The sequence below is a fragment of the Mustela erminea genome, chromosome 1 (assembly GCF_009829155.1).
Source record: "Mustela erminea isolate mMusErm1 chromosome 1, mMusErm1.Pri, whole genome shotgun sequence".
In the NCBI taxonomy this organism is placed as follows: domain Eukaryota; kingdom Metazoa; phylum Chordata; class Mammalia; order Carnivora; family Mustelidae; genus Mustela; species Mustela erminea.
Genome location: NC_045614.1, coordinates 148,458,222 through 148,530,310, shown reverse-complemented (window position 1 = coordinate 148,530,310; position 72,089 = coordinate 148,458,222). Strand labels below are relative to the sequence as shown.

At 35.9% G+C, this 72,089-nt stretch overlaps 1 long non-coding RNA gene and 1 other non-coding gene across 2 annotated transcripts; one reads left to right on the top strand and one right to left on the bottom strand.

Annotated features, from left to right (window-relative positions):
• The first annotated feature begins 15,288 nt into the window (after positions 1-15,288).
• LOC116566887 lies at positions 15,289-24,879 on the top strand. Its single transcript, XR_004276041.1, has 4 exons — positions 15,289-15,307; positions 15,479-15,624; positions 17,122-17,428; positions 24,369-24,879. It is a non-coding gene; the product is annotated as an uncharacterized LOC116566887 (long non-coding RNA).
• A 37,674-nt stretch (positions 24,880-62,553) lies between these two features.
• LOC116581369 lies at positions 62,554-62,660 on the bottom strand. The gene has a single exon (XR_004282030.1). It is a non-coding gene; the product is annotated as a U6 spliceosomal RNA (small nuclear RNA).
• Between the last annotated feature and the right edge of the window lie 9,429 nt (positions 62,661-72,089).

The window sequence follows — 72,089 nt, the reverse complement described above, 5'->3', positions numbered from 1 at the left end:
CCACCAAAAACTTGGTTCAATATAGAGAATAAAGATACCACACACTTGCCAAGAGGGTATGAAACTAAAGAAATCATTATTATGTCTCTCAAGCAGGTCTGAAAATGCCTTAAGAGAACAAGAAAGGAGATTGGATTGGGATTTTTATAGGGGCTGGGGAATTTTTATAGGGGACTGACCTGAGGGCTCCCATGCATGGTTTGGACTTCCTGCTTGCATCAGAAGAAGGTGGTCCTGGGCCTACTGCGTAGCTCTCCAAGATGTGGGGCCAAATAGGAAGGAGAGGTGAGGTGAGGCTAAAAAGTTGTCAGCGAACACCAAAACACGATCCCAACTGTTTACTACACTATCCTCACCCTTTACAACTTAAATTCTCAGACCAAACTAAGACTAAACCCTTCAGTCTGACTAATAATACTTCATTTGTGGACTCTCCATTTCTTCCTTCTTCAGCTTAATGGTTTTATAGATGCCCTTGCTATCAGGCAGAGTCCAGCTAGGAAATCAAAGGTCACAACAAGTAGCTCAACAGAGAAAATTTAATATATGTAACTCTTACAGAAGTGTTAGAATCACTAAGAAGCCAAGTTACAATCAGTAGGAAAGCCAGGAATTAAGAACAACGTGGAGCTAAAACAATGGCAGAGGCTATACTGAGGAAGTGGGAACCACTGAGGTGATGTTGTCTGTTATAGACCCAGAACCAGGCAGGGACACCAACAGAAAAAAAGAACAAAGACGGATTTATTTTGAAACCATTGAAACTTAAGCCTCAGAGCCCCTGGAAAGGACCTTAGCAATGTGTTTACATGGTCCTGAGTTGTGAAAATGTTAAGAGTAAGAAATTTAATAGGACAAATTAACTGCAGTTTGAAAGACCATGGTGTATTTCCATTCTAATTTTCCCATCATCACATTTCCCTTGTGTCATGTGACAAGGGAGTAGCTACCAGAATTTGAATCCAACTAAGGGGCAGTAGAATTAGAGATACAACTTAAAGAGATCTCAGTGAGATATAGTGCAGCTTGCAATCACTTTGATGTATAGTGAAATTTTTGCTGGCCATCCCGGTATAAAATCTGGCCTCTAGAACCTCTCTATTGTCCATTATGTATATCTATCGAATGTCCTGATGGGATGGGGCACTCTACCATGATATGAAAGTATTCTAGGGTGCCAGCACCAAGTGTATGGGTGATGGAAGGGAAATTGCATTTGCAATGTGCGGACTCAAAAGCTACTTTGAGGAAAATTCTTCTAATAGTCTATCATATAAAATTCTAAGATAATAGTTAGGTTGTTAAAATCCAAAGAAAACAAAGTGCCCTTTTTTAGTAATATAATTTACATGGTATATATAATTATAAATGTGCAATATGCTTTTTATAAAAACCTTGCAAAGCAGAAAGTTAGAATTCTGTGTTTTCAACACACAACTCTGTAGCAGTACTATGAACAGCCAAAATGTCTGCACAAGAAATCATGTGTTTTGTGCATCTCAACTATAAATAATAAAAGAACAAGTTTTGATCAGCCATGCCAGAGGAAAGACGATTATTTTACACTGTTTAGGTAAAATATTACAAAATCATTGTAATATGAAAAAGTAATTAAAGAGTATGCAGTCAAAAATATTGAAAATAAATATTACCAAATATTATGGAGGTATAGCAGTATGTTAATGGAAATTTTTAGGATACTTATCTTGGTATTTTTGTTTCTGATATTTTTCAGCTTTTTATTTGTTTTTGTTTTTTTTTAAAGATTAATGTATTTATCTGAAGGAGAGAGCGTTGGGGGAGACGGAGGGGAGAGGCAGAAGGGGAAAATCTCAAGCAGACTCCCTGCCAAGCACAGAGCCCAACACAGATCTACATCCCATGACCCTGAAATCATAACCTGAGCCAAAATCAAGAGCCAGACACATTAACTGACTGAGAAACCCAGGCATCCCTTGACAGCTTTTTAAAATCATTAAATGTGATTTCTTTTCTCACTCTAAGTGAATATACACTCCTAAAGGTACCTTGTATATGTAATTTTATATTCTTTTTCTTGAAGAGAGCTCAAAACATTATGTAATCTTCAGGCCCTGACCAACTTTTATTCCCTAGTTAGAAGAGAAATCCCTGATTTCTATCTTCTTTGCGCCCCCAACCACTCCCCAGCACTTTGCATTGATTGAACTTAGCTGTGGGTTAGCCAACAAGGGAGCCTGGGAAAAACAGATTGCAGGAGTCAGCTCCCTGAGATACAGTCCAGTGCTCTACCATAATCTGGGGATGGGAGGTTGGATTCTTGGGTGAAAATCAATGACCAGCACCAGCCATTCATGAAACCATATTTAGAAAATCTCTTCCCACCTCCCACTCTGTCTTTCCTGGCATTGAGTGTTGGAGTTGAACACCAGAATTTCCCATTTTCTGCCTTAAATTTCTAAACCAATACACAAGTTCGATTTCTAGACAGGTTCAGGGTGAGCTGATCCATTTCATTAATTCATTTTGGCAAAGCAAATGCTGTTTTAAAAAACAGAGGAAGAAGAACAGGATGAAGTACCATAATTCATCTTTGCATATAACCTTCTTAGTCACCAATGTGAATCCAATCTATGAAAAAAAATTTTTAAAAAGCTGGACATCCAATACTTTCCTCAGCTATAACAACTCTAAACTAAAAATCACATTGAGCTAAGTTCCAAAAGATTTAAATTCCTTAAAATGAGTCTTATGTACATTTATAATATTTTGTAGATAATAAGAATCTCTTCAGGATAAAGTAAAAAAAAAAAGGCTATTCTATTTAATTTGTTTGCTTTCAAGTGTGTTTAGAGATGGTCAGGGAATATACGACCTAGTTCATTTTTAGTTATATAATTAAACTAATGTCAGAAAAATCAGTGAAAAAGATGTGTTACTACTAAAGTATGTACATGTCTGTGTTGATCTTACCACTTTAAACACTGGTGGTTATGAACAACTTCGTAGTAAGGGTTTATTGTAAAATAACATTGGTTTTAAGAGATGAAATTAGAGTCCTCTAAAATAGAGTGCATTCCTTTACAAATGAGAATGACTAATACCATAAGTGAAATTCTAGTTTCTCATGAATTATATTAAGATGACTATATCCCAATTTGTAAATGTCAATATGGAAAATATTACCATCTTAACAATAACAGGTTTTGTAACTGGTGCATATAAGATGTCAACAAAAAAGATTTTAAATCTTGTGTACAAAGAATGAAAGATACCAATATTTTTAATAATGTTTTAATTGAAAAATGATTTCAAATGTGAACAACAAACTATGATATAAAAAGGAGTCATTCATTATGTATTTAAGTTATACACTGCTGATGAATATAAGTATGTATTCCTTAAGGAGACACACTATCATTAGTTTTCTTATTTTACAATCAGCAAATTAAAAACCAGAAAGAGGGTGATGGATATTAAAGAGGGCATGTGATGTAATGACTGGGTATTATGTAAGACGAATCACTGTACTCTACCTCTGCAACCAATAATACACTATATGTTAATTAATGGATTTGAATTTAAAATAAAATAAAATAAAAACCAGTGAGATTAACTGACTCTCCCCAGTTCACAGAACTATTAAGTAATAGACTCTGAACTAAAAAAATAATAACTTTTATTTCCCTTTATTCCAATATGCTATTAAGTAGAATAGGTGTTAAAAATTGTGTATTTTTTGTATAAATGTGTTTTCTTGGGGAATGTCATTAAAATGCTTTATTCTTTAATTCTCCAAAAAGAAACAAATTTAACTACATTGTTTGCATAGTCCTCAATCATCTCTTCTAGGGGCTGTATCTATGTACTGGACCACCTACCTTTTTGGGGGCTTTAAGTATGGGCCTCAATCCTGTCTTTATATGTCAATATCTGAAATGTTGTCTGAAATTCTGTTTTTAATTCACTTTCTCAAAATCTAATCTTTTTTTTTTTTTTTTTTTATTTCCAGCATAACAGTATTCATTATTTTTGCACCACACCCCGTGCTCCATGCAATCCGTGCCCTCTATAATACCCACCACCTGGTACCCCAACCTCCCACCCCCCGTCCCTTCAAAACCCTCAGATTGTTTTTCAGAGTCCATAGTCTCTCATGGTTCACCTCCCAAACTCAACACCCAAAGAACAAATAATCCAATCAAGAAATGGGCAGAGGACATGAACAGACATTTCTGCAAAGAAGACATCCAGATGGCCAACAGACACATGAAAAAGTGCTCCATATCACTCGGCATCAGGGAAATACAAATCAAAACCACAATGAGATATCACCTCACACCAGTCAGAATGGCTAAAATAAACAAGTCAGGAAATGACAGATGCTGGCGAGGATGTGGAGAAAGGGGAACTCTCCTACACTGTTGGTGGGAATGCAAGCTGGTGCAGCCACTCTGGAAAACAGCATGGAGGTTCCTCAAAATGTTGAAAATAGAACTGCCCTATGACCCAGCAATTGCACTATTGGGTATTTACCCTAAGGATACAAACGTAGTGATCAAAATCTAATCTTTTAACCTAATTCTAGCATCAGAATTACTCAAGGACCCAAGCAATTAGGCAAGGAAAGTTTGCAAAAGAGGAGATAAAATTACCTATATTTGCAGATCATAAGTAATCCACTAGAAAACTATTAGAACTAATAAGTGAATCCATCAAGTTTGCAGATACTAGATTAATACAAAAAAATCAATTATCACTATATGCTAGCAATGACCATTCCAACAATGACATTAAAAAAACTATTTATATTAGCATCAAAAGAATAAATATTTAGTATAAATTTCATAAAAGATGTACAGGATCTGGACACTAAAAACTACCAAACATTACTGACAGAAATTAAAGAAGATCTAAATAAATGTTAAGACATTGTATACCTACCAATTACAAAACTTGATATCATCAAGATGGTAACATTCCCCATACTGATCTACAGATTCAAAGAAATTCCTATCAAAATCCCAGATAGCTTCACTGCAGAAATTGACAAGATGATCTTAAATTTTGTATGGAATTGGGAAGGACCCAGAATAGCCAGAACAATCCTGAAAAAGGAAAATAAAGTTAGAGGACAAACATTTCCCAATTTCAAAATTAACCCAGATATATGGTAAACAAGTGTATAGTGCTAGCTGGCATAAGAGTAAACAAAGATTAATGGAACAGATTCAGAGTCACAAAGACAATCTTACATTTATGTCAATTGATTTTCAACAAAGGTGTTGAGACATTTCATTAGAGAAAGAATAACTTTTTAACAAATAGTTCTGAGACGACTGGATATTCACATGCAAAAAAAAAAAAAGAAATTGAATCCTACTATACACCACACACAAAAATTAACTCAAAATGGATCATAGAATTAAATGTAAAAGCTAAAATTATAAGAAGCACAAGAATAAATCTTGATCTTGTGTTAGGCAACAGTTTCTGACATATGACACCAAAAGCACAGACAACAAAAGAAAAAAATAGATAACATCAAAATTAAAAAGTTTTGTGCTTCAAAACAAACATCAAGAAAGTGAAAAGACAACTGACAAAATAATGGGAGAAAATATCTGCAAATCATGTATCTGACAAGAGACTTATATTGATATGTAAAGCACTCTTACAACTCAGTAATAAAAGAACAATAATTAAATCCTAGGCAAAGGATTTGCATAGACGTTTTTCCAAAGAAAATATACAAATGCCCAAACGCACACAAGGAGATGCTCAAGGTCTTTAGTACTTAAAGAAATTCAAATTAAAACCACAATGTGACTCTTAATCTCACAAAACAAACTGAGGGTTGCTGGGGGGAGGGGGTTTGGGAGAAGGGGGTGGGATTATGGACATTGGGAGGGTATGTGCTTTGGTGAGTGCTGTGAAGTGTTTAAACCTGGTGATTCACGGACCTGTACCCCTGGGGATAAAAATATATGTTTATAACAAATAAAAAATTAAAAAAAAAAATCCACAATGTGATACCACTTGATATCCACTAGAATGGCTAACATTTAAAAAAAAAAAAAAAAAAAAAAAAGGTGGGCGCCTGGGTGGCTCAGTGGGTTAAGCCGCTGCCTTCGGCTCAGGTCATGATCTCAGGGTCCTGGGATCGAGTCCCGCATCGGGCTCTCTGCTCAGCAGGGAGCCTGCTTCCCTCTCTCTCTCTCTCTGCCTGCCTCTCCATCTACTTGTGATTTCTCTCTGTCAAATAAATAAATAAAAAAAAAAAAAAAAAAAAAAGGTAATTGTAAGCATTTGTGAAAATGCAAACCCTGATACCTGCTGATGGGAATGTAAATGATACAGTTGTTTTGGAAAAACAGTTTAGCAGTTCTCCAATAAGTTAAACATAGAGCTACCCTATGACCCAGCAATACCACTTTCAAGTTTATACCCAAGAAAAATGAAAACATACATCCAAACAAAAACTTGTCTGTGTATGTTCATATGAGCCTCATTCGTAACAGTCCAAAAGTAGAAACAACTCAAATGTCCATCACCTGATGAACGGATCAATTAAACATATATTAAACACATATATAAACAACAAATACTCTGTTGTATACCCATACAACAGAGTATTTTGTGGCAACAGTAACAACAACAAAATGAAATACTGACACATGCTACAACATGAATGAACTTTGAAAACATTATGCTAAATGGCAGAAGGCAGTCACAAAAGACCACATACTGTATGATTTCATTTATATGAAATGTCTAGAGTAAGCAAGTGTAGGAAGACAGAAAGTAGATTCTTGGTTGTCAAGTAGTAGCAGAATGGAGAGTCACTGCTAATGTGTATGAGGTTTCTTTTGGGACAGATGAAAATGCCTTAAAGTTCTATGGAGATGGCTGTACAACTCTGTGAAAATACGAAAAGCAACTGAATTTTACATTTTAAATGGCTGAATTAAATGGCATGTGAATTATGTCTCAGTAAGCCTTTTTTCATAACACGAAAAGAAAAAAAAAAAAAAGAACTCCGGGAGCTTGTTTAAAACACAGATCACTTGATCCCATTCCACAGAGATGAAATAATTTCTGGGAATGCTATCCAAAGGCTGCAATGTTGTTCACAATCTCACCAAGTATTTCTTAGGTACCCCCAAATCTGAGAACCCTGCTTAGACTTCAGAAGTTACTAAAATGGAAACACCCCTGGAGCAATGACTATTCTTGCTATTAGTTGTCAATCCGCCCCCAGATGAATGACTGGGTTGCATTTGGTCTACAATGAATGAGCTCCTTACATAAAAAGAAGGCAATCAATCCTTCTGGGTAGGGTGCATTAAGACAGAAGAGTTTGAGGGGCTCCAACAGACAAAAAGCTGCCCACTTGATACAAGTCCCCCGGGGTAGCCAAGTAGGAGCCAGGATCACCAGAGGGGTAGCCACCACAAGAACCCTGGACTTGCACTCTCTGTAGCTAGTATAAATCTTAGCAGAGAAAAAAACAAAAAACAACTGGAAACTCAAGGATGTGAAAGATCCGGATTACCAATGTTCAGATAATGCAGAAAAAAAAATAAATCCTCAGCTTTATTTTTTAAGAGATTACTTTCTATGAGAGATTATATCATAACACACTATTGTTGGCAAGAAATTCACTAATTTCCTACTACTATTAATTTTTATCTCTTTGCAAAGTACATCTATGATCATCTCTAAATCACCCATGGAGACTTCTGTAATCACCTCTTTTAACAGATTAAAATGGACCCACAAAAACGAAGTTTTCTTCTATTAACACACACTGAGAAACTTTTGCTTCACACAGTGTTTTTATTTTTATTTATTTTTTATTTATTTGACAGAGATCACAAGTAGGCAGAGAGGCAGGCAGAGAGAGAGGAAGGAAAGCAGGCTCCTTGCTGAGCAGAGAGCCCCGATGTGGGGCTTGATCCCAGGACCCTGGGATCATGACCTGAGCCGAAAGCAGAGGCTTTAACCTACTGAGCCACCAGGCGCCCCCACACAGTGTTTTTTTTGTTTTTTTTTTTTTTTAAGATTTTATTTATTTATTTGACAGACAGAGATCACAAGTAAGCAGAGAGGCAGACAGAGAGAGAGAGAGAGGAGGAAGCAGGCTTCCTGCAGAGCAGAGAGCCCGATGTGGGGCTCGATCCCAGGACCCTGGGATCATGACCTGAGCCGAAGGCAGAGGCTTTAACCCACTGAGCCACCAGGCGCCCCCACACAGTGTTTGTTTTGTTTTGTTTTGTTTTTAAGATTTTATTTATTTATTTGACAGACAGAGATCACAAGTAAGCAGAGAGGCAGACAGAGAGAGAGAGAGGAGGAAGCAGGCTTCCTGCAGAGCAGAGAGCCCGATGTGGGGCTCGATCCCAGGACCCTGGGATCATGACCTGAGCCGAAGGCAGAGGCTTTAACCCACTGAGCCACCCAGGCGCCGCCCACACAGTGTTTTTAAAACGAATTCATTTTATAAACTGTGGCATGTTCCTTCTGACTCTGTCCCAATCATTTTAATCAGATTAACCACAGATGTTTAGGGAAGTAGATAGCATCTTTTAACTTATAAATTTATAATTTTTTCCAGAGAGTGGCAGGAAAAAAGAAAGCCTGTCATACTGTCAATGCCATTGGTAAATGTCAATGTGACATTTAATAACTAATCTGCAAAAAGCAAATGAGTTTACCTTAATTCTCTTGCCATCACACCAGGGCAGGCTTCCTCTCAGTTGACCAAATTACCACCCTAATGAAAAAGACTCCGGAATCAAGGCCTTTGTCAAAGAATCTGAGACAATATTAGGGTCTGTGAAAGCCTTAAAAATACAACTTAATAATTAATTTAACATTCTGCATTTTCAGGAGAGTCATTTCTTCTTGGGGTCATTTGAAAAGAATGAGTTTTTAGCACAGCTTCAGCTCACAGCAGGAACATTACAAGAATTTTAAAGATTCTTACAAAGCTGTCTATATCAAGCTGAGTCCACTTATCATTGACTATTTGAAGTCCAACTATTAGCTCTTAATTTTACGATTTAACGATTTTAATTTAGGGTTCTCAGGTTCTTTTCAAGTTTATAAAAGGACGTTTCATGAGGGAAAAAAAATCTGTGTTACTACTTATCCATTTGATATATTAATTTGAAATGAAAAGCTCCAAAATGCCTTAAAGGTCACTTTAAAATTTGTACTTTGGGACCACTTCTGACATTTTAATGCAGCTATCTTTTTCTTTATTTTTAGTGACTCTTCGAAAGAAGGAATATTAAACAGATTCCTATACTTTTTTTTAAATTTTTTATTTTTTATAAACATATATTTTTATCCCCAGGGGTACAGGTCTATACATTAAGTATTTATCTAAATTTATTCAAGAATTAAAATTTAATGACTCTTTAGTAACTAGTAAATAACTAATTTAACTATTTAGAATTTATATATGTGGACAAAACCAAAATTGTCCTGTTTTGCAAAACTGTGATTGAAGATAGGTTAATTTTGGAATCTAATATGGAATATGCGGTAACTTCATCTATGTCCTCTAGCCCCTGACAACTTCCATAAAGCTTCCAAATCAATACAATATACTTATTGTATTTTACTATTAAAAAAAATGGGAGGGGTAGCATAGGGAATAACATCAAGGAAAAATGATGGAAGATTCTGCTTAAATCTTAAATTTTATGTTGAACATACTAATAAGAAAGGAAACAGGGTTAGTTATAAAGTATTTTACATACCTCACTTATTATAGTATTATCAGTATATTTTATTGAAGATAAGTATTAATTTGATATATAAAATCTATAATCTCAGCTATGATATATATTTTCTGAATAATTCTATTTATTTTTGTATTTATATGGATATGTGTATAATTTCCAAGTTTACATGTATGAGTAGATAATGTGTGTGGTTTATATTTTGCATTGCTTCAGAAAGTTTCACTTATTTTTAATTATGAAAAATTCAAATATACTTTGAAGTAGAGAAGTTACTACAATGGACTTCCATATACCCTTCACAGAGTGAACAATTATCAAAATTTTTATTCTTACTTCACAATATCTTTTCACTTTATCTCTCTCATTGATGAATTATTTTAAAGCAAATGGAAGATCTATCTTTTCACTCTCACACAGTTTTAGATGCAACTATTTTTAAAAAGAGCCTTTTCTTTTGTCACCTTAACTCCTAACAGAATTATCAATAATTTGTAAATGTATTCAAACTTCCCAAATTGCCTCAAAAATTTTTTTTATAATTGTTTTGTATTAGGAACTAAACAAGAGCTACACATGATGTCTGGCTGCCCCACTTTTAGCCTAAAAGAAAACACATTCCTTCCTTTATTTATCTTTTTCTCCTGCTATTAGGCTGTTAAAGAAACTGGGTAAGTTGTCCTGCAGAATGTCCCGAATTCTGAGTTTGTCTGCTTGCTTGTGTTTTGTGCCACTTACCTATTGCTGAATAACTAACAATTCTGAAATTTAAAATGATAATATACTACTTATTATTTCAGTGTTATAGATAGATCAGGTTCAATCCTAAAGTTCTTACTTAGAGTCTCTCATGATTTCAGTTAGATGATGGCCAGACCTGAAAGAATCAGAAGACTTGACTAGGGTAAATGTCCAGCTTGGTTCACCCATAGGTCTGGAAATGAATGCTGGTTCGCAGCTTGGAGGATGTCTGATCTCCATTATGTTGTTAACAAAAACACTGATCCATGGCATTTCCGTGTGGTTTGCAATACTTATAGCATGGAGGCCAGATTTCAAGAAGGAACATACCAAAACAAATATTCCAAGGGCAGAAGCTGCAAGGTTTCCTACCTTCTAGCCTGGGATGTTCCCTAGTGTCATTTTCACAATATCTATCCATCAAAAAGCAAGTCTTGAGACCAGCCTAGATTGATGGGGAGAGGATACTGCAAGAGAGTGAATATGAGACATATACCCTGAAGATAAATCTTCAAAGTTTAGTGACTACATAGCATTTGTCTATTTGTTCCTTTAGTACCAATATATCCTATAAATGGGAGTTAACTTTAAAGTCCTAATTATATTAATTATTTTTTTCCTTTGGCCAATTATATGTCCCAGTGATACTCTATACTTCATATTAGGCCACACTGGAAGGCTCATAGTTCCAGGTGAGATTTTAAAGGCAGCATACAAATTTATATAAAAACCAACACAGCATATGGGACATCTGGGTGGCTCAGTGGGTTAAAGCCTCTGCCTTTGGCTCGGGTCATGATCCCAGGGTCCTGGGATCGAGCCCCACATCAGGCTCTCTGCTCAGCAGGGAGCCTGCTTCCCACCCCTCTTCTCTGCCTGCCTCTCTGCCTACTTATGATCTCTATCAAATAAATAAATAAAATAAAATAAAAACCAACATGGCATAATGTAAGATAATAAGTAAAATACTAAAGATAAAAGAGGGTATATATTTAAGATACCATTAAAATGACTGCATAAAAGTATACACACTCAAAGAGTGTCCATTCCCACCTCTCACAACTTCCTTGCCCTGCTATGGGAAAACACATCACAATCTCCAAGGAGAATGAAGCAGTGTCTTTAGAGTGTCTTTCTAAATGCTGTCTTAATCATATGATTGAGTTCTTTAATAAGTGCATATGTGTTGTTGGAAGAGAATAACATATGTCACATACCAGAGGGTCATTCAATGTGAGTCATTAGGAAACCACTTCCTGATTTCAGGCAAGACAGAGGTCTCCCCAGCATCACTCCGTGAGAAGTTACAGGATGCACTGGGTGAAGGACATTATTTTTCTCAAAGGAAAGGCTCTGAAATCATTCAAGTGATTGAAAAGTATTTGTCTAAGACTAAGGAAACTCACCAGATAGATATGTGAACAAAAGTACTAACTAGATGCCTTAAATGCAAATTTTGAATAAACAATGATTTTTTAAGTGTAAATATATTGTATGCACTATTAGTGACATAGTTATACTAAAAATATTATTTTTGTCATTTATCTGAAATTCAAATTTAACTTGGTATATTTTTATTTGCTGAATCTGACAATTTGAACCCCAGAGAATATGAAAGAGTTTATCTGGATTTGATAAATTTAAGAGAAACACTATTATTATATTGATTTAATTATAATGAAGCATCAGTGTGGTTCAGACAGCATGTCTGATTTGCACAGTATTGTCCAAAAGTTTCAAATTTCCTCTTTACTTTATCTTGTGCCTAGAAAATATTATTGCACACTTTACTACTCAATTCAGGACATTATAACTCAATTCAGGGCACAAAGTTATTCTAAAAGTAGTATGTAACTAGCTATGGTTACTAATTACACTGTTACCTACTACCAGGCAAAGAATAAAAGTATAAGCAACAAAAATAAATCTTTTGCAAATGAAGAATGGATAGAAGAGTTACTCTAATTATGAAGTAATTATACTACAAAGCATCTTTGTAAACCAAGCTCACCACAACTAGCATTCAAAAGATGTAAGTTCAAAAGGCTTGGCGGGAAGAAAAATAACACAAAGGTTACTAAGAGATGACTCTGTTATCATGACTGCCTTTTCAAGACTTTAAACAACACCCAGTTTAATATAGCATAATCTCAAAAGTACAGCTCAGGATTCAGGTTGTCCAGATGTGTATCCTGCTTCTTCCAACACTAGCTATTTGTCTTTGGGTAAACTCCATAACTTCTCTAAGTCTCAATTCCTCTTCTGCAAAATAAAGAAAATAATATCTATAGTATAAGTTGTTTTGAGACTAAATTACTCCAAGTAAGACACTTAATCCAGTGCTGGTACAGAATGGGCACTCAACCAGTTTTGTCAATAAAGATGACAAAGAGAAAATGGTTAGAAGATAATAATGGTGGCAGTGATCTGAAATTAACATGTATAAAAAAAAGAGGCATAGAAATGCTATCAGTTGTTATTCCCAGGCTGACGTGATTTTCTATCTTATTCTTCTGTTATTCTTGACATTTTCTAAAACTATGTAACTTTTAAAATCAACTAAGCCTACTATTTAAACTGTCTCTACAATAAATAACGAGTTCATTTTTGTACAGCTTAAGCACAAGAGTTACCTTTGCCCCAACCAACTTCTTCAGTCCTCTATCCTGTCTAAATTATAACCATGCCTTTAGAATGACAATATATATGTGTTATTTGGGAGAAAAAAGATAATATTTTATATATATATATATATAAAAAGTATATATAAATAATTATATGTATATATGCATATATTATGTGTGTATACACATATATAATATCATGTGTTCATTAGTGTTGAGCACATCATGCATCAGATAATTTAGCTGATACTGAGGGGAAAAATAGAAAAGAAGATAACGAGGTTTTCACGGAGAAAAAGCATAAATGGATGGACTAACAAGGAAAGCTCTAAAGTACTAGGAACATTTGGGATAAGGCTGTGCACAGTCTGAGACACAAGTCATCTGGGGATTATTTCATACTGGAGAGATTTAGGGCCACAAAGTTGGAAATGAAAGAATAATGTGATTCACAACTTTGCCTACTACAGTCCCCAGAGTAATGATGCTGGTGGAAACAGTGACCTATAGTGTTTAGTTGGTGGCAAATTTTCATGTATTTTTTAAGTTTTCAATTATTTGTTTCCCCCTTACTTAAATGTAGTGTGGAAAGCCAGTGAATACTTTGGAGACAGCATTTTTTTTCCTAATCTCATGTCTCCTTTTGACCTAGAAACCTTTAATATTCATGGCTTTCAGATTCTCATAATTTATACCATCAATAACATTCAATAACTTCTATCACCTCTAAAACAATAATCCCCAAATCTTTTTCTGTAGCTAAATCTTTCACGAACTCCAGTTCTATATATACGTACCTAGTTATCCCCCAGCCACAGCAAACTGAGCATGCCCTAAGCGGAACTCATCTCTTTCCATCAGCCACACTCCAGTATGACCTATGTTAGAAGAGTGGAAAACCCCATTCTTATTTATTTCTCTCCACACAACCCACAAAGTTCTACATTTCCAGCTCCCCTTTACCATTTTAGTCCATGGTAGTCCTCCTTTCTCTCTTCCTGTCTCTCTCTCTTTTTTTCTGTTCCCTTGCAATACAGTTATTTATACCGCAAGAAAAATGTAAACTCCACCCTTGGAGACTATCCTCCTTTTTTCCACAGTGTAACAACATTGCTATATATTTAGCAGATTGCATTTGTACTTTCCTAAATTAGCCCATTTTATGCTTTGTAGGCTAACCTCATACAAACCCTTCTTTTAAAGGCCATATGAATTTCCTTAGTGTTTTATAATGTTCAGCGGAACAAGGAGAAATTTTGCCTATAAATTTCCCAAACACAAAATGTTTTTGTTAATAATTAAACGCATATCTCTAAGTTGGAAAATCCTCTTATCTCTAGATAAAGAAACAATATAAAAAGTTGGTAATGTATAGACAATGAGCTTCAAATATGTTGCGGAATTCAAAGAAAATGCTTTTGTGGTACCGATTTTGTCACTTTGTAAAGATCATCTGCCATTAACTTTCCTTTAAGAAACACGTGACTGACATTATTGTAATGATTTCAAAATAAATGTCAAAAGAAATGAATTGGTCAGCTATAAGAATTTATGCTTTATCCACCTCACAATGTATACTTCAGCCTCCCTCTACCATCCTCTGAATTACCAGCCTTTTATGACAATTTTTTAATGACAATTAGGCAACACTTTGTCATCTGAGCTCTAAGAATATTATTTTCTCTTCATATTTTCTCCAGGATAACTCTATAGGTTGTCCAAAGTAGATGAAAAACATTGAGATAAAATGATACTGTGAAGCACTGACCAATTGTGTTCTTTCCCAAGCTTTACTCGTACTGTGACCCTCACCAGCATTCTCAACAAGTTCTCAAAAATTCGTGAAAGAAAAAGAGCCAGTTGCTGTAAGGGTTTTGTCCCTGCTGATAAGAAAGGTGGGGTTCTCAGTGGAGGGATCAGTGATCACTGGAATGGAGAGCCGATGGGAAGGTGAACATCTGTGGGGTGGTGGCAACAATGATACGCTCTACTCCAGATTAAGACTAAATGATGCACAGCTGAGAAAATGACTGTGTGGTACACACAGCAACCAGAATCCTCTCCTAAATCACTCCCACTGCCCACACACCAATCCTACAGAATTGTGTGAACATTCTGGAATTTAGAAGCCACCTTAGAAGAAAGATAGTAAAGGGATGATGAATAGAGGAGAAGTACCTCTAATTTTTGCCCTACTCAGACAAGAGTAAGGTACCGGTCTTATCTCTAATCTCAAAATGTTTTTTCTGGTTTTTTTTTTTTGAGAAATAATTGATATACATCACTATATATGTTTAAGGACAATAGTATGGTGATTTGATTTACATATATTATAAAATGATTGCTACACTGGATTCAGCTAACATCCATATTCTCCTACAGATACAATAAAGAAGAAAAATATTTTCTTCTTGTGATAAGAACTGTTAGGATTTACTCTCTTCACAACTTTCCTGGACTTCATACAGCAGAGTTAGCCATAGTCATCATGATGCTGTATGTGACCTTTCTACAAGGTGGATGAGAAGGTAATTTGGTGTAGCCACTATGGGAAACAATATGGAGATTCCTCAAAAAATTAAAATGAAAACTACCATATGATCCAGTAATGCCACTTCTGGGAATATATCCAAAGGAAACAAAAACACTAATTCAAAAAGATATCTGCATCATCATATTCATAGAAGCACTATTTATAATAACCAAGACATGGTAATAAGACATGGAAACAACCTAAGTGTCCCTCAACAGATGAGTGGTTAAAGAAGTTACGATAGGGGCGCCTGGGTGGCTCAGTGGGTTAAGCTGCTGCCTTCGGCTCAGGTCATGATCTCAGGGTCCTGGGATCGAGTCCCGCATCAGGCTCTCTGCTCAGCAGGGAGCCTGCTTCCCTCTCTCTCTCTGCCTGCCTCTCCATCTACTTGTGATTTCTCTGTCAAATAAATTCATAAAATCTTAAAAAAAAAAAAAAGAAGAAGAAGTTACCATATATGGGTGCCTGGGTGGCTCAGTTGGTTATGTGTCTGCCTTCAGCTTAGGTCATAACGAGCTGAGATGGAGCCCTGGGTCAGGATCCCTGCTCTATAGGGACCCTGCTTCTCTCTCTCTCCTTTCCCGCCACCCCCCCAAATTGTACATGCTCTGCCTCAAATAAATGAAATCTTCTTAAAAAAAGAAACTGTGGTATATATAGATATGGAATACAATAATATAGGAATATTATTCAGCCATTAAAAATGAGGAAATCCTACCATTTAACAATAACATGAATGGACCTTGACAGCATTATGCTAAGTGAAATAAGTCAAATACAGAAAGATAAATACCATATGATATGTGGAATCTAAAAGCAAAACCTCAGTGAAAAGAGATCAAACTTATGGTTACCAGAGATAGAGGTAGAGGGAGTGGGAACTGGAGGAAAGTGATCCAAAAGTACAAACTTCAGGGTGCCTGGGGGCCTCAGTCCATTAAGTGTTGGCTCAGGTCATCATCTCAGGGTCCTGGGACAGGTCCCCCATCTGGCTCTGCGCTCAGCAGGGAGTCTCCTTGAGATTCTCACTCTCCCTGTCTCTCTAACTCCTCCCCTTGCGTCCTCTCTCTCTCTCTCTCTCTCCCTCAAATAAACAATCTTTAAAAAAAGTAAAAAGTCCTAGCATTAGGATAAATAAGTACTAGAGATGGATCTCAGAACTTTGAATCCATTTTCCCTTTACTATCTGACACATTTAAATGCACTTGCAGGGGCACCTGGGTGACTCAGTAGGTTAAGCCTCTGACTTCACCTCAGGTCATGAACTCAGGGTCTTGGGATCAAGACCTCCTTCAAGCCCCACTTCAGTCTCCATACTCAGCGGGGAATCTGATTATCCCTTTCCCTCTCCCTGTGCTCCTTGCCCTGCTCGTGCTCTCTCTCCCAAATAAATAAATAAAATCTTTTTAAAATAAATAAATAAATAAATAAATACATGCATGCATTTACTATATTAATTACTAGAACTATGTAACTGTTCCATCTTTTCCAGTGCCCTGTGACCTTGTGTTGGGGACATATAATTGAAAACAAAATCTCCTCCCAACCCAGGAAACTTCTCCATGAAGGTAGAAGAGGAAGAAAACAACTTATTATTAAATAAGAATGTGATATGCATCCCATGCAATCTGTTAAAGACAATGCCAATGCAGAAAGAAACCTCACCCCCTCTTCTGGAGCCAAGGAGATACAATCCCTACACACATATTCTCAAGATAAACCTGAACTGGTCCTCAAGAAAGAAGATTTGACAGCACCATTTGTCACACAGTTCAACCTAAATTCACCAAGTAACTGGGGTGACTATCTATGTTAGCTAATAGACTTTATATAGAGGAAACACGCACTTGTATCTATATAATAGGAAATGGTTTTGTAACTTGGTGTGAGGTGTGTGCTGCCAAAGCTGAGCTCCTACCATCCCACAGAAACTGGGAAACAGGGTCAGGATATTCTTTGATGATTACCTTCCAAAGCGATGTCTCCCAGATCCCTAAGAAAGACAATCCTGGGTCATAAAGCTGGCAAGAGCTATATTTAGCTTTTAGTAAGATTCCTATATCTTTCAAAAAGACAGAGGGATACTTGGGTGGCTCAGTTGGTTAAGCATCAGACTCTTGCTTTCAACTCAGGTGATGGATTTATGGTTGTTGGATCAAGCCCCACATCCGGCTCACATCCCGCTCTATGCTCAGGGTGGATTCGGCTTCAGATTCTCTCTCCCTCTCACTCACTCTCCCTCTCTCCTAAATGAATAGAAAATCTTAAGAGAGAGAGAGAGAGAGAACTTACCAGTTTTCTAAAGTAAAAGCTCTCCAAAAAGGGAAGGGGAAGTCTCCTTTTTTATTTTCAATAGGGAGAATTAAGTCTCTGACTTTTCATTTGTATTTGCCCTTATAATTGGATAAGTCATTAATTGTTTTAGGTCTTTGTTTCTAGATTTATAAAAGGCTACTTTGTATTTTATAGTCTCTAACATACATTTTCTCTTTAGAGTCCATGTGACTATCTTCTCTCAACTTGATGTCATCCACAAATTTAATTAAGTTGCCTTCGAAGTACTTATCTAAATAAATCTTGAGAAAGAGAACCCCTTGACATTCGGGTCTGACGGCTTATAGCTACACTGTATTGTTCTCTTATTGAACATAAGCCATCTTACAGAACAACAACATCAGACAAGGTCACTCTAGGGAGTATGATAAAGTGAAAGAAACCAAGGTCACTGTATAAACCACAAAATACGAAATTTCCTCCTCCCCTGGCTAATATAGGTGACTATTGCTTTTTTTTTTTTAATCAATTGGGCTTTATCCTAACTATGTTCTTTTCATAGGTAAGACTGATTACAGTACCTAATCATAGAATTACTCCGATTTCCTGATAACATCAAAAGCCCCATTTCCTTAGACCCTCTCCAAAATTATTCTGTCAAAACTCAAGTCCCATAATAGAATGCCCCATAATAACAGATTCCTGCAATGTCAACAAGTAGTAAACCATCTTTTTCAGCTACAGGTATGTTGCTAGTGGTCTCTGGCAGGAAGGAGGGGATATCATTGTTAATATGAATGTGGAACAGGACAAAACCAAGGGCAGAGCTTGTGAAACAACACTGGAGCCTTCACTGCTTATAGTCATTGATCCTTTAATCAATAACTTTGGCCATGTTAATTTAACAGAATACATATCTACCTGACTATATAACTATTCCTTATATCTCTCTCTATTTTCTTCACAAGATTATCAGGAGACTTTTTCAAATTAACTTGTCAGACATTTTTTTATGTAATACCTATGACATTGTCCTGATATTTTTTTCACTTTTGAATTATTTGATTTACATGTGTGTGTGTTTATAAACTGTATATATTTTCTAATTATGGGGGGATGGTGGTCAAGGTTGTTTGGTTTGCCAGTGTTTATTAAACTCATGTCACCACTTACTGCCTCCTTATATGTTACTCAATATGATATCTTTCCCTGGTTTGTCTATGGTATTCTCATTCAAAGTATCTTGGGTTTCTATTTTTTCTCCTCCATTTAGGCTTCAATTTCCTTATTAATATATTTGTGCTTTTCTTTTAATTTAAAGCTGTTGCTGCTTATTTTAAGCAAAATGACTTGTTGAAAGGCTCTCCTTTCTATCATGTGAAGTCTATAGCATCTATTAAAATCAGTAGTAACAGAAGCTAATTAATGTAATGTTCTATTACAAAGAACACCTAATAATTAGCCTTAGTAATTTTTTTTTTTTTTTTTACCAAAATTAACTCAGTAGATGCTTAAGAATTAGTTAGGTCTAAAACTAACTAGGAAAGGATCAAAATGGTGCACAAATGTTCAATGGAAGTAGCAAATCTGAGAAACAATGTCCTGTCCTAGGAGTAGAGGAAAGAAGGGAAAGGTTGGCATTATTACAGCCTAGAGGCTTGGAGAAGGGGTAAGGGAAGCTGAGACTCAGACTTCTGTGAACAGTGTGTTGTCAGACTGCTGCTGGTATGTCTGAGGGGGTGCCTTGAGACCAGGTCTACAAGGGATGGAAAAACTGCAAACTGGATCAGATGCTGTTCCTAAAAGGAGCTGGGATGAAAAGCATCACTGGCAAGACACTCACAGGAATGGGAAATACACATAAGCTCACAAAAAGGAGAATATCCTTTCCCCCTCCTTCAACCTTGTGTGTCCTTTTTGCTTAATATCTTTTTTTTAGATTTTTATTTATTCATTTCACAGAAACAGACACAATGAGAGCAGGGAGCCCAATGCAGGGCTCGATCCCAGGACCCTGGGACCATGACCTGAACCAAAAGGAGAGACTTAAAGTCTGTGCCACCCAGGTACCCCCACCCTTGTGTGTCCTTTTGGCATCCTTATTGCCAGACAGCAACTGGCCAGAAATGTGTTCTGCAGAGTCATAGCCCCAGCATCACAGATGGAGTCTACAGGATGGGTTTGAAACCAAGATATAATAGTTTAATGACTGGTACAAACACACTCTCAACAGTCATGCCAGGCTTCTACTTTTTGTGCTTGCCTTTGATTAAAGGTTCCTTTTTTTCTTTTTTACATGTCCTATCACTCAAAATGAGTTTTTTAAGTTCCTTTGTCTAATGCCCAAACCCATTTGGCTGTTTCTAATCAGGATTATGATTTCTAAGCTTAAACGGTCACTTTCTCTCCTTGTGCCTTTGGTTCCCTTTTGAAAAACAAGTTTTCCTGATAGGCCATATTAAACACAGAGGGGTACTTTCCCTTACTGTTTCCTCTGCTTTCAGAAATATGTTACCTAAATTTCCACGGGGTGACCTATGCACTCATAAATCTGTTTATCTCCTCTTGATTCCACCTTCATGAACATATATCTTATTTCCTTAATGGTACCTATCTTTTGAATATACACACAATGTGTTCATGAAAACTCTGGCTAGCTTCTAGTTAGGTCTTTCCCTAGCAATAAATAAAAAATTCCCTAATCCTAGCTCTACATGGAAAAGAAGTTTTCTTCTTTATATTCAGCCATTTTCTTGCTTTAGTTTTCTTGTATTAAAGCCTTCTACTTTTTTTTCTCTCCAAGCTTAATAATTAAATATCCAGTCTTCTGATTTTTTTTTTTGTATGCTCCCCACCTCCCAATCATATATATTTTTTCTTTTCCTAGTTCACTTTCTGTGTTTCCTCTCTTCTCTTCTTTTATCTTCTCTGCTTATGTTCCACCTACACTACTCCTATTATTCTTACTGTGCTGGGTCTTCCTAATCAATCTGAAGAGGCTCTCTACTTCATTTCTTTTCTTCCCCTAGGGACTTCAGACAAAGACCGTTCTTCAGAACTTAACACTCTGTCTCCTCTCTCCACAAGAAGGCTCTTCTCCCTGCTGTATTCTTGTTGCCCCTCCCCTGTGGTCACTTGTTTTCTTCAATTTCTTACTTCTTTACTATTCTCACCGCACCACCACCTCATGGGCCCTTTCTCCCACCCAGCCCTCTATTTCTTTATCATCATATGATTTTCAGTAATTTGAGAAATAGAACATAACACACAACACGACGCTGACTTGCCTCTCCTTCTTACATGTAAAATGTTTCCTCTTACCAGTCATTATGCTCTACCATTTTTGTAGCTGACATGTATAGCTCATCTTTGGCTTTTATATATCCTACCTATAATTCTTTTCTCTTTTCAAAAAGAAACGAAATGTTCCTGGCAGATGGAGAACCTCACCTTCCCCTTCCTACAACTATTACACAAATGGGTTGCCTCATACAAATCTAAGCTACCTTGCCAAAAGCCAGAATTGCTAAAATAATGCAGTATTAGAGATTAAAGTAAACAAATTCTGTATTGTGCAAGAAAATGGAATCAGCCCACAGTTCTCAAGTAACAGAACTATTTTACTGTGACACAACCCAAAATAAGTCAAATGTCTCTGATGATATAAATCTAACATCAAAGCCCCCAATTTCCAAGGTCTGGATTTCTATCTATATTATGCTAGGTTAAAAGGCCATTTTATTTTATTCTACTTGAATTAATAATTATAGTACTTTGCATTTTCCAAAATCCTTTCAAATATTTGAAGAGTAAAATACTCTTTAAGCCAGGCAGAGAAAACATATATATTACTTCTATGTTACAGATTTAAAAAAAACTGGAAAAATGTTCAGTGATATTCAAGGTCACAAAGAAGTGGCAAAATGAGGATTTAAATTTAGCTTTCCTAAGATACTGCCTACAAAAGGAGTTTCAGCATTCTTGCCACATCATATCTTCCTAGCAAGATTCCAACACAATTCGTGAAACAAAAACATGAAAAAAAAAATCACCCATTGACATTGTTTTAAAACTCTAACGAATTCTTCTGGAAAGCTATTTGGCAATGGATAGCAAATATCATAAATGTTTTTTTAGTCTTCAACCTAATTATTCTACTAGCACAAATCCATTGTGAGAGAATAATCTGAAATACAAAAATGATTCATGAAGAAATAACCCACTGAAGAGTTATTTATAACCAGAATCAAACTACAGCTAAAAATGGTAGAAGGTTAAATAAATACAGTAAATTCACAAGGTGGAATTATGAACAGCTATTAAACTAAGTCCCATTATGAGTTTATACTACCATGAAAAATTATTATTCTATGAATACTAATTGAATAGAACAGGGTTCAAATTTACACATAAACTATGATCCCAACTACCATGTATCCTCATCCAATATATCTTTTCATTTATGTACATTTTTTTTTTTTAAGATTTTATTTTTGGTGACTCAGCTAAGCATCTGCCTTCAGCTCAGGTCCTGGGACTGAGTCCTAAGTAAGGCTCCCTTCTCAAAGGGGAATTTACTTCCATCTCTGCCCCAATCCCGCCCCACTCATGCTCGCGCACACGCTCACTCTCTCAAATAAATAAATAAAAACTTTTTTTTAAAAAAGAGAGATAGATTTTATTTTTAAGTACTCTACACCCAACAAGGGACTCAAACTCACAACCGCAAGATTAAGAGTCGTGTGCTCCACCAACTGAGTCAGCCAGGTGCCCCTCAATTGTGTACATTTAAAGTAATTTTAAAATTTTGTTTTCTGAAAATGTATTATTAAATTAATATTGCTGCTATAATCAATGGCATTGTTTACACAAGGAAAAATATATTGTAAAATTCATTTAAAAATTCTGGAATAAAAGTCAAAAAATATTAAAAGCTATTTGGAGTGGAATTGTGGATAATTTTCTTCTTTTATTTGATTACATTTCTCCCCAAAGCTATAATTTAGTAAACTGCAACAACACAAACCCTCCCAGAGAATTCTCCTTGTTGCCTATTCTCTCACATAAACCAAATATCTTTTTTTGAAAGATCTTATTTGCTTATTTGAAAGAGAGGAAGAGAGAGAACAGGCATGTGCATGTGCAAGGAGAGGGGTAGAAAGAGAGGAAGAGGGAGATCTTAAGCAGCCTCCCTGCTGAGCACAGTTCATGACCTGAGCTGAAACCAAGAGACCTCGGGTAACTGACTGAGCCACCCGGGTGTCCCCCAAATATCTTTTTCCTTTAATTTTTTTTAAAATTTATTTTATAGAGAAAGAGAAGAAGCAGGCACAGCAGCAGGCAGAGGGAAAAGCTGGCTCCCCACTGAGCAAAGAACCCAATCCAGGGACCAATCCCAGGACCCTGGGATCATGACCTGAGCTGAAGGCAGTTGCTTAACCAACTGAGCCATCCAGGCATCCCCCAAATATCTTTTTTTATCGTTGACCTTCATTCTGACATCCTTTATTAATGTAGTTATGACCAAAACATTTTATACCAACATTTTATTTCTTTTTATTTTCCTTTTATTTCCCAAATTTTTCCTCCCATTTTTTCAATTTAAATTCTCATTTTTTGTTCATTTTTTATTGTTCTTATATGCTTTCCAAGGCTGCATCAACTCATAAAACCTTTGTTCTATGTGCCCTCTGATGCATGTTTCATGGAAGCTATTCTCTCATCTGGTCTCTCAGGTCTCCAGATTCTTAATTTTTTACCCGATCTCGAAAAGTGACATAGCAAACTTCCAAAATTCTTTAGTGCTAGACCTCAGTGCCTAGCACCAGAGCACCAGGAGTCTGTTTTCACGAGGAAATGACCAGTCTCTCAAGAGGAAATTTACGTTAAGTAAACAAAAGCTCCTGCTTATGTCTATGCCTAACAGTAAAGCCCAAACTAATGGAAAATACTAGTATCTGTCACTCAGAAAAATGTCTCCTACTTTAGTACTCTTCTGGAAGAATGCTGGTAATACTAAAATTACTTTTTCTCAATTAAACATTCATAGTTGTATACAATGCCTCTTTGAGCAAGAAAAAAAGATGTTTCCTGCACTATATATGTAACTTTGGGTAAGCAGCAAAGAACAGTTGTTACCTAGGATGTTAAACTAAAGTTTGGTAACTTGCCAGACCTCTAATTAAACTAAGTTAAAGGACCATGGTTAGACCCAAAGCTAGAGCACAATTTTCATTACTCTAAGACTGTCTGAGCAATAGTAACAAGTGACAAGTACTGATCAAAACCTAGATATGAAGGCTCATCAAATACTATCACAACCCAAACTACAAGCGAGTAGAGAGTAAAAGTGGTAAAGTAAAGCTCTATACACTATGCTGTGCTATGTGAGTTCAATAATTAAATGTTTTCAAATTTCTTCATAAGATAGATGATTTGAAATTAATATTTCTTCAACCTCCACAGAAACCCAATTTCTTAAGAAATTGAAATACATCTGCACCCAGGAAGGACTGCACGGTATAATGGTTAGTGCATTCACTCTGCAACCAGACTCAATTCGTTTCTTGTTTCTGCTTCGTGGGCAAGTTGCATAACCACTCTGGTCCTCAACAGGTGAAATGGGACTGAAAAAGGAACCCACCTCAAGCTAATTAAATAACTAAGTTATTATAATGTGCCTAGAAAAATGCCTACAAAGGATAACTGTGCCATTCCAAAACATGACTCCTAGGCATAAGGATTACTTTTGAGCTGATTATTTTTAAGAAACAACAGACACAGTAGCAGCTCTGAAAACATAATAGAAGTTACCCTTAAGAAAGATTTACATTGACAAAGGAAATCTGCGTTTGAATCTTTCTCTCTGTACCAGGAAGATAGGGACACTCCAAATCATAAGAAACTCTTAACACTGGAGAAGGAATTAAATCTACATGACAACCTTGCTCTTACTTAGAGTGCTTTTCCTGACAACCTCACTAAAGCCCTCACCTTCCAACACGTTTCTTTTGTCCTTAGCTGGAGATAATACTTAAGGTGGTGGCTCGGCCATTTCAGTTTTCCTGTTTCCCCTAGGGATATCCCACGTATACATGAAGTACATACATTCTTAACCTTTGTTTTCCTCTTGTTACTCTGTCTTCTATTACAGGAGTGTCTCAGCCAAGATCCTAGAACAGTAGAGGAAAAATTTTTTTTCTTCCCTTACAGCTGGTACATAATGGGCACCAAATAAGTTTTGCTAAATAAATAAAGAGAGAAAGCTTGAAAGAAGGGTCAAGATTTTGTTCTAAATATGTTTTGTTCCACTGGTTGAGGCCCTTATCCACTGGGGTCTAGGCCCTGCAGTGGGATTGTATTATTATAGTCTACTACCAAAATATGGCAAGGTGATGGTTGTACTGGTCAGTTTTATGTGTTAATTTGGCTTGGCTGTAGTAACCAGTTTTAGGGGAGAAAAAAAATAATTTTCTCTTTATCCTGATTCTCAGCTGGGAACCCTGTAACAAAAGACAGATTAACAAGAGAAAAATGGATATTTATTAATACATCTATCTCATGTATACATGGAAGGTACTCAGGGAGGTGGCTTAACTCAGGCTTAAGTACCATGTTAAGTACCAAGACGAGAGAATGGTGTAGGAGAAGCTAGTTTGGGTAGAGGACATGAAAGATATGGTAAACAAAAGTAAGGTTTGTTATGAGTATACATATGCACACACACATACACACACAAGCATATCCTATTGTGTTTTGTTTTTTTTTTTTCTGGTGGACTCCTGACTAATCAGTTGTCTGAAGTGCTGAGTCAAAGAATGCATTTTTGTCAGATACAAAATCCTTTGCTAGAAGAATAGAAAATGGATCAACTCAGACGTAATTCTGCCACAACTGAAAGATTACAGGGACCTAGTAAGAAGGTTGTTTGTGGAGTTAGTGATAATTAAAACCATTTTTATGCAGAAACACATCACTGCCCTTGAATAATTTATAGCCACAGATGAGTTCATAACCATCAATTGATCACTCAGAGAAAACTACTACAGGTGCCATCCATGGGGTGACAGCTGATTGAGTTTCCCATGGGCAGGGAGGTGGAGTGAAGGTAGATGATGAAAGCGGTCAGAAGTAAATCACCACTGCTGAACTTCACAACCCTGATAAGTCACCTGAATTATATGCTTTACGAGAAAGCTGATATGTGTCTATGAACTTTCAGGAGTCAAAATAACAAAATACACATCTAAGACACAGAAATAAATTGAGAAACCAGCAACATTTCAGTTTTATCTCTACCCTTAAAAGGAGAACCCATGGGACGCCTGGGTGGCTCAGTTGGTTAAGCAGCTGCCTTCGGCTCAGGTCATGATCCCAGAGTCCTGGGATCGAGTCCCACATCGGGCTCCTTGCTCGGCGGGGAGCCTGCTTCTCCCTCTGCCTCTGCCTGCCATTCTGTCTGCCTGTGCTCACTCTCTCCCCCTCTCTCTCTCTGATGGATGAATAAAATCTTAAAAAAAAAAAAAAAAAAAAGGAGAACCCAGCAAGTGGGTAGAGTTAAGCCCCTACCCTAGCCTAGACTAGCTAAAGGCCAATTTAAAATCATTTGCCTCTAAATTACTTCTAGTGTGAGAGTTGACCATGTGTATAAATTCTCTTACTAAGAACTTTCCAAGTATAAATGAAACCCACTAAAAATAAAATTATTGTGGAATAATACTGTGACCAGGAGCTTTTGGGGGGGAAATCTACACTAGAACGGAAGAGAATTCCAACAAATAACTAATTCTTATGACTTGGCATATTTTCAATTGCAGACCCTTTTAGTCTGCTAAATTTTATACTATAAATCATTTTATATTTATCATTTCAACTTTAAAAATCAAGCCCAATGTTACTAAATGTAAGGTAGATAAGTTGCCTGATAAAAACTGTGATAATTTAAATTTTTCCTGATGATTATTCTATCATTTTAAACTATATGTATATAAAAGTAAACTCACCAACAATACTGAATTTCTTAACAGAAAAAGACTAACTAACTTGCTTTCTTTGATGGAAGAAAAAAAAGGAAACCTACATTAAGTTTAAAACCCCTAACTTATGTCACAAGAAAAGAAAATAAAATGTGAAATTGAAGTCAAGGGAAAGGTATTTGTAGAAACCTGGAGTCTTTGAAATATTCAGATTCCAAATGAACTAGACTACTTTAAAAGAAAGAATGCAAGATCAAAGTCATGAACAAGACAGAAACCAAAATATCACCTCATATAAAACAGGCCACCTGAATTAGTATATTCGCAGAGTCTAAATCTGAAAGAAAAAAAAAAAGACAAGGACATGCTGCCAGCTACAAAAAAAGTCTGGAAGAAAGTTACATTTTTCCAGGTTTTATGGAAACCCAAAAAGGGCAATTTGTATGCTTTATAAACTATGCATAACCAAAAGTTACTTTCACAGGTATGAAATAAAACAGGTTTCTACAAATTCAAAACATTTTCTGTCGTAAAGTGAAAAAAGAAGAAATTTTTGATCACTGTGAGTTATAGTTTAATTTGTAATAAAGCATTATGTAAGAGATCCTATATTTTAGAACAGTGACTGAATAGTAAGTGACGGGTGTATTTATAGTTGAAAATATCCAACAGTAGACAAAAACTTTTGATTGAATAAATTTTGGTTTGTTTGGACGAAGACCCAAACTTCCTATCTTTGACAAGGAAATATGTTAATTTGATCTCAGAATTAAACCCTAATCCTAACCTTAACCCTAACTGCCTTGTGATTCACTGATTATCTCATCTTTTCTATGATCTGAGAGGTGCTCTAAGTCAAAGGGTACGCTAATTGTAAAATACCACTTTCACTTGTTCCCAGTCTCTGTGGTCAGAATTTGCATCAGGAACCTATGTTTGGCCAAGTAAGTCAGTTTCATGACTCTCTGATTCAGTATCATTAGTTTGGCATGCAGATCTATTTTGATCCCTTTATATTTTTTTAACATGCAACATGAATTTATGATTAATATATCTTATTATATGTTCAACAAAACAGTATGATAAGGTATTAAGGTTTGAGATTTGACTTCTTCTGGTATCTTCCTAAAGACTACGGTCATTTTTATTGTTCCTTCTATAGTGCCAGAAATACTATCTCATTCTCCCCTGCCAGGCATTGCCTGTGTTGTGTGTCTCTTTGAGAGCTCCTACAATCACCAATGTTCCTTAGAGTTATTCTTAATGAGCCACACGTGTAAACGGTATTTGAAAGTAACTTCTTTACCACCTCTAAGAACCAAAGTCCATAAATATTAGAGTAGTGATAAAGGAAATTTGTATATAGGGACCCACAAAATGGAAGATACTTCAGTGTCCTGGCCCAGTCACAAATCTAACCCTAAGTCACCCCACATTTACGGGAACACCTGGCTGTCTAGGAAACCTACCATACACCAGTCACAGTCCTCCATTTCAGCTTTAGCTAGCTCACCTTACCCTAGGAAATAAGACCTGCTAATCTTAAAGAGATTAAGGAGGTCCCCAACATCCTAGCCAATTATGTCCTGTTTCCAAGTTGCTGCTTCCAATGCTCTATAAAACTCCCTCTCACCCAAATTCCTTTAGGAAGAGTGCTCTACCGCTTTGAGGCACTGGATTCCCCTAAACCATGGATTGTTTTCTCTTGGATAAAAGACATCAAATTCATTACTAAAATGCATTATTTTTGTCATTTGTCAATAGTATCAGACCAGCTACCTAGAAGGACTTTGAGGCACTATATTCAAAAGTGAAACACAGTCCTATTTCTTTTAACAGCTTATACTTAATTTAATGATGTATTTTTACATTTTGGGGGGGATAAAATATAAAACATGAAATTTGATATGCTAACCATTTTTAGGTGTACAACTCAGTGGCATTACTTACATTCACAATGTTGTAAAACCACCAGCACTACCTATTTTTCCAAAACATTTTTATCATCCAAAACAAAAACTATACCCACTAAGCAATAACTCCCCATTCCACTTTCCCTTCAGCCTCTGGTAACTTCTAATCTACTTTCTGTGATGAGTCTATTTTTAAATGTGATATTTCTAGAATAGTATTGGTTATTTTTATCCAATTAAATTCTGATTAAAAAAATAGATTTTCACTGAACCTATTCAAATTGTCATAAAAAAGTATTCTTTTACAATATTTCACCGTTCAGCTAATTAATTTTGAAGATAAATCTAATCAGCATAAAATCACTAGTTTCTATTCACTAGCCATTTTTAAGTTCTGATGATGACCACTAACTACATTATAAACTATATTAAAATTTTTCCACAGAATCTTCTTTTTCCAAATTTGGAAATTTGGCAAGACATCTTTCAAACTGGCTTTTATTTCCGTTTACACGTGTGGCTCATTAAACGCCAGATTAAAAATAGGTCAAGGAGTAATAAAATTATTTTATAATATGTCCAGTGAAAATATAACATTAACTATAATTAAATTCCCTTTATGTCAATTATAGTCAATCCTACATAATTAAGTCTTTATAGGCAGGACTTAATAGTCTGTTTTCACTGAGTCATCCATTTCTAGACTGAAGATCTCCTGCATATCCTAATACAGCCCCCTGATAAGAGTCTGACAAGCGATTGTTCATGGTGGTGGTATCAGCTGATACCTGGAAACCTGTACCTTGAAAGTAGGAAAGTTAGTATCAATGAGTTACCAGAAAAGACCAGTAATCATGTCAAAATCTAAAGACAAAAATGACTGTAGTCTTGAAAACAACTATAACCAGACTGTCAATTTTTTGAAATAAAAACAGGAGGATGTCATACTAATGATAAGGAATATGAGCTTTTTCAGAAAACTTCTGATTTTGACTTTAAAAATGTTTTAAAGGATGACAAGTTAGCACAAAGCACATAAAGTTACCAGGTCTTCAGATGAAGATGTTCTCAAACATAACTAAGGACAAACTAAAATCATACCATGATCCCATTACAAAGAAGTTGAGCCAATCACTGGGGATTTCTCCAACTCCTATAAACATATAATAAACACACAGAGGATAAGATCAGTTCCAATTATCACTTGCTGGAGGAGCATACTCATATAGTCCCTAACACAAAACTAATCCAGAAATGCATGAAGCAGAAATAAACCAGAAATAGACTGAGGGAGGGCAAAAGCTCTATTATCATACATTAAAAGTCACCTTAGAGACCAAATAAGAAGCCTGGGTACCGGATGACATAAGGTACATTTACTGAACAACTTATTTTGCTCAATTTCATTGGATAAATCTTTATAGGTCAGGTCCTTAAGAATGCTAAAATAGATAACCAACCAAACAAACAAATAAGCAAGCAGGGAAACTCATAGAAAACTTAGGTCAATTAGTGAGTAGAGATTTTCTTACTTGAAATAAAGCATTATTCAAGTCAGATCAGCTTTCAGAACAAGTAGCTACCTGGAATAAGGAGTGAAGCATGTATTTGTAGTTCAAATTCTTATATCCCAGTTGATAGTTCTAACTGGCTACCATTTTTGTCACTATCAACAAAAACTGAAGTTATAGTCTATCGTAAGAAAAAAAACATAGCATTTTTCAGGATGCAGTTTTTAAAAACACTGATAGTAAGATCCAAATGAGTCAAAGAAAAGGAGAAATAAAGCAAATTTTAAAAAATAAAAAAATATATATGCATAAATGTTATACAAAATATGTAATACATATACACATAAATAATAAAATGAATACACATACTTGGGTATATGCATGTGGGCTTTTTTTATAATTCAGTAAAAATATAAAACAAAATCTGAGCTAAACTATCTTAGATTACATTTATTGTAAAAAAAAAACAAATCTTTCTAGTTTTTCTAGTATGAAAATATATACTGAGCATAAGAATTTTATCTTGATTTTGGAGATAAGGACATGTTTTTCCATGGTTATTTATAATTCTTGCATCCAGTTTTCCCAAAAAACAGCTCTGGCTCTGATTGCAACCTGAATTCTAAAACCAAACTGAATTAGTCAAGCTTCCTAATAACTACAGTAAAATTAATTTTAATGTTCATTTTTGCTTTAACAGTACATATACTTCTTACTCATTTTCCTCTCAAAATGTAACATAAGACCAACACATTTCCAAATATGAATTTGTAAAACATTGATTTTTAAAAATATTCCATTCTTTTAAGAACAGAAAACTTTATTAACACAGACGATTCAAAGGGACAACAGTCAAAACACAAAATATTTACAAATATACAAGTTTTCAATTTAGAGGACATTTACTGAGTACCTATTTTGTGCTGGCCATTATACCAAAACCACTGATATGCAACTACGAATCTATGAACACGGTCCTTGAGCAGCTTCTTCATGGTGAAGAACACAAATAAGCCAAGAACAACCGAATTACAGAAAGTGCCATAATAAGTATACATAAAATACTATGCACATTCAGAATGATGAACAACTAACTGCCTCAGCCTCATAAATTTGGAGGTAGATTTATAAGGTATTGATGAGTAGGAAGAATATTGCCATTCAAGAATGGGGGAAAGTATTCCAAGGAGAATCTTGAAAAAAAATGAAATGAGCTAAATATTTCCTCATAAAAAAATACTTACAGCATATCCAATCCTGTCCACAGCCACTGACATTGGGCTAATCTAGGTCACGATCCTCTTCACCAGAACGTCTGTGATTCTCACTAAATCATCTTTATCATCCAGTCTTCCCTCCTACATCCCCCTGCCATGAATCCTCCACATTGCAGACATATTTTTTTTATCTTTTAGCATAAATTGGATATTGTCACTACTGCTTAAAATTTGTCATTTTTCCATTGCATGAAAAAGAAATCCAAACTTGCTTATCAGAGCCTAGATATTCTGCCCAGCTTCTCATTTAAAGCACTACACTACTACTTAGCTGTGATATATTTATACATATATTATCTTTAAACTCTTTCCCCTAACCAACTTACTTGCTTGTGAAACCATATTTTTAGATGCTTACATATATTTCAGAACCAGAATCTATTCTGAATAATATTTTTGAAGTTGCTCAATGATCTGGTACTTTCATTTTTATCCTATTAAAAACACATAATTTCAGAAAAAAGGTATATGACTTATAATTATATGGAAATACCAATTTGTTTACTAGATGTGCTTCTGAAAAACTGAAATAAATAATATTTCTTTAAACTTGGAACCACACTTGAATTGCAAAAGAAGTCCTGTACTCATGGACTAAATAATTCAGACAGACCTTTCCAGTGAGGAGAACTAGAAAAAAACAATTTAAAAATTATACACATATGCCTGTAAGAAAATGAAGAGCTAACAAGGCCATGTGGAATTACTGAGCCAAGATTGGGGAGACAATGGAAATGCAGAGATGTGAATCAGGCATTTGAAACCACTTTCCTCTGAGATGTTAATTATTCCAGTGGCCACAGGGCAGGGAACAGTAGGGAGGTTGAAAGTTTGAGCAGGAGACTTTCCAGGTCTCTCTTTCCTTTCAGAAAGTTCCAGGGGACAAGGGAGACAAAGGTGAATCAAAGCAGGCAAGCGGTTTCTAAACTCTCATGCGTGGGTAGGAGCAGAAAGGTTATGTAATAGGTGTCTACCAGGTGCCTCACAGGGACTGCTTCCCAACTTTGAGCTATTCACTCATTAAAATTGGATTAAGGAGTCTGCCCCGGGTTGTCTAGAAACTACCAATGTCAGGCTGAAGCAAACAAAAGAGAGGTCTAAAAAAGGATAACACCATTCTACATCTCTACTTATTTCTGTAAATATTTTTTCAAATACAGTGTCTGGCATCCAGTACGAAATAATCAGGCTTATGAAGAGACAAGATGCCTTGATTGAGAATAAGCAAAAGTAATAAAAATTAGAAACAGATTCATTTTCTGGAAATGGAACAAAAGTACCAAAATATATTAGCATTTGATAATAAAAGATAAATGTTGCAATTTCTAAGCTAATAACTAAAGAAATAATAAAAACATACAGTTGACCCTTGAACAACATGGGCTTGAATTGCATGGGTCTGCTCATATGTGGGTTTTCATCAGTAAATATATTAGAAAATTTTTTGGATATTTGTGACAATTTGAAATAATTTTCAGATGAACCACATATTTTAGGAATATAAAAAATAAAAAAGGTATTATTGTGAGAACACAGTATATAATAAATACACCCTACAAAAACCATGTTGACTGTTTATGTCATTAGTAAGTAAGGCTTCTGATCAACAATAGGCTACTAGTAGTTAAGTTTTGGGGAAGCCAAAAGTTATAAACAGATTTTTGACTAAATAGGGATTGTTCAGTAATGTTATTGCTCAGCCCATGTAGTTCAGTGGTCAACTATAGAAATTCCAGAGTTCACAAAGGCAAAAAATTAGAATGAAAAGAAGAAGAGAGGAAAGAAAACATCAAACAAATAAAACAGAAAACAAACAATAGTATTATATATTTAAAAGAAAATATATCTGAAGCTATAATCAATGTTATAACCCATCTAAAAAAACAAAGCTTGTCAAAATAGATGCAGGAAGAGAGCACAGCATGCTGGACTAAAGTGAAAGGTAGACCAGACAGCCATGGTTAAAATGTTTGAGAAAGTTATGCCCTTTATATCTCCCTTTCCTTTCTGTAAAATAACAAGTAGTCATACATAGAATTCATGTCTCCAGAGACAGGTAGGCAGTGAGGTTATTTAGGTAAGGACCCTGATGTGGTACCTGGCACACTGTAGTGCTTCTCCCTCCTTCCTCTGTAAGATAAACATATCAGATAAGGCCAAGTTTTCTTATAATCAGATTCACTTAGAATGAAGTACATATTTAATTTTAGAGTGACTTTACATTATTAGATCTACTTAGCTCTAAAGAGGAACAAAGCTATTATATTAATTGGGTCACTGAAGTACATGGCATGAAGCTTGATACATAATTAAAGTAACTAAATATGTCTTAATACATCCCTTTAAATGTTTTATTGATAGTGTTGGCTGAATGTGAGAAGTAAGTGTGATTTTGCTGTCTTTGTGGGTCAGATTTCATTATATAAACATCTTAATTTTAATCAGGCAGTTATTATGTTAATATATTCCATTAACAGTGGATATTTTTTCCACACCTAACAATCTACAATCTTGAAAACTAATTTAAATAGATCTTTTTATAGCAAGTCTCTGAAACTGTGTATATTCATTAAATTAAAGATCACTTTGCATGCCAGCACAACCAAATTGTATTTTGAAATGATGCAGGATAAACAACAGATGTGTCCAATATATATTTTTCTTCAGTTGCTAAGGCAACATGGTTCAGTCTTTAAAAAAGTGAGATGGTGCAGAAACAAGACCAGAAAATAATTTCTTTGGGCCCTTGTTTCAGTAAGAAGGTACCCTTCACATTTGCCATTACAGTGAAGCCAGTATGGCTGTGATACATTCTAGTGTTACATTATCTGTACTAAACTTCATAAGTTCTATTATTAGGGTTTTTTTTAAGACTTAATTTATTTATTTGTCAGAAAGAGAGAGAGAGAGCACAAGCAGGGGGAGCAGCAGGCAGAGGGAGAAGCAGGCTTTCCACTGAGCAATGAACTCCATGCAGGACTCACTCCCAGGACCCTGGGATCATGACCCCAGCTAACGGCAGATGCTTAACGGACTGAGCCACCCAGGCATCCCTAAGTTTTATTATTTGTCAGTATAATAAGTTCATCTGTTGGCCCAATTTTGAAGAGCTCTCCATACATTTCTACCTCTAATTCATTGTTTATTGTTTACCTCCCCAAAGGAGATTTGACAAGGGTTTCAGCATTTCTCAAGATGATGGTATAATTTTGATGGTGACCAAGATAAAATATTGAGAATTATAGGCTACATTTTCAAATATAAGGAAGAACTAGCTTGGCAACAAGAGAATTATCATCTCTTTCTTTTCTAATTCAGGAAATCCCCATTCTTCTATCCATTCCCAATTACTCTTCACACTTGTTGATATGTATTTATGCTCTTCCATTCACACAAATTCAAGCAGTATTTTTTTTTTAATTCCTCTTGGACCAAACAAGAAGAGGTTGCCACCAGCAATATTTATAATAATACAAAAATTACCATTTAGTCACTATTTCCATTTTTGTTGGCGGGATCGTATGAGATAACAAGAAACATGGGACCTCCTCAGAGTAAAAAACTTCTAGGAACCAGTGTGTGACTCTAAGTTCTCTGACTAAAAATATCAGCGCCACTTTAAGAGAGTTTTAAAAAGCACTGTCTCCTTTAAAAAAGCAGTTATAAAGCTAGGCAATGTAAATCAATAGAAAAGCAGAGAAATTAACTATAATGCTGTTGCCTAACACATTTGACCTCATTTCTTGAATATCCTTTAGGTTATTTTTATATTTCATAAATGACATGTTAGAACTATAAGATGTAAAAGTGGTAAAAAGGAATTTTGAAATGGTGTGAGGAGTTAGTGTGCTTATACATATGAAGCACACTTAGGGTTAAATGTCCCAAAACATGTTTTAGAAATTATTTTATCAAGGGACGCCTAGATGGCTCAGTTGGTTAAGTGTCTGCCTTTGGCTCAGGTCATGATCAGGATCAACTTCCAGGGTCAAGCCTCGTGTTGGTCTCCCTGTTCAGCAAGAAGTCTGCTTTTCCCTCTGACCCTCCCCCATTTCATGCACTCTCTTGCTTTCTCTCTCTCTTAAATATATAAATAAAACCTTTAAAATGAATAAATAAATAAATAAAAGAAATTATTTTACGGAAAACGAAAGCTTCTCATAAGAGGTGTTATTTTATGTGAGACTCTGTGATATTAATAGTTCTTTTCTGAGATACTTAAAACTTGAAATAAAACTAGAATGTTTTCTCAACCTGTACACATATTTATCTGTGTAAAGTCTATTTTGAAGATTTCACTATCAGACTAAATGACCTCCTTTGCTCTTGAAAAGTAAAAAATACAAACTTTTAAAAATGTCCCTTTCTGGGGAGCCTGGGTGGCTCAGTGGGTTAAAGCCCCTGCCTTCGGCTCAGGTCATGATCCCGGGGTCCTGGGATCAAGCCCCACATCGGGCTCTGCTCCGCAGGGAGCCTGCTTCCTCCTCTCTGCCTGTCTCTCTGCCTACTTGTGATCTCTGTCAAATAAATAAATAAAATCTTTTAAAAAAAAAGTCCCTTTCTAAAATGTGCATAATGCTAACAATTTTAGAAGATGAATATTACATTTCATTATTAAGGCATTAAGAACCGTTGAATGTTGTGATTCAAGCATCACATCCCTATGAACATTTATAAACATCTTTTCCTTGTCACATATGTTTTAAATGTATGCTGATAAACGCACAGCATATTTTGAAGACTTCTCACTTAAAAAGTCCAACAATGGGGGAAGAAAGATAATTTCTCTATTCACATTGATTTGTGTTTTACAGATGGTTTAATGTGAGATTAGAGGTGGGATTTTAACAATGGCACTTTCCCAAATATTTATAATTTCTTCCAAAATAAATTGTTATTTAAATATTTGGCACAAAATAAGAGACATCTGGGAATAATTAGAATAAAAAAATCATTATGGTAGTACTGGCAAAGATAGTTCTAACTCTTTGATAAACTATCTTGTGGGTTAATTCCAATAGAAAAATAATTGTTATTGACTATAGAGACCCAGAAGTACAAGAAGCCATTTTAACAAATTTTGAAAATAATCAGAAAAACTAGATAAGAGGAAACACAATGAAAGAAGCAAGATTTACATATCTATTTGGAGGATACTTAAACAAAACATTCCAATTACTGTGATTCACTTGGAACAATTTAAAAAATTCTCATCAATTTTGAAAAAAAAAGTTTTTATAAACCATAAAGGAAATTTTATCCTTACTATTTTTAAGCTACTATATATTTAACCCTAAAGACTTGTAGGAAATATTTTAAAGTAGAAGTTGGGAAAACAATTTGGGAATTATTTCACCCAAGTAAATCCCATATTCCCACATATAAAGGAGGAAAAATGTAAGGAAGAGGATCCAACAAAGGGGAGGGTATAAAAGGTGAATGGGATAAGAGAGAACATGGAAGAAAGAGCAACAAAGAATGTGATCATGACTTTCTAGAATACAAACTGGCTCTAGTAACCACTAAGTAATATAAATAAACATTCAGCAAACTTGATTTTTTTTAAAAAAGAAGAAGAAATGGAATGAATAATGGTTGGTTCTACTTGGACACCATACACAGAGGGCAAGGAGAGACCAGAGAGAAATGCAGGCTCCTCCAGATCAGTTGCCGGTAGGTTTAATGAGCAAGGGAGCTTATTTATATACATGGGTTGTCTTGGATGGCTGCAATACAAGCACATCACCACATCTTCCTTCCAGAATCTAAAAAGTTTATATAGAGGCATTAACAGGGTTCAGTCATATATACCTTCCAGATAATCTCAACAACACATTGTTCTCTCAAGGCTGAGACCTGAAAATTGCTCCCACTGTAGATAGGGAAGGGGTGAGCAGCCTTCAACTGCCTGAATACAGCTCACAAGTCAACTGTGGCTCACATCTTCTGGAAGAACTCCTTCAACAACAATTTAGAAACTATAGGGAGAACTATCTATATCCAAAGATGTTTTCCAAAAAATAAATAATTACCTTGTATAACTTTATTATCCGTAAATCTGAAATTATACCTAAAATCAAGTTTTTTTAGAAAAATAAATTAGTCTCACAAAGAATAAACAATCACTCACAATGGAAAAGAAAAAAGCACAGATAAACTCTCTCAAAACCATACATGAAAATGCAACTTACTACTGTCAAGTTCTACCAAATCTTCAAAAACAGATATATCCTATATTATATAAACTGTACCAGGCTAGAGAAGTACATATGTCTTATGTTGAGTTCCAGAAATGTTGTTAAGACTCCAAGCTAACAAAAAGAGGTTCCAACAACCTTCTATTCTAAATTCAGAAACCTTTAAGGAAATGGTATTTATCACTATAACATATGACAATGCAGTAAGACCAAAAACAAAAACTAGAAAACACATAGGTCGAAACAGTGGCAAGAAATAATCTTCTCCAATATGTTAACTCTATTTAACAAATCTAAGAAAACAGTACGTCAAACAAAATAGAATTAATGTAATATTTCAATCAAGTAACTAACTTCAGAAAACATAAAATTGGTGAGTTTCTTAAGCAGTAGGAATTAATTTGTAAATACATCAATAAAAAGGAATCCATTTAAAATAGTGACAACAGGGGCACCTAGGTGGCTCAGCAGGTGAAGCCCCTGCCTTCAGCTCGGGTCATGATCTCAGGGTCCTGGGATCAAGCCCCACATTGGGCTCTCTGCTCAGCGGGGAGCCTGCTTCCCCATCCCTCTCTCTGCCTGCCTCTCTGCCTACCTGTGATCACTGTCTGTCAAATAAATAAGGTTAAAAAAAAAAAGCAACAAAATACATTTTTTAAAAAATTAGAGCAACACATCTAAAAAAAAAAAAATTCAATAAGAATACAAAACTCGGGGGGTGCCTAGGTGGCTCAGTCAGTTAAGCCTCTGCCTTAGGTTCAGGTCATGATCCCAGGGGTCGTGGAATCAACCCCAACGTGGGGCTCCCTGATCAGTGGGCAGTCTCCTTCTCCCTCTCCCTCTGCCCCTCCTACCATTTCTGTGTGTGTTCGTGTGGCTTCTCTCTATCTCTCAAAAAAATATATAAAAACTTAAAAAGAATACAAAACTCGGGGTGCCTGGGTGGCTTAGTGGGCTAAAGCCTCTGCCTTCAGCTCAGGATCCTGGGATAGAGCCCCGCATCAGGCTCTCTGCTCAGCAGGGAGCCTGTTTCCCTTCCTCTCTCTCTGCTTGCTTCTCTGTCTACTTGTGATCTCTGTCTTTCAAATAAATAAAATCTTAAAAAAATATATAAAACTCAAATGAAAGATATTAGAAAGGTACAAAAGAAATGAATACACCGAATATGCTCTGGAAAAATATTCAGTATTTTAAAGACATCAATTCTACATGCAAACTCAATGAGAATCTGGACATTTTTTTTTTTTTTTTTTTAGATTTTTATTTTTTATTTCCAGCATAACAGTATTCATTATTTTTGCACCACACCCCGTGCTCCATGCAATCCGTGCCCTCTATAATACCCACCACCTGGTACCCCAACCTCCCACCCCCCGTCCCTTCAAAACCCTCAGATTGTTTTTCAGAGTCCATAGTCTCTCATGGTTCACCTCCCCTTCCAATTTCCCCCAACTCCCTTCTCCACTCTAAGTCCCCATGTCCTCCATGCTATTTGTTATGCTCCACAAATAAGTGAAACCATATGATAATTGACTCTCTCTGCTTGACTCCATCAGAAAGGATGAATACCCAACTTTTGTAACAACATGGACGGGACTGGAAGAGATTATGCTGAGTGAAATCTGGACATTTTTTAAACAAAACTTCGCAAATTACTAATTTTGCTCTAAGAAAATCGAATACAAACGCCAAGCCAAAAAGTTTTGAAGAGAAAAAGGAGAAAAGATTTGTTCTACTGAAATTTAAAACTGGGCTATAAAATAACATTTTAAATATATTCTGGTTTTGGTGAATATCAGACAAATATATCAGTGGAACAGACAGAAATATACTTGTGTGTTTATTTCAAGCATTTCGCATCAGTAAGAAATATAAACTAGGGGGCACCTGGGTGGCTCAGTGGATTAAAGCCTCTGCCTTCAAATCAGGGCATGATCTCGGAGTCCTGGGATCGAGACCCGCATCGGGCTCTCTGCTCCATGGGGAGCCTTCTTCCTCCTCTCTCTATCTGCCTGCTTCTCTGCCTACTTCTGATCTCTGTCAAATTAATAAATAAAATCTTTAAAAAAAAAAAAGGAAATATAAACTGGCCAATCAATACATTTAATAACCTGGCTATTCATATGGGAAAAAAATAAAATTAGATCTCACTAGTCACAAAAAATAAACTCTCTATAGATTAAATTCCTAGACAAGAAAAATTTGAAAAGAATTGTAGAAACCTTAAACTTCAAACATAGGTTAATTTATGTCCTTTATGTCAAGAAAATCTTAAAAAAAAAATTAAATACAAAATCCTGCAGAAAAATTTTAATTTAAGCTATAGCCAAAACTTAAAAATCCACATGCCCAAACACATCTTAAATAAAAAGATAAATGAAAAACAAGGGGAAAATATGTTAAACAGATAAAGAAAATATTCTCAGAGTACATACTCAATCTAAAAGACAAGTATCAGATAGACAATTGTGAGTAAATTCACAAAAGAGAGAATATGAATTAATCATAATGAGCTATTTTTTCCCACTGGATTGGCAAAAATGACAAAATTAAACTATATCAATTATTTCTGAAGCTGTGTAGTAAAAAGAGTACACTAATATCCTGACGGTAGAAGTTTAATTAATATAGCCTCACAGGCCAACTCTGTTAATATCTGAAAGGTGTGGACCCAGTAGTACTGCAGTATCTACCCCAGATAATTGTGTACATATTTGCAAATGGGAGCAAGTACAATAAAATAAAAAACATAATCAAAATTTCTATCAGTAAGAATGGCTAAACAGCCTATGGTATAGCCACATGTTGAAGTACAACACAACAGTAAAAAGTAACAATAAATTATATTGAGATATGGAACAATTCCCAAAGAAATTGTAGAAAGTTACAGAAAGGGGCACCTGGGTGGCTCAATGGGTTAAATCCTCTGCATTCGGCTCAGGTCATGATCTCAGCGTCCTGGGATGGAGTCCTGCATCAGGCTCTCTGCTCAATGGGGAGCCTGCTTCCCCTCTCTCTCTCTGCCTGCCTCTCTGCCTACTTGTGATCTCTGTCAAATAAATAAAATGTTTAAAAAAAAAAGAAAGTTATAGAAAAAGTATCTATAATATTATGCAAATAGACACAAAACATTTTTCTATATGCATTTACACATCTTTAAATTATACAAAAAAATAATATGATAAGGTGGTTATCTTCACAGATGGGGATTTTTAAGTACTCATGTAGTCTTTTGGTTTAATATCTTTAAATGGAAAAACAATATTTAATGAGTTATTTTTGTAATTAAAAAAATAAATTTTAAAATCATTTTTTAAAAAGTCAGGAGCCAGGGGGACCAGTACAAAATTAAATCCAGCAGGCATTTAATGAACTTATAAATATGACAGAAATTATATCTCATTACTTAAAGAAAACTAGCAATTCATTTTTATGTAGCTATCCACACAATTGGAGTTAAATCAAAGCCATATTTTTATGCCTGGAGACTATTCATAAGTGTTTGAAGCCATTATTTATCCATTATTTATACCTCCATTGGTGTATACACAACACATCTGGGACTCATCCTTAACGCTATAGCTGGGCTTTTTGCAATTAAAGAGAGTTAATGAAAACAAAATCGAACTTAAATGACTTTAAATAACTCTTATCTTTACTCTGAAAGACCCAGGAGAAAAACATACAGTTAAAAATGTTACTCTTTGGGCTAACTGATTATCGTAATATTGTTCAACAGCCCAAGACCCAAGTTTGTCAACTACTTGCAGCAGGCAACTTACTTGAAGGAACGTGATTTTATTAATAGAGGTTGTGTTCCCTGAGGAAGCATAAAGGAGGGTGAAAGAGAAACAGTGACAGCATCACTTGAGGAAATCATTTTTTTTAGTGTGAGACAATTTCCCCCAGTATTTGCCAAAAACTCTGTGACAATTTCAATTCAAACAATATTTATTTAGTGAATATCTATCAAGATACACAAACAGAATTCTTAAAATCTGGAATTTATAATCTGGTTAGAAAGATGATGTCTCCAAGTACAGAACAGTTAAGGAACATTCCAACATAACAGATTCTCAAGTGTTAATTGATGTGATGAACCATAATGTTTTAATAGATTCAGACTGGGACGGGTCATTGCCATCTGAAGACATTAATTCACTGAATAAATTGAAATGAGATTTAAATTCTCAAAGTCAAATCATCTACATAAATTTCTGTATCTCTATAGTACTCCTGCCAAGAGGGCACCCATCTTAAACTGAATTTAATGTGTATCAGGGAACCCACAAAATGTTATGGGCCAGCTCAGAAGATTTTTACCTAAGACAAAATCTACTTCTCTACAGCTCTCAGCCATATGTCCAAGGCTACCCCCTGGAAGACGGTGCGGAGGTGTGGGACGGGGGCGGGGAGTATATAGTCTTGCTTTAATATGATAGTCTACAAATGCTTCAACACTTCCCCACCCCTGGGGTCTTCTAATCTCCAGGATAAAAGTGTGCTCTATAATCTTCATCATGTGATCTTAATTTGAGTCCCCCCTTCATCCTAGACATTTTCCTCTCCTCGGGTTTTATTCTTTTTGTACTTGACCATGTTTGTTAGGACTCCCTTTGCTATAGCCAGTAGAAACAAACTGGAGTTTTACAACCAAAAATGATGTAGGGGGAGTAGTTAGAAGAATGCAAAGGAATCCATTTGACATCAAGGGGTAGAATTCATCTCATGCATGGAAGACTAGGTGGAGAGACCAGAAAGTCATCATGAGCCAAGGATCTCCTTCTTCTTTACCTCAGTTTATACCAGCTATGTCTTCTTCCTCATTCTTTTCTCTATTTACTAGTATGTTCTGCTGCCCAACTTTAATGTTGGAATGCAAAGCATTCCTTTTGTCTCTATATATCTATGAGCATAAACTTCTTCCTCTATGATAATCATTTTTATGTCTGCTATAGTACCATACCGGACTGGAATAAATCCCAGTATATTTTAGAAAACTTAACCTTAAAGACTTGAAATAAAAAATGATAAAACTAGGGTACTCAATAATGATGGATGTTGGTCTGAAAAATATATTTTCCTGGCTTACAATTCAAAAACTCCCTAACACATTTAAAAAATATATATCTGTTCAGTTTTTTAGGACCGCTAGAAAAGAAGCTGCACCAATACCTTTCAATATGTTTGAAGGCTATCGACCTCTCTCTCCGTATGCTTTTATAGTTAAACTAAATCCCTCAATCTTTTAAAGTTCTCTGTGATCAGTCTAATTTTCTTCTTAATGGCCAGAAGGAGTTTGTTTTCACTATTTGAGTTCTCTGATAGTAAGGGAGGGGGTGGGGGGGAAGAGAGAGAAGTCAGTTCTTTCCCCACCTCATCCTACCCCCATTTCTTTTGCTCTCCTGAGGAGCTAGTTTGAGTCTTGTGTTTTAAGGAGACTGTGTTCTAGATGTTGATAAAACAATCCAGCTACCCTTTCAAACAAATCACTGGAGAGACTTTAATCACATAATGGTCAGCACGACCAGTGTATGCCATTCTACCTGGAAACCATGACAGGGAACAGCTGTTCTGTGTTCCTATGACCTGAACACATCAGAGCCAGGTCAACAGATTCTCTCACTCATGTCTTTACTCATAATAAAGCTACAACACAATTTAAATTAAAGATGAAGAGGAAGAAAAACTTACACAGATCAGGACAGATTTTCTGCCCTAGCAAAATAATATTTTACCTATAAGATGTGCTTTGGGCACCCATTTGATATGTAGTATTCCACTTGTACATTTTGAGAATTTTTATATTCATTTAAAGTTACTTTTAGTTATTTTTAAAGCGTTATTTAGACATATTTAGGAACTACTGTAATAATTTTCCTAAGCTGAAGTTTTCCTGAGAATGCATGTAAAACTACTTTGGTAATTCTAAAACCAAGCCATGGGCCCCATCTTCACAGAGAATCCAATCTAGTAAGTAATATGATAAGGGATGGGCAACATGCTGTAACAGCATACAGTAGAGGCACTTAACCAAATAGTGGGGGGATGATGGGGAGGGCAAGGAAAACTACTAAGAAATGACACTGAAGCTGAGGTCTGAAGGCTAAATAGCTGTTGGTATGGAGATAAGAAAGCAGAGAATTATATAAAATTAGAAGGCATGGGAGAAAGCCCAGAAGTAAGAGGGAATGTATAGTAGATAATTATATTAATAATCATACTTTTTCAAGCCTCTCTGTAACCACACCCTTTGATGGTGCCATTCTACTGAGCCTGAACTTGGACATGTGACTTGCTTTGGCCAACAGGATACCAACAAACTCAATGAAAGCAAAAAAAAAAAAAAAGCAAGTGCGCATTTTTACTTTCTTTCTTGAATCCCTGTGATCACTGGGCTATTCTGCTGGAGGATGAAACATGTGGAGAAAGTCAAGGACATCCTAAATGAGCCAACAGCATGGAAACTGCTAGAATTGTCAGTGAATCCCAACCAAATCCAGAACTATTCAGCCCAGTCAGTACTGACAATCAGCACCGCCCAACTGCCTGGTTGGCAGAACTAATATGGGAGAACTAATAAATGGATGTTTTCTTAAACCACTGAGTTTTGGGTAGTTTGTTATAGAAATTATTAAAGCAAAAAATTATTAACCCAATAGGTAAATGATAGAAAAGATGACACAAACTGATAGGCAAAAAAAATAAAAATAAAAGCATACCATTATCTCAATATGTTTTATTAAATTTCTGCAGAGGTTGAATCTTCTTTCAAATGGTAATTCCAATTATGATACCTCTTTGGTGATGTGTTTCCTTGTGTCCTTTTATTTTGTTTTTGTTTTGTTTATTTGTTTACATGTATTTGCCCTCTCTCCATTTATTTAAACTTAAGTAGTTCTCTTGAAAAACTTGGCTAAAGCAGACTGAGTATACAGAGGGGCTACCTTGGCTCCCTACACCAAAGCTATTTTTCTCTGGCTTTTCTCCCATGTATGTAACCTTTGGGGGCAACATTTTATAGATTAGTACCTTCCCTTCTTCCTCAAGTTTGTTTCTCTTCTGTGCTGCTTTGATTTTATCTTCCAGTAAGAAATCCACACGTTCCAGCAAGGAACACACTCCCTACCTATTTCCTTGGCTCCACAAAGCCCGTTTGGTGAAGCCACCTTTCAGACTCTCTATTCCCTGCCAGGTGAGGAGACTGGGCAGTATAATCCCAGGGATTCTGTATACATTAAAGTACTGGGATTTTTTGGCAAACAATTTCCTCAATCATTTTTAATAATACCTTAATTTGGTTTGCATTAACATTGTTTGGGGGGGGGATCATGTTTTAATCAATCTCCTCTGAGTTGTTTTTCAAGTTTTGAAGCTTAGAAGCCCCTCTGTTAATAGATCATACTACTTACTATTCACAGAAAAGTAAATTCTTTTTTTTTTTAAGGTTTTATTTATTTATTTGACATAGAAAGAGAGATTACAAGTAGGCAGAGAGGGGAAACAGGCCCCCTGCTGAGCAGAGCGCTTGGTGCAAGGCTTGATCCCAGGACCCCGAGATCATGACCCAAGTCGAAGGCAGAGGCTTAACCCACTGAGCCACCCAGGTACCCCAGAAAAGTAAATTCTTAATTCTAAAATAACTCTTGGATCAGTAATACTGTTGTTAGTAATTTGGTGATTGCAATGCATTGGCTAAAGTAATCGGGAAACAATCTAAAGGATCATTTTTAAATCAGTACTTAAATAGATTAATTTGTATACAATATAAGTATCATTATTTACTGTTACAGAAATACTATCATATCAGAAGTATAGACAGCATGCATACTATGATTACATCCATATAAAAATTACAAATTATATAACTACTATTTATACAATGTACAATTACATTTATACATATGCTGTTACCTGTATATTTTTTTGAGGACTTCAGAAAAAGAATAGTAGCAATAGTTACCTTTGGACAAACTTGTGAGGGATAAAAATAGGAAAGGAACGTTTATCATTTTATACTTTCTTATGAAGACTGAATTACATGCTAAACACTTGTGAAATTTTATTATTGTATTAGATTTTTAGAAGTCTTTCTATCATGCAAATATTTTATATTTATTTGTCTTTTCCCAGATTATTTATGCAGCTTGATTTCTTTTTTTAGTCTAAAATCTTATATTCACATTTACCAGGTAGAAAAGGAAAATTTGTTTTTCTTCAGGAAAGAATATCAAAATATTTTCAGGGGCATAGAGCTCCTCATATGATATATTTAAGAATGTTTTCAAAAAAAGAAATAAAAACAAAGAGACAAACAAGGGTTAGAGTCAGAAATACTATCAAAGGTAAATGGAGGAAGGTAGAGGATTCTGGGAAGGTAACAGAACAGGAAGCACCAGGAACCTGTCTCCTCCACTGGACAACAAATGCACTGGCAAAATATGTCTGATGCAACTATTTTGGAAATCTGGACTTTACTGAAGGTTAGCAACTTCTAGGGAAAAGCTTGGACAATAAATTTTAGTGAGATTTAGTCAATTTAATCTCACCACAGAAGCAGCTTCCCAGTCCCTATTTCTCTAATCCTATGGCTAGACAGCCACACAGTTATTCCTGGAGCAGCCTGCTCACAACTTGAGGGAGCCAAGGTAGACAAAAATCGCCCAGTGCTCCAAATATCAGGGATGTGGTCTATGACTGATGGTCCTGATGACAAAGGTGCAAAAAAAAAGAGCAGTCGTTGTTGCACACACACTCTTCACCTTCCAGTTGAAGTGAGTTCTGGAAATTAAAGAGCTGGCATCATGTTTTTCTCCACTTTGTTTTTCTTTTTTCCATTTTTAAAATAGGACATTAAAAAGTAGGACATTCAAGAGCAACTGTAAATATGGAGAAAATTAGAAAGTGATTGTACATGCCCAGGGAAAGGCTCAGGCTCAGAAAAGACTTGAGAAACCTTAAGTTTATGCCTCAGCTGACCCTTGGCACAGAGGCTACCTACATAGTTACAAAAATAATATCCCCAAATGTCATCATCAGAAAAATGAAAATCAAAACCATGATGAGTTATCACTTCAAACCAGTTAAATGAGCCAGCATCAAAAAGACAAGAAATAACAAGTGTTGATGAGGATGTGGAGTAGAGAACACTCATGCACCATTGGTGGGAATGTAAATTAATGCAAAAACTATGGAAAACAATATGGAGTTCCTCAAAAAATCAAAAACGCAACTACCATATGATCCAGTAATTCGACTATTGGATATTTACCCCAAGAAAATAAAAACATTAAATTCAAAAGCTATTCATATCCCTATGTTTACTACAGCATTATTTACAACAGCCAAGTATGGAAGCAGAGAGGCAGGCAGAGAGAGATGGGGGGAAGCAGGCTTCCCGCTGAGCAGAGAGCCCGATGTGGGGCTCGATCCCAGGACCCTGGGATCATGACCTGAGCCAAAGGCAGAGGCTTTAACCCACTGAGCCACTCAGGCACCCCAAGTGATAGAGAATTTTTAAAAGAAACCAAAACTAATTCCAGAGCTGAAAAGTACATTAACTGAAATGAAAATTTTACCAGTGGAATTCAGAGGCAGGATGAACAAGCAGAAGGAAGAATCAGTAAACTTGAAGATAAGACCATGGAAATTTAGCAAGTCAGAGGAATAGGGAGAGAAAAGCTTAAAGACCAACATACGCATTGTGGGAGTCCTGGAAGGAGGAAAGAGAAGACAGAGAATACAAGAACAAGAAAGATAGCAAGTGATGGAGGAGGATGAGAAAATATTTGAAAAATAATGGCTATAAACTTGCCAAATTTGATGAAAGACATAAATATAAACATCTAAAAAAAATCAAGGAATGCCAAGCAAGATTAACTCAGAAAACTACAACAAGATATATTTAATCAATCTTTCAAAAAACAAAGAATCTTGAAGCAGAGAAAAAAGTAACTTATGACCTATAAGGAATCTTGAGGAATCCAAAAGGAATATCAGCAGATTTCTCATCAAAACTTTGGAGGCTAGTAAACATGGACAAAATATGTTCAAAGCGCTAAAAGAAAAACTTTCAACAAAGAATCCTTTATATCTCTTTTTCTGAAGTGTGAGAGAAATTATCAGATAAAGTCTGAGGGATTTATTACCACTAGGTCTTCCCTATATAAGTTATTCCCAAGGGAGTCCTGCAGGTTGAAATGAAATGACACTACAGGCACCTGGGTGGCTCAGTGGGTTACAGCCTCTGCTTTCAACTAGGGTCATGGTCTCAGGGTGCTGGGATCCGGCCTCACATTGGGCTCTCTGCTCAGCAGAGAGCCTACTTCCCCTTCTCTTTCTTTTCCTGCCTCTCTGCCTACTCGTGATCTCTCTCTGTCAAAATAAAGAAATAAAATCTTTAAAAGAAAGGACACTAGACAGTAACGTGAAACTATACAGAGAATGAAGATGTCAAGAAAAGGCAATTATAGAAGCTGGTATTTTTTCGTAACTCTATTTTTCATTTCTACATAACATGAGATACTAATGCATTTAAGAGGAATTAATAGTATATGTTTAAGGCATACTATATATAAAGATGTAATTTTGTGACATCAGCAACTAAGAGGGATGGGAACAAAGCCAGAAGGAAGCAGAATTTTTGTATGTTTTTTAACTTAATCTGTTATAAATTCAGATAAGAGAGTTTTAACTTTAAATTGTTAAAAATAATCCCCATGGCAGTCACAAAGAAAATATCTATAGGATATACACATAAGGAAATAAGAAAGGAATTTAAATGTTTCACTAAAATAAATCAAACACGAAGCAGGACAGTAATGCAGACAATAAGAGACAGGAAAGGTTTAGAAGGCATATATAAAACAAAGAGCAAAATGACAGAAGTCCCTGCTTATCAGTAATTGCTTTAAATGTAAATGAATTAAACTCTTCAATGAAAATATGAAGATTGGCAGAATGGATAAGAAGAATATATATGTTATCTCTAAGGGACTCACTTTAGGTGCAAATAGATTGAAAGTGAAAAGATAAAAATAGATATTTCAGGCAAATAGTAATCAAAAGAAAAACATGGGTGGCTATACTAATATTAGATAAAATATTCTTTAAATAAAAAATATTATGGGGGTGCCTGGGTGGCTCAGGGGGTTAAGCCTCTGCCTTCGGCTCAGGTCATGATCCTGGGATCAAGTCCCACATCGGGCTCTCTGCTCAGCAGGAGCCTGCTTCTGCCTCTCTCTCTGCCTGCCTCTCTGCCTATTTGTGATCTCTGTCTGTCAAATAAATAAATAAAATCTTTTAAAAAATTTTAAAAAAATATTATGAGACAAGACATTATGTATTAACAAAAGATGCAATATGGGGAAATATAACAATTATAAACATTTACATGCCTAATAACAGACCATCAAAATATATGAAGCAAAATTGACAGATGGGAGGGAAAATAGACAATTCTACGATAGCAGTTGGAAACTTTAAATTTGCCAGTGTCAGTAATGGACAGAACAATGAAAATGAAGATAAGTAAGAAAATAAAGGACTTAAACGACATAATAAACCAACTATATCTAATAAATATACACAGAACATTCTACCCAGTAACATCATATACATTCTTCTTAAGAATTTTGCAGGATAAACCGTATGTTAGCCAAAAAATTAAGTCTCGATATATTTTAAAACAGAGTTCTCATACAAAGTATTTTCTCTGAGCCCAAATTAGATCTAGTTAGGAAAACTAAAAAATTCACAAATTTGTGAAAATTAAATAACATATTCAAACAATCAATGGCTCAAAGAAATCACAAAGGAAATTAGAAAATACCAACAAATGAAAACAAAAACACAACTTACAGAATTCAGCAAAAGTAGTGCTAATGAGGAAATTTATAGCTATTTATTTCTTATGTTAAAAAACAAGAAAGATCTCACATCAACAACCTAAATTCACAACTTAAGGAATTATAAAAAGAAGAACAAACTAAACCCAAAGCTATCAGAAGTAAGGAAATAATAAAAATTAGAGCATGAATAAATGAAATATAACACAGCAAAGTAATAAATCAGTAAAACCAAAAGTTATCTTCTGAAAGATCAACAAAATAAACAAACTTTAGCTAGGTTAACTGAGAAAAAATAAAAAATATCTAAAATACTAGAACAGAAATGAAAGTGGGGACATTACTGTTGACTCTACAGAAATGAAAATAATTATAACAACTTAATCATATATAAATAGATATAAATATATTTAACACTATATAATTACTGTATACTATGAACAACAATACATCAACAAATAGGATAACGTAGATGAAATATACAAATTCCCAGAAACACAAAACTAACAATAAAAACATGGAGAAATGGGAAATATGAATAGACAAATAATGAGTAAAATACTTAGGAATTAACCAAGGAGATAAAAATACTACACAATGAAAAACTATAAAATGCTGTTGAAAGAAATTAACAAAAACATAAATAAATGGAAACACATTCCATGTCCATTGATTAGAAGACATAATATTGCTAAGATTCAGTATTACACAAGGTGATGTACAGATTTAGTGCAATCTCTATCGAAAGGCCAATGACAATTTTTATAGAAATAAAAATCCAAAATTCATGTGGAATATCAAGAAACCCTGACTAGCCTCGACAATCTTAATATGTAAGAACACCCTAGAGGACTTCCTGATTTCAAAGCAACAGTAAAATTTAGTTACGACAAAGCTACCATTATCAAGACTGTATAGTACTGGGATAAAACCAGACATATAGACCAATGAAACAGAAAATAGAGTACCGAAAGAACTTCAAATATATGGTCAAGTGATTTTTAAGAAGGTTATCAAGACCATTCAATGGGGAAAGGACACTCTTTTCAACACATGATGGTAGAAAAACTGGATATCCTTATGCAAAAGAATGATCTTGAACACTTAGCTAATACCATGTACATAAATTAACTCAAAATGTACCAAAGGCCTAGGGGCGCCTGGGTGGCTCAGTGGGTTAAAGCCTCTGCCTTCAGCTCAGTTCATGATCTCAGGGTCTTGGGATCGAGCCCCACATCGGGCTCTCTGCTCACTGGGGAGCCTGCTTCCTCCTCTCTCTGCCTGCCTCTCTGCCTACTTGTAATCTCTGTCTGTCAAATAAATAAATAAAATCTTAAAAAAAAAAATGTACCAAAGGCCTAAATGTAAGACCCAAAACCCTAAAATTGGTGAAAGAAAATATAGTACAAAAAACTTATGGCACTGGATTTGGCAGTAATTTTTTGGGTTATGGCACCAATAACAAAAGAAATAAATATAAGAAAAAATAGACAAATGAGATTTTATAGAAATTTCATTTTATTTCATTTTATTTTAGATTTTATTTATTTATTTGAAAGAGAGAGCACAAGCAATGGGAGAGGCAGAAGGAGAGCAAGAAGCAGACTCCCCACTGTGCAGGGAGCCCAATGTGGGGCTCGATCCCAGGACACTGGGATCATGACCTAAGCTGAAGGCAGACACTTAATCAAGTGTCACCGAAGAGCCCCAGATTTCATTAAAATTTTAAAACTTTGTGCATCAAATGCCACTACCAACATGGTAAAAAAGCAATCCATAGAATGGGATAAAATACTTGCAAATCATGTATCTGATAAGAAATTAATATCCAGAATACAGACAGAATTCCTGAAATTCAAAAAACAATCCCCCCCCCAAAAAACCAAACAAACCCAATTCAAAAATGAGCAAAAACCTTGAACAGACATAATCCAAAGAAAATACACAAGTGACCAATAAGTACATGAAAAGATGCTTATCATTAATCATAAGGAAAATGCACATCAAAACCACAATGAGACACCATCTCACAACCATGAGGATAGTTACCATAAAAAAATCAGGAGTTAGCAACTACTAGTGAAGATGTAGAGTAAGTGGATCTCTTGGGCTCTGCTGATGGGAATATAAAAGGTTCAGCGGAGTGGAGAACAATAGGACAAATCCTCAAAAAATTAAGAACAGAATTTCCATACGATCTAGCAAGTCCACTTCTGGATATATACCCCAAAGAACAGAAAGTGGGGTCTCAAAGACTATTATTCACAGCACTACTATTCACAGCATCATTATTCATAATAAATAAAATGTGGAAGGAACCAAATATGCATTGACAGCTGAATAAACAAAATGCACATATGTATAATATTGTTCAGACTTAAAAAGGAAGGACATTCTGACATATGCAATAATATGGATGAATCTTCGGGGCATTACACTAGGTGAAAAAAATCAGTAACAAAAAGACAAATACCATGTGATTCTGCTTATATGAGGTAATGATAGCAGTTAAAATTATAGAGACAGAAAGTGGAATGGTGGCTGTCAGGGGTTAAGAGGAGTAGTGAACGGCACCTGGGTGACTCAGTGGCTTAAACCTCTGCCTTCGGCTCAGGTCATGATCTCAGAGTTCTGGGATCAAGCCCCACGTCAGGCTCTCTGCTCAGCGGGGAGCCTGCTTCCCTCTCTTTCTCTGTCTACCTGTGATTCTCTCTCTCTGTCAAATAAATAAATAAATAAAATGTTTTTTAAAAAAAGAGGAGTAGTGAATAGGGAGTTATTGTTTAATAGGTACAGATTTTCAGTTTTATAAAATGTAAAAGTTCTGTAGATGGGTGATAGTTATGGTTGTATAACATTATGAATGCATTTAATACCACAGAACTATACACTTAAAAATGGTTAAAACAGTAAATTTTTTATTTTGTGTACTTTGATACAATTTTTAAAAACTAAAAAGAATACAAAATGAAATTTTGGTAAGATTTAGGTTATGTGAGTGTATGTATTTGCCAAAATTCAGCAACTGTACACCTACAATTTGTATGTCATTGTTACATTGTTACACAAATTTTAACCTCAGAAGAAACTACATCAAAGACTAAATGCTAATTAATGATATGCATGCTGAATTATTCAGAGAGAGAGGCATACTAATATCTGCAATTACCGTGAAAGTAATTACTTTAAAAGTAAGGAGGACGGATGGATAGTGGGAGGCACTAATGCACAGATATGTAAGAAAGCCAGTGCACTGTATAGTACAATGTCAATAGTAAAATTTAGGCTTTGGGGTCATGGGTGTTTACCAGAAAATTCTTTCAACTTTGTTGTAGGTTTAGAATTTTCATTACAAATTTTGGGGAAAGGAGTGCCTGGGTGGCTCAGTGGGTTAAAGCCTCTGCCTTCGGCTCAGGTCATGATCTCAGGGTCCTGGGATCGAGCCCCACTTTGGGCTCTCTGCTCAGTGGGGAGCCTGCTTCCTCCCTCTCTGTCTCTGCCTGCCTCTCTCCCTGCTTGCGATCTCTGCCTGTCAAATAAACAAATAAAATCTTTAAAAAAAAAAATTAAGGGGAAAAAAGGAACTTAAAAAACAAATGGAGGCATTCAAACATATTAGCAGTTTGGGGGCATTTAGTTTAGGAGTAAATAACCCTTCACACTTTAATAGTTTTTGAAGTTGTGTTTAAAACAGAGTATACTTATCAATTTTATAATCATAAGCCATTTTATAATGACGTGTGTAAAATGCTATTTAAGAAGTCATAAAAGAGTACAATATATTTCGGGAATACTGTTATCCACAATAAAAATTAAAGTGTTGGTCCTCTGAATATAAAGTTCTAGTTATTAAGAAAATTCAGTTTTGGGGCACCTGGGTGGCTCAGAGGGTTAAAACCTTGCCTTTGGCTCAGGTCATGATCCCAGGATGGATTAAGCCCCGTGTCAGGCTCTCTGCTCAGCAGGGAGCCTGCTTCCTCCTCTCTCTGCCTGCCTCTCTCCCTACTGGTGATCTCTGTCAAATAAATAAAATCTTTAAAAAAAAAATCTTTAGAAAATTCAGTTTTGGTGAAACAGTTTTTTCCCCATTATGCTGACTAAATTAAGTGTATTTCTAAATAAGAATCCTTTTGTGCATTGATCAAACCATACCCATAGAAAGTTTAATTGATTCAATGCTTTTGAGAACCTCCATTTCCTTAATTCATTTACATTTCTAACAAATTCAACAGTCAACTTGTTTATTTGTTTCTAATCTTTTGCAAAGTGCAAAAATCTTTAATGTAACCTATTTCTTTTTATTTTTTGAGAGAGAGTATGTATACCTGGGGGTGGAGGGGCAGAGCGAGAGAGAGAGAGAGAGAGAGCGAGAGCGCGCACTCAAGCCTTAACCATGCTCCATGCCCAGCATGGAGCCCCATGTGGGCTCGATCTCACAGCCCTAAGATCATGACCTGAGCCAAATTCAAGAGTCAAATGCTTAACTGACTGAGCTACCCAGGTGCCCTAATGCAATCTATGTCAATATCATTAGGAGTTACTTCAGGTTTAGATTAAGTCGGTTATGAAAAATACTCTATGCCTAATCTGGCATCTTCAGAAATAAGGACAGTCTTAAAAGTAATATCTCAATGTATTTAGTGAATTCTAATAGTGGAGCTAATAAAAATCTAACATGTTTAGTCGGTTCTCTGACTTGTTGGTCTTTTTAAAATTAAGTGTATGTTTGTGTGTGAGTCTGCTCCTGTAGACAGCTGAATGTGTTCTTTTTAACTTTGAGAGAAAAGAGCAGTGGAAGATGGGTGAACGCAATCAGGAAATAGGATAGAATTAATAAATGTGGGTAGAGCTGATGCTCATTTCACAGACCAAATAGTGTGTTTACAGATAAAATGCTTTCAGGTGCTTTGCAAAACTAAAGATCTTCCTAAATTCATTTTCTCAGCGCTCTACAGTAAAACACCCTACTAAAAAGGCCTGCAGCACTTTTTAAATGCAATGTTCCAAACAAAAGCATATGCATGACTTTTCATTTACTTCAATTTCTTCACATGATGTAAAAACAAATAGACCTATTGCTTGTTAGCTGTGTGAGCTTCAGCAAGGCATTTAAATTATCTGGGACTCAGTTTGCTCATCTGTAAAATAGAGACAATCAGATAATTACAAGATTTTAATGGGAAAATGTATACAGAAGTGTTTCCAAGCATCTGAATATACAAATACGAATTCATGTTACTATCACTGGTTTTTCACACAGCCAAAGGGTGTATTCCTGATTAACTTATAAAAAAATTGTTCCATATGGAAACACAGTACTCTAAGCCCAGCCAAGGACTGCAAAAAAGAAATAAGTGCAGTATAAAATAAGACTCCTAGTAGCAAGTACCTTGTATTCTTCAACCTCTGTAACAAGGTGTCAAAGTCAAATAAATGCCTTTGGATCCAGGAAGAGAGCACAATGGTATAAATAATGGCATAAATAAATGCCCAGATATGTAATGATAGTGTATGGAGAAAGTTCAGGGAAAGGGAGGAAAAGGTATATTCCTTTTAAAAATGTTCAAATTCAATTTTAAATTGCTTGTACTGGCAAACTCACAGTTCTGGAGCTGTCAGAGTGTAGCTCACATATGGTTAAAAATATGAAATAAAAACACATGAAATGATTAGAAAACAATGAAAGGCCCAATTCAGTAGATGACTAAAATTCAAGACCCAAGAATAAGCTGGAACATTCAGTAGTCAGATGGCAGAGAGGACTAGCCAGTTACCCTGAAGACTGAATAATGTCCAGACAGATGGGAGAAACAGGGAGCAGCTTCTGAGAACTCATGCACAGAGCATGGAATGAATGAGTTCTTCAGGGCCATCATTGCTTATGAAGCTGAGAGATTACTGAGGATAACCAAGAAATAAAGTTGGAAGATAGAACACAAACATAAAGAAAATTGAAAGGAAGCATAAACAGTATGTGATAGGGTATGGGGTACCACTGCATATCTGGGGAAAGAGATATGCAAATGCATTTTTTGCTAAAACCTTTCAGTAAGAAAACTGTTAAAATAAAAATGTAACTGCTTTAGAAGTACTGAGGGCTGAAAACCAAAAAGGGACAAATATTTCAACATGGAAATTTACTTCAAATGAGTAACTTACATGTAATTGATCAATCAATTTTCTGATTTTGATGAACTTATAAAAGGTGTTGAAATGACTAAAGAAATCAGAGCAGGGGGTCAACTGTCTACCATACCCTTTGAGTTTACCCCAATCTATCACAAGCTGCATCTTCTCTGAGCTATTTTACAACTATAAATTGTAGAAAACTGATAGTAACATAAATACTCTTGTTCAGAGAAAGGCAAATGAATTTTATCTAGAGAGGACTTGATTCCCCTTAGAAGAAGTCACTTTTACATCTATTAAAAAAAAGTAATTTCAGCATGCTTGACTGCCTAAATAGATGTATCAGCTCTCTGCATTCTCCTCTGAACCAGTTTTTAATGCTTTACTTGTTTCATCATGTACTAGTTTCCTAGCACAGCCAAAACAAAGTACCAGAAGCATGGTGGCTTAAAATTTATCTTCTCACATTTTTTGGAGCCTGAAGTTTGCAATCAAGCTGTCAGCAGGGAGGCGCCTGGGCGACTGAGTCAGTTAAGCAACCAACTCTTCATTTCTGCTCAGGTCATGATCTCAGGGCTGTGAGATCTAGTTCGTCTAAGTCATAATTTTGCCTTTTTTTTTTTTAAGCTATATTTCAACAAGATAAACATTTTCTAAAAGAAACATACCCCCATTCTTATTATATATTTTCAATAGCTAAAATTCAAACTATGGGCCTCCTGAAAATAAGTTGTCTTTCATTATTTTATCCCCCTACCTATAATATTTGGTACAATAATAAGTACTTGAAAGGTCTGCTGGATTTAAATCAAAATATGGGTATTTTAGTTCATCTCTGTCTCTACTTTGTGAACTTACTATGAAGAACCCACTAACCATTTTCCTTTCTTTGTAACAAGGTTGGATTGGTCAGGCCCTAAGAAGGTTACTGCAGAGCTCCAGTCGTGAAGAGACAGGGCCTGGATCTAATCAGAATGGAGGAGAAAGCAAAGCTGAGTAAAATGTCAGAGAAGAAAAATCCAAAATTTGGTAATAAACACTAGAAAATATAAAGAAAGAATCTAGCATGGCACCAAAGTAGAGAAAAATTTTATCACTTTAATGTTCCGGAAAGTTAATTTTCTAATTATGAAGGATATCAGCATTTTCAGGGAGACTAATAAAAGAACCCAACATTCTAAATCTAGAGACTCTCAGAATCCAGGTGCTACATTTCACATCATGTTAACTGATTTTCAGAGAAGTTAGGTAGCCAGATTTTAAGGTATAGTATTTTCTGTCCAGTGGTCTTCCTAAACCATGCCTTCTCCCCAGGAACATATCTTTGAGTTTTGTGCTATGAAGGGTTTTCCTTCACATCAACTTCTCCCAATTACTCCCAAGTAATAAAGAGGACAGAAGAAGCAATTATTCCTTACCCAGATTGTCACGCAGTGTTATGAACATGTTTCTGACTATATTGGTGATGGAATCCTGCTCTGCCTCTCTCTGCATTAGGTAAGCATCTTTTCACCCATCATCTCTCTACTGGCCTGGATCAGTCAGTAGAAAGAACTATGTGATTCTTAACATCTGAAACCACAGTCGTCAATCTGTCTCTCTCCTTCCAGATCCATTCTCTACTTCTGTCTTATGGTATACCCCAAGTGGTAGACTTAGCGAATGCATTACCCAGGTTTCTGTTTTTCTGGTTTCCAGTGTGTTTGCTAAAGGAAGGCGTGGCAAGAGATCAAAGTCGGGAGGAGAAAGGAGATACTGGGATAATTTTTTCCTTTCCCTATAACCACATTCCTACCACCTCCTTCATCCCACATACCCCTGCCCCACCCCGCACACATGTCAGGTCCATGTTTTGTGGCACTGCTGGCATCCATTCTTGGCTATGGCCCCTAACAATTGACACAGTATCCATTGCTCTTTATTAGGCTTTAGCATATTACTCCCCAGGGGGTAGTAACAGCTTCCCATCGTTGATTATCTTTAGCTGCAGCTTCCCTATCCCTGCCCACACCTCTGTTATCAGTCCTTTCAGTAAAATCTTCCGCTGAGCCCTGTGAATGGAATTGTTTCATGCTGACAAACTGACTGGGGCAGGCATCATTCAATAAAACTCAACATTAGTCAGCGCTGAATTTAAATATAACTTAAAGACCCGTGTACATAATGGTAAGCCACTTAAAACTAGCTATTTGTGGAATAAAAGGTTAAAAGGCTAAGTCAATGTTTTCTGGCAGATATAATCACAAAACCCCAAGGCCTCCTTCTTATTTCATTTATATATATATATTCCTTCAGTGTTCACCACATTCTTTTTGGTCTCTAAAATCTTCTTTCATCTTTTCTATGACCACCTGATGAATCATACATGTCACTATTATAGAGAACCTCTGTAATGGGAGGTCTAAAAATAGCACATGTGGTAACATAGAATTATACAATACCCTGCCTCTTTCAGGACCATGCAATCACATACATCAGTTCATGTAAGTGGTCAGAGGACCACACAGACTTCAATTACCAAGTAGTAACTTTTTAGTGGACTGCCTACATATCTATAATATGTATTTCTGGCAACAGTATTAGGTAAAAGCATCTATAAAACAATTAGACATGGAAAATCATTTTTCACAGCTATACCCTCTGATACATGAGCCCCATGAGTCTCTGGTCAGTTAAAAAGAAAATCAACAGACTTACTTCTGTTACGTTCATACCCTTCTTTTTCTTTTTTTTTTTCTTTAATGGAACAATATTTGTTTCTCAGAATCCATTGTGGATTTAATGCTAATATAAAAAATACATACATAGCCCATGGGGATTTTAACAAGAAGAAATAATTCAAATAATAAGGAATCTATAAACATTTTTGTTCAGAGTTTTTCCACCCCACTTTGTAACTCCTCAAGGGAGGATATTATCCTGCAACTGGAAATGAAAAGAATTCTTACCCTCTCTCCTTAACTTTAACAATGCATAAAAAAAAAAAAAAACTACTTTTCTAGGCTAGTATTTTCTCAGACAGTTACATTAGAAATTCATTAAGATCCTTTTCAGGGTCTGGATTCTATATTCTGCCTATAAATTGACATTTTTCTCTTCACTGTCCCAAGAGAAGAGCCTAAGGGTTTCTTATTTTCACAGAAGGGAACTGCCTGGGGACAAAGCAGGAAGGGGTTGACTGATAGGAATGCTGCTTTAAATCCTTAATGTGCCAAATAACTATGCTCACTCTCTCAGTTGTAACACCCTTCATTCTCAAATAGTTGTGGGTGGCCACATGCCACAGAAGGCATGATGAAAGACCTGGCAGCATCTATAACTTCAGGTCTTCACTGTGAAGACTTTTCTTCAGACTAGCTCTGTTCCCTCTGTCTTTTTATAATGATGAGGTAAGTCTCTCTGCCTATTAATGGAAGTCTGAGGAAATGTCTACAGATGTCCTCAGATGGTACCTGAATCTCCTTGTAATCTCCAAGGGGGTTTATGTCCATCTTTGACCTCATAAAATATATAATTACTTCACCATCCTCTACACTTTAGTCCCTTCAACATCTGGTAAATTTTCTCGTAAAACAGCTACTTTTGTTGAGTTTCAAGCCATCACTTTGACTAGCTTTAGTCATCTGTGAACATTCATTTTTATAGCACTTCTAGCTGTTGCCTGCCTTGACTGCCATCAGTCCTTCCTGTTTCAGTGCACAGCCCTTAAGTCCTGCAGAAATAGTCCTTGCTATCCAGGAATTCTAGTTTCTGCCGCCTTGGGGCCACTGCGGTAGGAAACCAGGGATGACTACGTAGTTTTGTAAGACGAAAAGGGAATAAACACAACACTATGTCCCCTGGAATCATTTAAGGTGAACAGCTACCATCACTTTTCCTAAGGGCTTTCTACCTCACTAGTTTCTCCAAATCAGACATGGTCCCCAAATACACTAGGAGTGGAGGAAGAATCTGGTGAATCTTCCCAGAGCAGCAGATCATAGAAAACAGCAGGAATTTTTGTAACTTACTTAATTTTTGGTCACCTACCACAGAAAGGTTGGCTATAGACCCTCGGCAGTTGGCTCATAAAGATATTTTTCCTTTCCTCCTTCCTCCCGCCCCACACCCAGTTTCTCTTTTCTCCCTTTTTAAATTCTTCCTCCTCTTTTTCCCCCTTCTGCCTACTGAGCTCCTTTCCCAAACCCTTTCCTTGGAAAATTTCCCTTGGCTTGCCTTCTCTTTTGTCTTAAAAATTCAAACTCCCCACACTTTCTTGGATGCTAATGAAGTTCAGGGGAAAAAGAGCTATGTTCCTGTTAACCTCTAAACCACTACTGGAGGTGAAAGGTAGTGAGGCATCCAATAGGATGCTTTCTCATTCTCAATTCACACATTCTCCAAAAAACAGGTGGTGATAGTGATCTTGACAAAGGTGCGACCTTTGTTGCTTACTCTCTTAGGACACACAAGCATGGTAGAAACCAGTGTTCCAGATTTTTCAAAAACAAACATAAGGCCCTGTTAAAAGAATAAAGCATTTCCTTGACGATAATGGAATTTTCATCAAACTCACAAAAATATAATTATTTGTAATCCAGAAGGATGAATTATTTTGCTTAAGGGGGTAGGAGAAGAATAAATGAAACAAGATGGGATTGGGAGGGAGACAAACCATAAGTGACTCTTAATCTCACAAAACAAACTGAGGGTTGCTGGGGGAAGGGAGGTTGGGAGAAAGGGGGGTGGGGTTAAGGACATTGGGGAGGGTTGTGCTTTGCTGAGTGCTCTGAAGTGTGTAAACCTGGCGATTCACAGACCTGTACCCCTGGGGATAAAAATATATTATATGTTTATAAAAAATTAAAAATTAAAAATTAAAAAAAAAATTCTATGAAACCTCATAGCCAGCCTTTACCATATGAAGTGAGCTGTAAAAAGGAAAAAGCAGACCCTGTCTTATTCATTGAGAAACATTTTCCTCTGGGGGAAATAGGATATGGAACATCAAAGTTAGATGTAGAGGTGACTTTTATGATCACTAAAATAAAAAGATTTTACTAAAGTAAAATATAAAAGGTGTTTTGCACATCCGAAATTACTAATAATGAGCCATTAAAATTCATTTCTATCCTATTCGTTTACTATCCTTTTGTTCACTAGATGATAGCCTTAGATTTTCTCTCACCAAAACCTTCACCCAGATTTTTTATTTTTTTATCTTGGTTGCAGAAAATATATATGCTTAGAAGTGTTTTCATTTTCCAGGATCTGAGATTCTACCCAAACGTTAATGGCTGTTTGATACATGGATTAGTGTTATTAATAGCCTCTGTAGTCTCTCCACTGTCCTGAAAATGAGTAATTTGTTGGAGATGGAAAAATGGAGGTATCTTTAGTAATATACTAAGCTATGCTAAAAGCTATTTTTCAGCAGCTCTCCCCAACATTTGGGGTTATAGAATCTCAGCTCAGCTGGGGATGACTTTAGACCAAAACATTTGTTTATAAGGGGGTTTTCCACAGAACACCATAAATTCGATTTCTAATAACCTCAGGGTACAAATCTAGCATGCTTGTTGACCTTTATAGCTCCCAGACTTAATTGCAAGAGCCTCTATTCCTAAACTCTGTTGACTGTTTTATTCCCCATTTCTATTTCCAGTTTTTCTCTTTTTCTAATTGTTCCCCAACAGAAATAGTCGTGATCTGGTAGAATCAAAATGCTCTCAGCCGTGGAAAATTAAATAGAAGGAAATCCTGGAATAAATGTTTCTGCTGAGTGGATTTATATAACTGCCACTCCAGTTATGCAGGGACAAGGGGGTAAGGATTGCACAGAAGCCTGAGAAAGGAGCTTTAACATTAGTTTTCATAAGGGGCCCAGGGGAGAGAAAACTGATGGAAAGAAATAGATATTATTATAGGGCATTTGCTCTCTGTCCAATCACTTGGACAAGTTTTAAGCCCTCTATGAAAAATGGCATAGGACCAGGAAAGAGGCTGCTATTTCTAAGAGACACAGAGTAGAATTATTGCTGTTTCTAGACTGAGGTGAAACAAGGCAAAGCAGACTTGGAAAGAGTGTAATTCCTCCTCTTCTGCAAAGAACTCAACACATCTCTAGCCCTACAAGGAGGGACAGCTTTGGACACAGCATTGGACAGTATCCTTGATGTGCACATTGATGTTCTTATAACATTCTCAGTAGGCACTTTGCCACCAACCATACTGGTGTTACACTTCTAGAAGCTTCACAGAGAGTCAGATCAGGAAGGAAAGGAGTTGATGGACTGCATCTTGTACTGCAGAAGGCAGGTGTGTGAATGCCCATAAGGACGCCCCTCTGGTCCCGCAGAAAAACCAGAGGAGCTTCATGAAATTTCTGCTCATGAAGTTGGTAAGACTAGACATTTAAGCTCTTAAGATTAATGCAATTTCCTTTTCTGTCTATAAATAGTTTAGGATTGGTGATATTTAGGTTATAATTACCTACCAACAAAGAGGGTTCCAAGCTGAACAGGAGTTACTCTATTTAGGATGTTTTTATGTGAGAAATTAGTTGGAGTCTTTAAAAGCTTCTCATAAATGTATTTATCACTAGCTCCAATTTCAGTAATTTACTGCAAAAGAAATTACAAAAATCCAGGATTTTAGCTTTTAAAATGCAATGAGAAAAGATGTCGGATTTTGAGTAACTACTGAAAAAATTATCTAACTGGAAAAATCTGCCCACGGGAAATGACTTTCAGAAGGAAAGTGGAGTTCCAGACGATCTATGTTATATCAGAGGAGAATCGTCTCAGATTGTCCTTTTTCTTTTTTTAATATGGAATGCTTCACGAATTTGCATGTCATCCTTGCACAGAAGCCATGTTAATCTTCTCTGTATTGTTCTAATTTTAGTATATGTGCTGCCGAAGTGAGCACCAGATCGCCTATTTGGAAAACTAAAAAAGAAAACTTTCATGATGGATAACTTCAAGATCAGGACCTCTTGCAACAGACTTAAATAAAGACTTAAATTTAAAAAAAAAAAAAATGAACCTAATACCTAATATTATCATTTGACATTGATTAAATGCTAGGAAAAAAATAAAAAGAATATGTTTCATACTGTTAGGGCATTACTGTGTTTGTAAACCTTTGCTGTTAGTAATAGGGTATAAAATTAAAGAGCCCATTTTCTGGAGCCAGACTGCTTAACATTTAAATTTTTTCTCCATCAGTTTCTAATTAAATGCTCTAGGTTTCTTTAGCTGTAAACTAGAGATAGAGCATCAACCTCACAAGTTTGTTATGTTGTTTAATTTAACTAGTACACATGGAATGCATGCAATATGGTCATATATAACAACTTAATCAATTTCTTTAAAAAACTTAACAATTATGAATTTTTAAATTAAGGATATATAGACCTTTAAAAATGGTTCCTCTATTGCCAGACCTAAAGCATCATCTTTACTGTAGTTTTTTCATAGTAATTAATAAAAAAGGACATATGCCCACTTTAATCAGACTTGCTTAAGTCTAATACAAAGAGGTGGGACATTCTTAAATATATCTGGCCCAATGAAAAAGGTTAATAGCCAAGATATTTGCAGTAACTCGTAAGTAGGCATTCTTGAGTTATGTGTCCTAAAGCACTTGCTCATCTGCCATTACTTGGGAACAGTAGCTTATGGCAGTCAAAAACCTGAAGCTTTCACATGGTCATGGTTATGAATCAGGAAATGGGGAATTAAGCAGAATCAGAAAAGCAGATGTTGCCTCTGAGTCAAGAGTCAGTACAAGACCTCACAGAAAGAATGACTCATGGTTCTATGCCTTTTAGAACAATATTCAATGTGATTAACATGCTACCAAATTAAATACCTGCTCAGGACAGTCAAAAAGATGGCCTTGGATTTTTTAAGGCATATTCAATAAGCAAGATTGAGCTAAGGCAGAGAGAGATCCCAGAAGACTAGGACATTAGAGGTTATGAAGATTCTCAGCAGGGAGTAGGGTTGGGGGAGACTGGAAAAGAATTCTTTAAAGCTGCCTTCTTTACTTTTACATGTCTTCTGACTCTCTACTACGTCCTGTAATATAAGATAATTCCAAGAAAATGAGGATGAACTTCCGCTCTAAAGAAGCTATATAGTTTGCTAGTGATTAATAGACAGATGGACAGATAATATACTACATAGATATGATATATATCATTCAACATTCGTAGAGGTTATCAATTAAAGCATTAAACTCAATAAAGAATAGCTCTGTCTAACTGTTTTTCCATGTCACTGTCTCATAATTTAGGGATAAAAATCTCACCTATGATCTGCCTTCAGTCTTTACTGAGTGATCATGACATGCTGAGCACCACGCTAAGAGACATGTATGCATTGCCGAGAGATTTGCGTGCATTCTACAAATTCAAAATTAAGTACTATTATTATCCCCACTGTATACATGGGGAGACTGAATCTGAGAAAGGAAATGTGAATCTCCCCAAATAACACCGTTCACATGTAGATTTGTGATCTCAAACTCAGGTCACCCTGATTCCATCCTGAGTACTTAGGCTTACCATGAAGCCACCCTCAAGTCAAGCCTTTTATTTTTGCAGTGGACACCACCTGGGCCTTTCATAAATCCTAGTACTCAACCTGCACCTCGCACCAATTCAGGAGGAATATCTGGGGTGGAACGCAGGCATCTGATATGTTTTTAAAGTTCCCCAGATGAGTCTAATATCCAGCCATGGGTGAGAACAACACTTATGTATTCCACTTAAAATTTCATAGCTCTCAATATTTCCTTTACATATATTTTATTTACATAAAACCTCTCATTTTTCATAAATGAAAAAATATTTTTCTTGGAAATTTATGTCCAATTTAGGTCTAACTATTCTCAAGACTCTGAAATGCTTCTGGACAGACCTAATCCAAATGCTTATTTCCTACTGCCATTTTTCTCTTGGTTCATTACTTTTTATCTTATGGATCAGAGTATTTCAATATTTAGTAAATTTAAAAGTATCAATAGCATGATGGTTAAGCATTGAGAATTTGGAGCTGACATGCTCAGGTTTGAACCCCAGCTCTATCACTAACCTTGTGCTTTTTTGTGCCTCAGTTTTATCATGTATAAAATGGGACTGGTAGGGGCACCTGGGTGGCTCAGTGGGTTAAAGCCTCTGCCTTCAGTTCGGGTCATGGTCCCGGGGTCCTGGGATCTGGCCCCACATCAGGCTCTCTGCTCGACAGGAAGCCGGCTTCCCATCTCTCTGCCTGCCTCTCTCCCTGCTTGTGATCTCTATCAAATAAATAAACAAAATCTTTTTAAAAAAATTAAAATTTTTTTAAAAAATGGGACTGGTAGTAACAGCTAACTTACAGACCCGTGTCAGAATTAAGTTGCATGGAAAAAAGTCCCAAAATAACTCCCATCACGTAGTAAAAAAAAAAAAACAGTACATTTTAGTTATTATCATTGTTATTTTGTGCATAACAAGATAATGTGTTTTCCTTTGTCAAGTGCATATTCATGTGATAAAGATCTAATCATATTTCACGTTGGACAACTTTCAAAAATTCTCCCCAAATCTAAAAAGTCATTTTTCCTCATTAGAACTAGGCACATAAGGACCCTCTTTGTAGTGCTGGAAAACTGACTGCCAAGCTCCTTTTACCTTCACCACTGAACATGAGCCCCAAATACTTGTACCAACTCTTCTGATCTGCCACTATAACCACTCACCTATTTTGTTGTCTTAGAGCAGCACTCAAGCAATTCGGCTCCACTGCTAAGTGGATGCTGTTGTCATTAAGACAAGTTCTAGCTCTGGTGTAGCACCTGGAGCTTGAGTCTATTTTTACCTGTGTCATTTTATCAGTGCCTCCCAGGGGATCAGAATTAAGGAGGCACTATGCAGTGGATACAGTGGTGAAGTTTCAGGCCTTCAATAGTATATGGGCAACAGAAATTTGACTCTCAACTGATACAGTAACATTTATATCATAATCTTACAAAGTTTCTCAGTTTAGCGATGACACTATAACATATATTTTGCAGCTGAATCTCCTTTTCTCTTCTGCTTTTCTTTTCTCTATAGATCTCAGCCTAAAGGCTATAGATTTTTTTTATAAGTGAATGACAGACTATTTTCTATACATATTCTCTTATCTCTATGCTGCAGTATATTTTATTCAAGCCATTTATTTTTTTCCTTTCTCTATTTTGGTCAACATATGCTCTTCCACTTCACCTCTGAGAGGTACATCTTTCAGAGATGGCTAAGAATAAATAAATAAATAAGGCTAAGAAAATTTTTAAAGATAATACAAATTGATTCTCATGTGCAGAACTGGTTTGTTAGCTTTATTTTGAAATCTGAAAACCATAATCAAATTTCACACAGAGGAAAAGATAGGGATATTCACAGAGGGCCTGGTCAAGTTCTAAAGGCTTGAACAGAAGCGAGCAGATGAACCAGGGAAGTCCAGAGTCTACACCAAAACAAACAAATAGACTGAAGCATAATTTCAATAGAGGCCATGAAATAGCCAAATGTGCTACATTCTCTGAAAGTTCAGATGCATAGAGTAGCTGAGGGATAGCTGGTACCACAGCCTCTGTCCAGAAGGCCGAAGCCAAGACCAATGTGGCCTGCTCAGAGCCGAGGCCGAAGCCTGTCAGTCTGGGCTCAGCTAGAAGTTTTCCAAAGCAAGATGAGAAAAAATTTCCCTATTACTAGGAAATCAATCACTTGGCCTTGGGAATATTTGTCATACATCATAAAAGTAGTACCAAGGAGTACGCTGTGCATATTTGGAAAGACACATCAAGCATTAAATGGTGCCTCAGTGTGTTAACATGTCCTGATAATTACGCAATTGTCTACATCATACACTGTGAGTAGCTTGAACTGTTCACACGTTTAGACAAGAAACTATCATTCCAGACATAAGTGATACGATAATGTCATCTCCATTGCTATATGTGCAGTGGCAATACTTGCAATTTTATACTTCAGCGCCCATTCTTTGGAAGTACACATTTGTATGCTATTAGAAAAGACTTAAAATCTTATTATTCTAGTACTCATGGCCAAAATTCCTAATGAAATACATCAGATATTGACCACATCATACTAAATCATAACCCCTCTACGGTTTGTACTAGTTATCATAGGACCTGACACTTTTTACATTTCAAAACAAGGGTGGATACAGTGGAGTTTTTATACCAGGACAGACCTGAGCTATTACTACTAAGCCTATTATTCTACAATGAAAGAAATTTGGGCCCATGTCAGAGCTGGGAAAAAAATCCCCTAACTCGGTATTCTTCAAACATTTTGAATGGTATGACTTGTTTAAAGGAAGCATGCAAAACCTCAATGTCTTCGATTCTTAATGGTTAATACTATCAAATCGCTTTCCCTTAGAGAATTGTTGTAAGGTTAAATAATATGACATAAGGAAAGATCATGTAAAATAAATGGAGATTTATAATAATAACATTATTATTTCTGGCTCTAGTACTATAATAGCTATCTGATATTTCCATAATTTTTTTCTCTAGCTTCATTAAAGAATCTTTAAAGCCATAATTATCTTAAATATTACAACCACCATAATATTTTATGAAACTATTTTTTTATGAAAAGTTTGCCTACTTCACAGATGTCAATTTGCCAGCCACATTTTTGTAGTTATGCTCAGAAATCAGATACAGACATATGCTTTTTAGTCCTTTAGCTCTTAGCATAAACTACGTTCACTAACAAGTTCCTACTAAGAGAACATGGTTTCCATCTAGAAACTTGATCTTAACAGCTAGGACCCTAAAATCCTCCAGGGTCTTCTGAAGGTATTTAGCATACCCACCTTGCTGAGGAAGGGACTTAATGATAGAGTGGGGCTCCAAATCCCTCAAGTTTCAAATTCAGCTGCTTTCACCCTCTCCTCAGGACCTCTCAGATTTGCGGCTTCTTTCTCCTTTGGTTTTTGCATTTGTAATTTTATTATTTAAGGTTATCAATTAACTCAGCCAAAATTCTTCCTTCATTGCCACCTAAGTGCATAAGGAATGTTTAATTATTAACAGAGGCTAATAAAACAGTCAGTTTTTTTGTTGATGGTTTAAAATATCGAGAAGTCTCTCTCCAGAGACTTCTTACTTCTTGGAACTATGTTTCTCTCTCTGCCAACAGCCACCAGAAGTGAGGAGTGATGAATGCTGCTACTAGCATTGTACCCAGCTGTGTGAGCAGCATGATACAGGTTCCCTTTTGTGTCATTGGCTTTACCTTGTGCAATCCCAGTTTCTGTCCTCAGTGTCCTCCCATGGATATCCTGGAGAGAATTCACTCAAACATCACTAAAGACATTCCAAATCCAACGTGTTATCTGAATTCTCCTTGATAATCATACTGAATAAATTTGAGAAAGTGCCAAACAAAAACAGCTTCTCTTCATAAAATTCACTGATTAGCCAAATTACAGGGGAGGGGGAAAAAAAAAAAAACAAGCAGAGACTGCAGACTTTCATTAATTGATTTTAATATTATTTATTCATTCATTTATTTATTCATTCAATTTGGACAGCAGCTGTAACAAAGTGATTTGATTTCACTTCTCCTTCCATGGCACTCTATTATTATTGGTCTGTGCATAGCTGTCTGTTCATGTTTCCTCATATTCCCTTCATCCTCCATCCCCATATATTGTTCCTCTTCCCTCACAGGCACCTACACTGACATACTTAACGTATGTCCTTCTAAGCTATCTTCTGTAAATTAATCTACCTGTATATACACCTGTAATACTTATAATTTATACATTTATAATGTGCACAAGATGATTCTTCTCGGTTTTTTCAGCATAATATTTGGAGCTCTATTTACATTACAATATGCAGACCTAGATCATGCCTTCTGACCACTGAACAGTATTACCATTATTTTGTGTTCATTCACATTTTATCACCCTCTACTCTGATGTACTTCATGATTTAAAGACAGTGAAGCTATGACTACTATACAACAGATACACTGAATACACTTGTCCTCCCAGTGGGGACTGGGAATTGGGCAGTGGTTAACGAAAAAGGAAGAGTAGAGAACCTATTCTTTTTAATGGGAGGAAGAAAGAGAAAGGCAAGCATCACTCATCACGGTATGCTGGCTGAAACAGAGACAGAGGACAAGATCATTTCCCTAGATCAACTACTACAGTTAATCCACTGCTTTGTAATTTGTGTGATCCCTGCCTGGCCTTGCCCATTAAGCCCATCCTATCAAGTTAGGCCAAGAAGATAACATTTAAGCTTCTTCCTCAGCCATCTTCATTTTCCTTCTTCCAATCTGTTTGGCATTCCATGCCCATAGTTCTCACCTTGTCTTCTACCTACAACTTTGCGCATGTATTTTGAATCCCACACCTAATAAAGCCCTGGCAGGGCTCACACAGTTCCCCTTTATCTGGGATGTGCATTCACCCTTCAGACCTTTGCATCAAGCTCCTCCAGCAAACAATCAGATGTCTCAAATTCAGCTTAAAGGCCATCACCAGTAATCAATATTTCAGCAGAGTTTGCTTTATTAAAAGGAATAGGAAAATATGGATCAAATAAACAAAACTAATAGTAATTAGCTGCCAAGTTTTGGGAGATATGAATGGTTGAGATGCCATTCCTCTAGCAAAGAAAATCAATGGGTAGTACATCACCTTCCAAATATCTGATCAGCCTAACCTAATTGGACTATCACAGATCCATGAGAGATTTATTACAATACCCTATATTTCATCTTTACTGCCCAAATTGGACAATTTGATTAATTGGCCTATATTTTCAGTCATCCTTAAAATTTTTCTAAAACTGGGCTTATTTCATATGTGGTATTTCACCAAGGATTTTTCTTCCCTGGGTTTTTTCAGTGGTGACACTATACCTGAAAATTGATATAGGATGCACTGATACAAAGAACATTATATAAAAAGAAATTTTATTAGTTTTAAATGAGTTGGAGATGCAACACTTCTCTCATGTGATCTACAGGAAACATTCCAGATACTGTGTCACATAAACAGACCCTGTTTTGAATATGAAGAGCACAGAGATAACCCAGTACAACATGATCAGATTTTCAATTCTTTATTTCTATTTACTTTTCCAAGAAATTTCAAGATTGTGAGATTTATAGACTATGATTATAACACAGATTTTATTATCAGGTAGACGTTATGCAATTTATTAGTCATTAAATATCAAATCACAATTATTGCAATAAGGCAAAATTAAGCAAAAAGACACGTTTTAAAGTACACCCATTCACTATGCAGAAGAAAGAAAGAGGGTAAGGAAAATATGAAATCAAAAGATAAATTAGGAAAACCTGTAAGTGGCTATTGCTATTTTCACCATTATCATGGACTAAAATGTCAATTGTTTTGTGACAGATGCCAATAAAATAAAAATTTAGATCATATTATAGTCTTATTCTCTTGGAGTTTTTTCTATTAATTTTAAGATTAAGAAACTAAGTCAAAGCCTTCACTATTTCTCTGCCTGCTTCAGTCTGTCCTCCATTCTGCCTAGTATTTATCTTTCATTTCCCCCTGTGATTCTAAACCAGGAAAATTCCTCATTCCTTAGAGGATAGGGCTAATCTTTAGCAAACTTGTTTAAATTGGGATGCACACTTATCTGTTCAGCTCCCTCTCTCTCTCCGTCACAGGCCCCACTCTACAAATACACAGATTATTTAGATTCTGTAAGCAAGCCATACCACACTTTTTTTCCCTCTGAAGTTTTACTCACCTTATTACCTTTATTTCAAACATCCTTTCCCCATTCTCTGCCCCACAAAATCTTGTCCACCCAAGTTTATTCCAAACATTACCTCCTCTGTACAACATTCTTAGAAACTTCCCCACTTCCCCTCCTACTGACAGAATTAATCACCTTGCATGAATTAATGCCCTTGCATGTACCTGGTAGGAGATAAGGCAGTTTAGTAGTGCCACCATGATAAGAATTAGAGTCAGCAACTGTACGGTCCCCTGCAGCCACCGTATATGTACCCTCTTCCTAGACTATATAATAAATACTGAGCTTTGAGTGTCTGTGCTAAAAGAAAAGATTGTGACAATCATTTATCTTAAGTCCTAGTGAGAAACAGGATACAAGTTTCCAAGTGGATAAATTATGTGCCTTTTCAAATTGTTGAGAAAATCTATTCATTGCTTTTACCACCAAAGACACACAAAATACCTAGGAACTCCAGCTAACTGCAACAATTTTTAAATACCCCCGAATTTTGCTCAAAATGGTAACCATAGTGCAATGCAGACCCAGGAAGTTCGTATTTCAAAAATGTCCTAAATCTCTCTCAACATGGGAGACTTTATTTTGAGAATTCTAGATTACAACTTTTTTTTTTTTTAGATTACAACTTTTTATCACAACTCCTGTGCCAAGATCCATGTCAACTTATAAGCAGATTAGCATATTCAGTTATGTTTATATTTACTTCCATGAGAACATTAGGCACCTGGTTGGACATTCAGGTTATAGTTACAGCAAATACACAAAATCCATACTTAGAAAATACTTTTTAATGTCATAATTTCCCTATATCTCTGTAAGAACCAGTGATAGAAAGTGTTAGTTCCCTTAAAAACGAGGGGATCTCAAGTGCAGTACTGGGTGAGCCAGCTGGGGACTGGGAACGAGCATTCTAGGGAGAGTTCTGTTTACATGGATGCTGTCCTCCTCTTCCTGCTTCTCTATCAAGTTCTCTCTTCCTCCTCCTCCTTCTAAATAATATTTTTATTATTAATATTCTTATTATTTCATATTTATCACTCTTGCTAAAATATTCCAACATAGCAACTCATCTGAAAACAGTGGTATGCTGGCTATTACTCGGCTTTCCAAAAACCTCAGTGTCCTATCAGTGTGAGTGTGTGTGTGTGTGTGTGTGTGTGCATGCACACGTGCATGTATGTAAACAAATTATATTATATAAAATGCCTTTGCTATTTGGGAAATTGTAGCTATTAATGGATCAAGAAGATGTGGTATATATACACAATGGAATACTATGCAGCCATCAAAAGAAATGAAATCTTGCCATTTGCGACAACATGGATGGAACTAGAGCGTATCATGCTTAGCGAAATAAGTCAAGCAGAGAAAGACAACTATCATATGATCTCCCTGATATGAGGAAGTGGTGATGCAACATGGGGGCTTAAGTGGGTAGGAGAAGAATAAATGAAACAAGATGGGATTGGGAGGGAGACAAACCATAAGTGACTCTTAATCTCACAAAACAAACTGAGGGTTGCTGTGGGGAGGGGT